At 51.1% G+C, this 69828-nt stretch overlaps 5 protein-coding genes across 5 annotated transcripts; 3 read left to right on the top strand and 2 right to left on the bottom strand.

The window, feature by feature from the left end:
- Positions 1–12828: 12828 nt before the first annotated feature.
- LOC100905206 (gamma-aminobutyric acid receptor subunit beta-like) lies at positions 12829–23313 on the top strand. The gene is made up of 9 exons (XM_003747363.1): positions 12829–13028; positions 16907–17013; positions 17549–17846; positions 18711–18793; positions 20475–20609; positions 20846–20998; positions 21117–21379; positions 22275–22408; positions 23079–23313. The coding sequence occupies exons 1-9, from the start codon at positions 12937–12939 to the stop codon at positions 23311–23313; spliced, it is 1500 nt and encodes a 499-aa protein (XP_003747411.1). The 5' UTR covers positions 12829–12936.
- Positions 23314–25967: 2654 nt separating this feature from the next.
- LOC100907761 (uncharacterized) lies at positions 25968–28279 on the bottom strand. The gene is made up of 4 exons (XM_003747377.2): positions 28150–28279; positions 26779–26928; positions 26258–26618; positions 25968–26115 (listed from the first exon to the last, which is right to left on the bottom strand). The coding sequence occupies exons 1-4, from the start codon at positions 28277–28279 to the stop codon at positions 25968–25970; spliced, it is 789 nt and encodes a 262-aa protein (XP_003747425.2).
- A 5097-nt stretch (positions 28280–33376) lies between these two features.
- Positions 33377–35674, top strand: colt (carnitine/acylcarnitine carrier protein colt, mitochondrial). The gene is made up of 3 exons (XM_003747362.2): positions 33377–33486; positions 34222–34466; positions 34579–35674. Exons 2-3 carry the CDS (start codon positions 34253–34255, stop codon positions 35283–35285), a joined length of 921 nt encoding a protein of 306 aa, XP_003747410.1. The 5' UTR covers positions 33377–33486; positions 34222–34252; the 3' UTR covers positions 35286–35674.
- Positions 35675–36561: 887 nt separating this feature from the next.
- On the top strand, positions 36562–40552 carry LOC100907622 (uncharacterized). The gene is made up of 7 exons (XM_018641027.2): positions 36562–37365; positions 37486–37907; positions 39152–39226; positions 39311–39468; positions 39596–39840; positions 40128–40257; positions 40388–40552. The coding sequence occupies exons 1-7, from the start codon at positions 36668–36670 to the stop codon at positions 40550–40552; spliced, it is 1893 nt and encodes a 630-aa protein (XP_018496543.2). The 5' UTR covers positions 36562–36667.
- A 13387-nt stretch (positions 40553–53939) lies between these two features.
- On the bottom strand, positions 53940–55645 carry LOC100904919 (glutathione S-transferase Mu 1). The gene is made up of 4 exons (XM_003747361.1): positions 55493–55645; positions 55051–55154; positions 54474–54715; positions 53940–54380 (listed from the first exon to the last, which is right to left on the bottom strand). The coding sequence occupies exons 1-4, from the start codon at positions 55509–55511 to the stop codon at positions 54023–54025; spliced, it is 723 nt and encodes a 240-aa protein (XP_003747409.1). The 5' UTR covers positions 55512–55645; the 3' UTR covers positions 53940–54022.
- Positions 55646–69828: the final 14183 nt, after the last annotated feature.

Genomic DNA, 69828 nt, shown 5'->3' with positions numbered 1-69828 from the left:
GATGAATCGATGAATCGAGGTTTCCTCTCTGAATATTGAAGAGTTCGGCTCAAATCGCAACAAGATAAATAATTATTAGGGAGCCGTGGGGGCATCGGCCCGCCAGGGCATTCGTTCGGGTTCGCGCGGTTCGCCAATCGAAAAATTGGAAATTCCTGATTATTACTTTCGCCGGCCACGCGTCCTTATCGCGAGTAAGAGTGGAAGATGGAATATTGGATCAAACCGGGGACTTCCCGATCATTCCTCTTCGAATAAGCGGGATGCGAGAGGCCGCTAGAGCAATGAACTCCTCATCAGAGACAATATGTGGGAGGGAATTTAAAAGAAGGTCCATCTAAGTTTCATGTTTGAAGTCGGAAAAACTCACTCATCGAATTTCCGCGAACTTGAAGTCCCTTTTTTAGGAACGCCTAATTTTTTATGAAATCTCGCCGATTTTTCTCGAGACTTCCGTCAAACTCTCACAACATTCGCCAAGAGCCGCTGATCGCAATGACCGGGAGGATATTATTGATATCCATATATGTACGTGTATGTACATATGCACTAGAACGAGAGCCGCGAATCATTGAGACCGCGGGTATCATACCGCGAATAATCGAGGGCTCACCATCACCAGAGATCCGCGAATTATCAAGACCGCGGAAATCATACGCGAAAAGTCGAGGGCTTACCGTATGTCCCGGATCTAAGGCTAGGAGGGAAGCTCGGATAGAAATAGGCAGTCCGAATAGAAATCTTTTTCGGTGATTGCCAGAACTCGCGGCGCCGGCGTATCAGACTTTTCCCGAGTATGCCCCAAATGAGCTTCGGATTGGGAGGTCTGTTTCATTGCGAAGAATGTTCAAGCGGGAAAAAATCAAAGCGGTCTTTATATAACATCACCAGACTGAATTTTTCCTATGTTTGCCTCCAACAACAAGGAGACCGTATTTATTCCCTTTGACGGAGAACGAAACCAGGAATGGGAAGAAGATATCTAGTCTAGGACGGAAAGTCAAACTTACCCCTGCCCGTTTGTACATGGAATGCTTAGCGCACAGAGAAACAACGTGAACACTAGCATCAATGATGTCGAAGTCGTAGAAGGTTTTGCCAATATCGTCCTGATTGACGATATTCCCGCACTCGCACCACCAACACCACCACAATAATAACAACAATAACAACCACAACAAGACGTATACGGGGAACGAGATGAAGAATAACCGCAACAAACTGAAATCTGGGATGAAGATGTTTTTTTCCGTGGTGGGAATTTCACTGAGGAATGCCATCGGTTCTGATTGGTGGATCGCTCGTCTGTGGTACAAGAATTGGTGTCTGCCGCTGACAACGCGCTTGTGGCGGGGGTTGGGGGCCACGACTTCGACTTGATACTTGCCGCCGCCTTTATGGGAACCGTCCCCGACGCTTCCTTTAGCTTCGACGTGTTCGTGTACGTCCGACTCGCGGACTTCGCCGTCGAACGGGGGGACACCGACGACGCGGTCGTCGTTCTTGCTCGCGCGCTGCAGCACGACGACGACGGTGGTGGCTTCTCTAGCATCCAGAGCAATCGGAAATCGAAGGCAGGTGACATTGGTGCCATGTCGACCGCATCCGTGCACTTGACTCTGGTCCGTCGAGAAACTAACGGAGAATCTGTTCTCGTCGTCGATGATGTGAAAATTCGAGACGTTTTTGTCGGATCTGCTGCTGATGTGGTCCGTCGTGTGAGAACTGGCAGTGAAATTTTCCAAGTGATGAACTACCAAAAAACGCCAAAAATAATTGTCCATCGTGCAGAGACTAACGTAAGTTGACGTTCTACGGCCCCATTTTCATCCGGCTCCCGAACGCTGAGCGGCACCAAGATCTTCACCACGTCCGGCACCACGACCACCAACACCGGCACCACTTAGAGAAATCGGGCGTGCGGACGGGCAATACACCGCGCGCGGCGACGATGTCTACGGACGATACATCGTAGAGGCGCCGCGGCCAGTTGAGCACGTGCTTCGCCCGCCGCGTGTTTTCCGAATTCGAACGGAACGGGAAACTTTCGGAGGCATCCGAAACTTTGGCCGCCACAACGAGAACTAAAGGCAACTCCATTGAGCCCATAGAGCCCTATGCCAGCGCCGCCAAACGGCTGGCCTGCGAAACCAGTCGGAGAGGGTGCCCACCGGCCCACCGGCCGATTAGCCGGGCGCGCGCGCGGGCCAGCAAGAAACGAGCCACCGGACAAGAAACCGGCCGGCCCGCTAGACTGCCAGCGGCTCTGCGGGCCTGGTCGCTCAGGTAGTGAGAGGACAGGCTTCCCGTGAGCACCGAGTTCACTCATAGCATCTTCGCACGAGGCAACAACCAAAGGGAAGGTGCTCTCATGTCGCCTGGTCAAGCATCTCACGCAGTTGTCACGAGCTGACTTTCTAGCTGATCAATTACTGGACGGCCTGATCCTTCAACGATGACGCGGGCGGCGGACGTCGATCTCCGGGTGAGGTCTTCGACTGCCCGCGGTTCGAGCTCTCTAGGCAAGCCGGGGAAATATCCTTGGAATCACTTTGACGATTTGCGCGGGATAGAGATCGTGTTAGAATCCCACTACGAAGAGGTAGTACTTGGGCTCGAGAGCGGAGCGTGCTCTTGGGTGGGATCATCATCGACGTCACAAGCGCTCGCTCGTACGGCAAGGCTGTTCCAAAGTCGGAGCATCGGGAACGCGAGTCTCGAAACGAGGCGAATTTGAATCGTTTGTCGCTGCTCCGGGGTAATGTCCATCGATCATTTGGCGGGGGACTCAATTTGCGCGTCTATGGCTGGGCTCGAAACCCAAGACACTTGTAAAACGTCCTGGCGGAGAGCAGTTTAAGAAGCTCGGAGTATGACCCGACTATGAGTCTCAGTGCTCATTTGTCTTAGAGCCGGTTCGCAGCGACGAGACCCAAAGCCAAAGACCCAAAGACATATGTGTGCCAAGATTCGAGCAGAATTTCGCAAACGATGCTCGTCTGCATAAAGCAACTTGTTGGCCCCGAGCACCTATTGTGAACTTCGAGCGGGCTTTCGGGGGCTCTCCCCGGTCCCACGAGCTCGCTCATGGGTCTCGATTGGAAGCGACGGCCTTCCACGCAGCGAGCCCACGGAATACACCCGTGTACCCACAATGTCGTCTGACGCAGAGAATTCCGATCGAACAGGTGGCCCTCATTCGATTGAAGCTGACGATCACCACCGATATCGCCCCATCCGCGATGAAGCTCCAGTCGAATTCCCGTGATGAACACATTGGATCCATTTTCCGCTTCAGGGACCCTCCCTCTGGACCTCCCTGGTGTAAGGATACTTTCGATGACGTATCGAATGACGAATCGGTGGCTTATTCGGGTCAGAAGAGAAGTCGCGAAACGCCAAGAATCGATTCGCCTCCCCCATAACTAATATTCAATGGACTACTATCGCCTAAATGAATTTCTCCTTAGCCGATTATATGATATCTCTATCGAGTGCCTGTTATCATTACCTGGAATGGTCGAAGGACCGCGCGTGACGCTCGAGCAGTCGACGGGACGCCATCAGGAGAAACTGGGAAAGATCGGGAATTCCAAGTGGTATGATGCAATAGAGAATCGCTATTCCTTCGTCTCGACCTCTCTCTTGAATTTGCCTCCAGCGAGGTAATCCGATCGATCGGATCGGAAGGATACAGCTCGTAGTTTAAATAAGGCGGAGCCGGTTGTATCACACTTCCTCGAGAAAGCATCTTATGCTTTCAAACTGAATTCCGTCTCCTCTCCTGACGAAAAATTCAGCTCTGCATTTCTGCGTGCGATCTATTCTGAATTCTCAACGGGACTTACGGGGCTCAACTTCGCATAAATGATCGGCGTCGTCTCCCCTTCGGAAGAATAACACCTCATGTTCACGTACGCGTTGCGTGCCTCCTCTCGACAAAACAGGGAAAAGTATCCGTAGAGATCTCAGCGTGCCTCTTCTTCTTTTGGGAAAGTTCTTCCCGACGGGAGCGAGTTTTGGCTCCTGCAGGGGAACTTTGTCCTAGCTAGGAAGATTTTTTCCCACTCCTACGGCTGAGTTTCCGCCCACGTTTTCTCCTGCGTTTGGCAACTTTAGGGATAAGAGGTGTTACTGTCGGCTCTTGTGACATGGGTTTTCAGTTGTTGCTACGCGCAATTCTCTCCGTGCTCAGAGCTCCTACCTGTCCGCACGGCTGCGTGTCACGCTTCCAGAGGGAGACGAGAATCCAGGAGGAGAAATATTCTCGTAGGGAACTTCTCCAGGCTCGACCCCGATGATCGATAGGGATCCGTGACGCAGTGCGTCGCAGTCCATGTCTACATCATTCAGTCCTCGGCTCCCTGAGCACCTCAACGGGGAAATTCCGACGTCACGCCTTTCCAGACTGAGTGAGACTTTGAATGGGCTGCTAGATTTCCTGCTTTCGCCTCCATCTTCTAATCAGCTGCCCACGATAAACAATCGCTATGGGAATAGTTGCGTCGTGAACGGGAGGGCGCGCTCCGATTCTCGCGCATGATTGCCGACTGGAGAACCTCGCTCACAGAGTCCTCGCTAGCCTATAATCGCACGAGGTTCCCCGGAGCTGATTAGTGCACATACTGTGAATTTTGAGCAAATACCGAAGCCGGTATGCCCACGCGAGGTATCCGCGTGAGCAACCACAGCAACGCGCATCGACTATAATATATAATAATACCTGATATTTAATTGCGCCCGCTTGCTGGGATTGGGCTCGACCAACCGCAAAATTGTGCAGCGCCAGAAATGCCGCGCGGTGAAGGTAGACCACCAGGCTCTGGATCAGCAGACAACTGGCTCATTCCCTTAGTAACGAACGCTGCCGTCCGTAACTAACATCGACCTCATTAATAAATGGACCGTTGTCGCCGTCGTCGTCTGTGAAGGTCGGCCCGGCTTCCAATAGGCGGTGACTCCGGGCTTTCAGCGAGTCCTGAGTTTCCTCCCAATGGGATTTTCCTCTTCCTTTCAGGATCGAGGTCGGAGCCGCGACAAAGAGCCGCTCACTCAGGAGCAGCATCGGAAAATCTGGCAGCGACAACGTGGATTCACTTCCATAACAATGCCCTTGAATTCATGACGTTCCCGAGCTTTTCAGGAATAGCGTCGCTTAGGCAAACAAGTCCATCAAAGTGAACGACGTTCGAATTGAATACAGTGTGAACACGGCCGGCGCGTCGACGTCCACTTGTTTGCGTTCGGAAACGCGACACGTGCTACGTGCCGGCGAATCCGCTACGGATCGGAACTTGCGCGCGCAAATCCTCCCCCCCTATCCAGCGGTGACCCATCCTTCCAGACCGACTGACGTAAGCGGCGGAGACGCCTTCCCAGATCGGCCAACATGTGTCACGTTCGTATTTTCCGCGGAAGTCAAGTTCTGCAGTCCAATTTCGTCGCCGCTCGTCGAGGGGAAGGCTTTCGAAACCCACATGGAAAGAGCGAAACTTCGTGCCCCGCCTTGAACAAAGGCTCGGAACAAGCAGTCGTAACAATCGTCTTGTCATCGGTGGAAAGCTGTAGCAGAACGTCACCGCCGTCATCGCTGAAGTACACGACACAAACTCTGAGCAGTCATCAGAAGAGTGTGTTGAAAGAAAGGCTTATCAGGGGCTTATCTCGGAAGCACACCAATTACCGACCGCAAGAGCTACATCCGCTGCTGAGGTAGCACCGACGGAGCTCCCGCAGAAAACTTCAGACGGAAATGTCGTGTTTAGAAGCGATTAAGCTCATCGTTCTGAAGACAAAGTTTTAGGGAAGTTGCGACGGACCCCCGGACTCAACGTACCGGACAGAAGACTTAATTCTTCACTTCAAACCGACGATTTTTTCAACCGTAGGCTGTCCACGTCGAGCATTCACGCCCCAAGATATCGTATCCGTAGACGGAGAATAAGAAATTATAAGTATTCAATAATAGAATAGAAAAGTAATGAGGAGGGTAGCATCGTTATTCCTTTACAGACACGGCAAATCACCGAGTCCCATATAAGCATACGAATAATTGCGGGGGTCTGTCGAGACATTTCCTCTTCGAGTATTTCATGAATATGGGTGAAGGGCGGCACGGCCTCACTCACGTGATTGATGGCACGAGCGCCGAGGAGCAAGTATGGGCCTTAAGAGGTTCGTCGCGTCCTCCGTATGCTGCATTGTTATCGGAGGCGACGGGTAAAGGAGAGTGAGTGCCCAAATGAGTGGAGATGCGTGCTCGAAACGAGCCTCATTAGCTGAATGAGCTACAAACAAGCGGCTGCGGAGCTCGTCGTCGCATGTTCTCTGTCGTCGTGCCGCTGGCCGAGAACCAACAGGGAGACCCGCGAATGGGGAAAAGCTTCGCAACGAGCGATAAAACCAAGCACCGAAAACCCTCAGTTCCGAATGAGAGGAGATTAGGCAGCGCATCTGTCGGCCCGGAAACGAATAGTTCGATGTTTACATATTTGGCCACGTGATTTCGTACTATGAGAACAGCAATTAGTGCGCGACGATCAGATTCGTGGTCGCGTGCATTCCCCCTCGTCGGAAGCTCGTCCGTTCAACCGATTGTGACCGAATGCGGCGTCGAACCCCGGCCCCGTGTTCTGGGATGTTTCTTCGCTCAGATTAGATGTGCATTTCATCCACGCTCAAAAGATTCGGCCTAGAAGGAAGAGCTAGGACCCAACTTTTCGAACGGCGCGGCGTGCCTCTGAGGCAGATCGTTGAAAGCCAAGCAGCTCGCGCATCGTTCATGAAACGCCCTCTCGAGTCAATCGGCCCCTCTGACTGGTCAGGGTAAATGACTAGCTATAAGCCATGAAATGCCTCTGCAGGCTTATGTCTCCCGGAATAGTGACTTATCGAGTTTTGGCTGTTTTACGAAACGTCTCCCGATGTGATCTCACCAGCCAACCCATGCTATGTTCCGATCTTGCGCTGCATATCAACGAATGCTTATCGAAAAATCTCTTCTCCTTGTCTCTCGAGTCTCGTTCCCAAGCCTTACATATAAAATATGAAGGCAATGCAAGCACGCTTGGAATCCTACTACTACCTACCTCTTTCACCTTGATCCCGTCGATTGCTCAACGGCGGACTGCAAACAATCGGGCGGTGGAAACAGAGAATTGAATTTCGTTACTGTTTCATTTCAATGGGACCGGCCCTCTCGATTGGTTCGGAATTCTCGAAGAACTCGTGCAATTCTCGATGTCGTTCTTCCTCTCATTCGTTGGTCTGTCGGACTCAATGCATTTCGTCGATTGCATCGGTAGACCGCTTTGTTGATCGGGTTTCCTTCGTGACCGAGTAATCACGGAGTTTCCTTGTTGTTCCCAAGTGCAGTCCCGGGCGATTGTCGTAGAAAGTCCCAATCGGGTATTCTCGAATGCTCTCGGACTTAGCTGATTCCCAAGTCTCTGAAAATCTGGGAGTGATTTATGAAGTTGTAAGACCTTCATCGTGGCACATTTCGCAAGCTCAGGTCGGACATCTGAAGCTGAACGTGCTCGACAAAGTTTAACCTTTGTTGAAGGGCTTCCGATCGTTCGCTGTTACGTTTCGAGTCGACGGTCAGAGCAGGCGGACCCACTCACTCTTCCAGAAGAACGCGGCGCGGCGTGTCCTGGTGGGATGCCGCTTCGACTGCATTATCCCGCAAGGCTCCGTCGGAAACTGCATTAGACACGATCGGGCCTCAGAACTTCATGTGGGTGACTCATAACTTGATTCCTCCTCTTCTACTTCTTCTCGATTCTTATTTGTACATCTCCCATCTGTACAAATTCAATCCCTCAAGCCTTGGGAGAGTCCTGGCAGGGGCGTCATAAGCGAGAGGACACTCGGACCCGCTCGATATGCCTTGAATCCAGGTAGGATTTGATTGAACGAATCTGTTCCTGGAATTCAGATTATCCGCAGATCCAGGGAGTAACGGGCTGAGCTTTATTGACTGCCCGGAGAGCAAGACTCAGCGTGAAAGCATCGCGGCGGAAGTCTTATCAGATGTTTCTCCGACCAGGGATTAATCTCTTTGCCCGAATCCCATCGGAAGCTCGAACCCACTGAAATCCTTCCGCCTCGAGTCGAAATGGGATGCATACCTCTCTTGCGACGAAAGATTCAATTTGAATTCATCTTCTACCTGCAAGCGGATGACCGGAGGTGATGGAGACTCCCTTTCCACGCGCCGCGAAATCGCTCGTGATTCAAATTCGCCGCATGTCGAAATAGGATTACAGAGTTACCTATAAGGAATGAATCCGCAATTTGCCGCTAGGAGAGACGGAACGATGACCGAAGCGGACTTGCAACCAGCTGAGCCGCATTCACAGTGCAGAGAGAGCTCAAGGAGAATATCTTCGGGAAAAGCCTCAATCGGGCCATTCCATCGGGGAGGCCGAGGTTCGAGAATCTTGCACAACATACATATAATTGAGCAAAAATCCCGGGGAACAGGCCATACGCGGGATATTGCCGTGTAGCCTGTCGAGGATATATGTACCTACTCCTGCCAAGGTCGTAATGATCCCAGCCTCGAGCATTGAATTCAATCGCCCGAATGCAGATCCCGCGTATGGAGAAACATTCCTAATGCTCGGAGATGAGGTGAGATCCTCCTGGCGAACTCCAGCGGGCCATGGATTCTTCCCTCCAGAACTGCATGAATCAAGCGAAGTTTCAACGGCAGAAAAAACGCCTATAAATGTCTGTCCCTGGGGAAATGGCTCACCCGGAAATTCGGGGCTTGCAGTCTCCAATTATCCCACAGTAGGAGATTAGAAAAGAACATTTTAGATTACTATTACCCGGATTGTAATACTTTCGGATCGTCGAGATTGTCGCAACTCTGCAGTCGTCGTCGTGACATTATGAAGTAGTGCCACGTTCCTGATGCTAATCGTGTCTGGGGCGCGTGAGCGTGCGACATGGGAGAGAAAGAGGGCGCACGCACGAGCGCGCGTGCGTAACGAGTTCGATGTATCACCGATGCCCCGAGCGTGGAGCTCTCCGCAGGCTCGTGTAAAGTGGCAAGCCTCAAAGCGTGCCGCGCTTTCCGAAGTCTAGATCGAGCTGGTTAGATGTACATAGCTACTCGAGTCGCCTATGCAAGTCTACCCGGGTCTCATCCCCCGCCCCCGACCCATAACCAGGCTACCTAGGTTTGATCTGCATGCGAACTAGTAAAATTCTGCTTGTTTTGGGCCTCAATTATAAATACGTGCTCCGGAACTACGGTACGTGCAGGGCTCGCGCCAGACGACGTCAGTTCACTCGTTTCTGGCTGGCTACCTGAGTGACCTAACGTCGTAAATGAGAAATTGACCGGAGACTCCTTCGAACGCGCAGCCGGACTAGCGAAACCATATCGGAGTTCACCGTGCGGACCCCAGAGGATACGGCACCGGGTCCGGACTTCTCTCGGCTTTGCGGACAATAATTGCCAACTATTATAGATCGATGAATTGATGATGATTAGATTTTCGAATCTCACCGGTCCCTCAACATTATGCAGCATTATATCGATCGATTTCATTCTCTAATCATGGATTGATTATCAAGCGTGATAAATTATTGATGCCTATACTTCCAGATTCTGATAATAACTCGTTGGAGGCGGCGGCTCAGAAGCACCGGTCGCATAATGTTCGAGCGGACATGAAGTCTCTCTTGATCCTAGACGCTCGCTACGGCGTCGCGACGCCGAACGGCCTATCCCACCTTGCTGACGGCTCAATCGTAAATCCGAGGTCCATTTTGCTCCTCTTGGTAGACCCACTAACCTCGATCACCGGACGAACGCTTTTAGGACATCAGCAGTGTGCAGAATGACTGGTTCTGACTGGACCGGAGCGAGGTTGATTTCAGACTGGATTTCCTTTATCGTCCTTGAGCGATTCCATCGAATACACCGGGACTTCTTGAATTCGGATCAGATTGATTCGCTCAACCAATTCCGATTAGGTCCTCGTCTAGCCGTGGTCGAGCGGTTGCCGGAGTCGCTTTCGTTTTTCCAGTTTGTTCTCTCGTTCTTCCTTACTAGGGAGCATTCAAGTGGAGACGAGTCGTGAACTACTCGCTGATCTGATAGGTGTTTTGACTTCGTCCGAGAGGGCGAACGAAGCCAACCATCTCGTCGGTGACATTTTCAAAGACGAAGTCCAACCGAGTTCATCCCGTCGCCGTTCGCATGTGCACGGCGGGCGATATCTGGAGAGCAACGCGAAAATCTACCGGGAGGCAACGAGCTTTCAGATTTTTCCTTGAATCTCGACTCACTGATGAATGTTGGACCGCAGATAAGCAACCGCGGGAATATCACTGCGGAATCGGTCCTGAGATGCTCCGGAAAAAAGCTTCCATGGGTCTTGAGCCGCTAGCGAACAACCGCTTCCTCGGATGGCGCTGATTAAAAAGCCTAATCGGACCCGTGTTCGACCGATTGACCCTGGGCAGTCCTTGGAGAAAAAAGTTTCGGATCCCAATCACGTGTACACTATCTGCTATTGCTCCCCTCAGTGCTTGTAAAACCCGCGTCGCCCGATTGAGCTCGGCCAGCTTGACCGTGGCGTGGGCTTGCGGTCGGATTCGCAGACGGACGTAGCCCTCTTGCCCGTAGGTTGGACGTCGGCGACATATACTTTCATGGAAGCGAGAAGGGAGAAGGGGAAGCGAATGAACTGATCAATTTGAGCTGTTTCCCACATGGTCCGCGAGCTCGTCGTGATCGACACACTTGATAAGGCTCCGTTCGAGCTTCCATGATTAAGCCAGCGACTCGTGAGCAGTCTCCGGAGGATTTCTGAATAGCCGCGCGACTAATTGTACGTGCCCCACAAAGCTCCTGATGGAATCGCGAGCTAGTATCCGAGCTCCGAGCGAGTCGTCCGGATGACTGCGAGAACGAGCAAACGGCAGTCGAAGCCTCGTCCTCCGCCCGAATCGAGATAAGGGAAGAGTTTAAGAGTCTCACGTCCGCGCCACTCCATATCATCGGATGCCGCTGTCGAACACTGTTGTCGTCTCACGATCTCATCGATAAACCTCATTCGTTTCCTCTCAGTTCGGAATCACGAAAGTCGATCAGCGACGGACTTCAGCCTCGAAATCAGGGAGGACTTCTCAAGCTTCTTCGTTCACAGAGGAGCCGTTCCCCCGGATTGATGGCTCGCTCAGTCGACGACGCGACTTAGTCGCGCGCTTCTTCCCTCCTTCAAAAGTTTTCTTTCCTTTCCGATATGCTCCGAGCATTTTTCGGGGAAGTCTGCTGTCCGTGTCGAAAATATGACGAAATGTACTGACTCGACCACTTCCGAAGCTCGGCGGTGCATAGCCTCGATATGACAGGGTCAAGTAGTTCCTCAACTTTTATTGACTAGCACCGCTTGCGATAAGACTTTTCTCCGCGGCCGATCATCTGGTCACAGACCGAAACCGCTCATCGATGTGCGGTTCCAAACTTGGGATGGACCCCGGACCCCATTCCGACGGCGAATTTTCCGAAGATCACGACTCCAGCAATCAATCAGACAGCAAGAAAGCAGCCTTCGTGCATTGATTTTCAATGATTACCACCAGAGGAATTCCAGAAGGATCCTCGTCATACGGAGCGTTACTTTCGCTTAGGTTCGCGCACTTCTCGTCTCGCGCTTTCGGAAGTTGTTCCGGCAGACTCCTCCGTGGGGGTTTTCCGAGTCGACTCCGGGGTTCAGCTGACTCAAGCCGTCTCGAGCGTGGAATGCTGTCGGAAACGTGTCGACAACATCCGTCGCTGCTCCCGCCGCGCCGTCGTGACGTCAGCGTCGACAGCTCCCAATATGGTGGATTCATGGACCATAATCCACTGATTCCCCGAAGATCGCCATTCAGCAAAAGTCTGCCGCTCCGCGGGTATCGCTTGCCGATAGAGCGCTGCGGGGTATCATCAACAGTATGGAGTTTTTTTCCGACATTTACGGCAGTGGGTCGTATGCACTCTCTGCCGAGGGAACTGAGTGAGCTTGGTCCTTGGCATCAAGCCGAGGAACGTGGGACGCATGGGTGGAAGGGCGTAGACTCGTGATTTATACTGGATCGACCGCCGTGATGACTTGATTCCGCAGAGGCCGTTGGTTAATTCTTCGTTAGATATGAAAATCGGGAGAAACGGGAGAGAGACTTCGTCTCCAAGCAGCTGCTGTTTTTCAGTCCGTCGGAGGCGCGGGCTCGAATCCGGGAGGGAGAATCGGAAATTATTTCACCAATCGCTAGAGAGCTGCTGGGCCCCCATCGAGAAAAAAGGTTGCCGGAGCGGAAGAATGACACTGAGCGGCGTTTCTCCCACTCACTGCGTGGTGCTCCTGATCACGGAGCCGGAAGCTTCCGGGTCGGATGTCGCTAACTAGTAGTGAGTTGGATATGTTGGTTAAAAAATTAGGCCTCTCGACAGCGGGACTAACGATGTGCATATCCTTTAATACTCTGCTCTGAGCTCCTCTGTTCGATCCACGGGAAGACAAATCGGGTGCGTTAGAACTAATGCCGTCACAAGCTCTGACTGCAGTCAGAGCGTATGTGGAAGCAAATTGGTCGAAGCGTCCCGCGCGCTGGCTCTTCCGAAGCTTTCCCAATGGTCAGTTTGTCCCACTAGGGCAGCACCGAGCGTTCGAGCCGATGTAGGTGGCGCCGCCTGGCGGACGGGCCGTGTCGAAAATGTTTGCCTTATGTATGTGCGCGCAGGGCTCTCTTGCAGCCCTTGCTGGCATTGCCCTCCCTCTCGAAGTCGGTCCTGGCCCTGCGGAGTGCAAGCGATCGTCTCAGCCTGGTGGGATGTTGTTCTTGTAGGAAGTGTTTGTTGTTCGTTTGGAACATGGCGTTCTGACAGTTGTTAAAAAGAAAACGCCCCCGTTTCTAAAGGCGCCCGAGGCTATGGAGTCGTTCCGTCAGCGGCGACCCATAGTCCTTTGGAGAACTGTCGCATGTTATGCCCTGTGTTGCCTTGTGTTATTTCCACACTTTGGGTAAGTTGGATGAATCGGCCCATGGATGGATGGATGGAAGGGAAGCCAGCGAGCAGATGGACGACTAAGGAACGATCGAACCGTTGATGAAGCGACGACGAGTGCTCCATTAGCCTCTACCTAGAGTCCTCCCGCATCCAGTTGAGTCTAGAATCGCACCGTTCCGCCTCTCGATGCAACACGCGAGAGTCGTCTGCAAACTGTGATCGCTGAAAAGTTTTGCATTTGGATCAAACCATAAATAGAACTCGGAACTTCGACGTGGACCATTGGTTCGCTTGCGTTGGAGTCGACATCGGTGTTTTTGTTCCCCCGTGTTCTCCATGTTCAAACAGATGGAGAGCGATTCGCTGCTCCCGTTCTCGGGAAAACGAACGTCAGGAGTTCAATTGAGCGCGGTGTTCAGAATCGGGCACGGATCTGTTGCTGCAGAAGTGTGGTCGGTCGCAGTAATGGTTTTGGAAAGTTCCTTGAATCGTTTCAGATTCATTACGCGCCGTCGTTTGGGGCTCTTGGAAGGCGCAGAGTGTTTTTCTGTATGAGAACACGCAGTCATTAGAATCCAAGTCCTACTCAGCTCCGGTGACTGCAGGTGTCATTCCTCGCTTTTCCACCCTTTGACTTGCGGAGTTTCTGATGTGGCAACGTTGGTCGGGACAATTTTTCCGATTTGTTGCCGGTCGAAAAAAGTCAGGTCAGGGGAAACACGAGAGTTCTGGCGGAATTCCCGAATCATTGAGAATGTAGGTAGTATGGCTGGAGAAAATCGCTTCGGCTCTTCTCCCAATAGGTATCCGGGAACCTTGTCTCTGTATCAAGCTCCGAATTCTCGATCCACTGCATTTAGTCGCGGATCGATAAATATTCGCACAGCATCCCGATGCTCGAGATCGTGGAGCCCCCACCTTGGCATTCCCATAGATCTGCTGTCCCGCACGGGTAGAAACTGAACGATCTCGATACCGCCAAGCCCGAAGTATCTGAGGCGTCAAACTCGAGCGAAACATTCTCGAAATGGTCCGAGCCCGGAGGAACTCTACGAGGAGTTCCTCACCGCGTGAGAGTCTTTCCCCGTCGTTCCATGCTAGACACCACGAGGAGGGGGGATGGGGGATTTTCCTCTATGCGTTCGTCGAATCACGAATATGGAATCGATATTTTAGGGGGAATGGCGGTCCCGGAGCGAAATTCTCATCAGTCACTCCGGGCTTTCCTGTGCGCCATAATCACAATTCTTTGCGGGCTGTGGCTCGGCAGCCGGAGAACTCTCCGCTGCCATCAAATGAAAGTCACGTCCCAGCCTACAATACTGCCGGGACACTGGAGGACCGTAAGAAAGGTTCGGAGTCTGAGTCACTTCAGACGGGGATCTCGATCAGGCGATGTCTTCCGGGACTAGAAACCCGCTCATTTTCCATGTCGCCGTCGTCTCCCTGATTTTCACTGGACAGATCGCGAAATGAAGGAGTTGATCCTTGAAAAAAAATCGCTTATATATACGATTGATTCTACTAGTTTATATGTATTATAGTTCCACTCCATTCCACAAGGATCGATCCCTCGCGCGCCTTCGATGTGATTATCATTCGTGCCAAGGTCGCGAGATATTGTTCTTGTCGCGTATTAGCATGGTTCCGCGGGACCACTGCAACGTTTCCATGGTCAGGCCTTCAGTTGTCTGTAAGGGTCCCATGACATACAACGCATGACACCTGGGAACGCCCACCCCTACCGGAGCATCAATCAGAAAAAAGTTACTCGGTTTTCTTCTTTTCTTGTTTCTAGATAGGCCTCCTTCGAATAACCTCCGACACGCTAGTCCCTTCGGTTGAATCGCTCCCTCGTTCGTTGCGAAAGAAGGGAATGGGATTTTTCTCCTTTGGGCCTTCTCGATGATCGCCTCGCCAATGTTCGATTTGACCTCCGGATGGATAGACCATCAGATGGACCAGAGTTGCACTCTTAGCTTTCAATACGTCAACGATGCAAGTGCAACTTCAACAATCTGAGCTCGCAGGCATTGCCTTTTTTCCGGAGCTCGACAAGCTTCGCGTGAGAATCTGCATTATCGTAAAGATAGATTGCTCGCCCGCGCTCGTCTGTTCGTTCGTTTACCCGGAACGAGGAATAGCGGGAGGGGAGAACAATTTGTAGACAAACCGTCTGCAGGCCAAGGCGCAAGCGCCGCCGAATCCACGAAAGCACGGCTTGACTCCAGATGCAACAATGTTGGTGGGCGTCGTTCGATCGAAATAATGTTCCCTTCTGGAGGGTACAAGTATTCGCTCTCGTTCCCCTTCCGACGCTGTGCCATTATCGAATTTTTGGGACTGGGAAGAACCTATAATAATCGGTACCTAGCGAGAGAAGACTTGTTGCGAGCGGCTGTGTTTGGAGTCTGAGGGAGCTGTCCTCGGAAAGCGCTACAGTACGTGACGCGGAAGGTCGAGATGCCAACCGTGTAGATCCAGATGAAGGTCAAGAAATCGAGATCCGAGCCAGAACATGATTGGGATCGAGGCAACGGAGCAAGGTTCCCGGACGCTTGGAGCGGGAGTGCGAGAAGGCGTTCCAGTCCCTCACCGGAGCGCGGACATTCGCACAGCCTTCCGGTAGAAGTTGCTGCGAGTTGGACGATTTCCCTTGTGGACGGCGACGCGGTGCTCGACACAAGTCTTTCCATGGGTCCCCCCACGCTGCCGTGGATCCCACGAACGGGAGCGGAGGCATCTATGGTTGATCGATGAGTTCCCACAAAGAGGCTGGCGTCGCCACGGAACGCTTCACCTCTAATTATGGAACATCAAAATGCTTACTAGCTCGGTGCGTGGGGATCCATTTTCATCTTGATGACCGGAGATCACTAAGGAATTGTTTTCTGATTCGTTGTCCGATGGAGAGGATCCCCGCAGAACAGAGCAGACTTGTAGTCCTGAATTTACGATGAATTCCAAGAGGTACGATTTAAGTATCGATCGAATGTTTCCAGAGAAACCAGAGTGTATATCAATCCGAAAATACCGACGAAGTAAGTTCCCTCGGAAAGGAATCGAAACATCACTTCTTCCTAACAGGGAGACCTAAAGCTATCGCCCCGTCCCTGAGTCCCGGCCGTGGAGTCGAAGGCCACCGCGAGCTTCCTAAAAGATATGGGGTTAAAGGGAATTCCTCGCTTCGGATCTCGGGGATAGTGGGAGACTGCGACACGTCCGATCAAGAATCGATATGCGCACCCCGCGAGCTTCTTGATTTTCGTTTGATCACCGGTCGAATGCTTGAGCCAAGCGGAGCGAATCACCATCATTCTCCCGATGCGACACAAGAGGGCACAAAGGAGCGAAGGAGACAAGTTCTCTGACAGCTTTCCACGGGGATATACGATCGCAGAGCTTCTCGAATTTTTTCTATGCTCAGCAAGCTTGTCGCTTGTGTGCGCACACAGCGAGATGCTTTCCCGATCGGAGCGCGTCCAAAATTTCGGCTTCCCCCATTAAGGAAGCATTTTCTAAATTTTAACGGCTAATTGTTCATGGTGACAAAAAAAGTCTCTCTGGATCAGAAAAATCCGCATTCGACCCGCGAGCAGCCATTCTAACTACGTCAGAACGGTTTCCGTCCCTTTCTGACGGGATATTCATATTTTATCCATCGACTCGTACTCGTCTATGATAATAGTTCAACAGATCTTAGTCCATCTTTCGACCGCCCTTCCGGCCTCTGCAGCCTCTGATGTTCGGAGTCGTTCCTCAGTCATTTCTGATTCTCGTAGATCGCTCGACAGTGAGCTAGAAGCTCTGATGGCTTTGCATGGAGTGGATTTTCGGCTCAAGCTTCCGAACGTCGAATTTTCAGTTTGCTTAAGCCACGTTCAATTACAGCGATGGCACTCACATCAACCGACGCCCGGAGCAGTTGGAGAACATCACCGATATTCTCAAGAACATACTCAACGGATATGACATTCGGTTGCGACCGAATTTTGGCGGTAAGCTCGAAAGCCCTTTCATCACACACCTATCACGAAACCCGGAAACGACCGATCGGTAACGCATGGGAAATCTCCTTCGCCATTACTGTCCCAGAGATGGCCGAGTAGTATTCCGAAGATCACACCATCCGAGGGATTGTGACCCGGAGCTTCCGGACTCGTCAAACCTCCAAAAGTACGAGGAGAAATTCGAGTCGTTCCCCCCCTGGACGGTCGACGGAAGTCGTCGACCGAGAGCTCGGGAAAATTTGCAGTGATTCTCCTTGTTTTCCTGCCACAGCGGGCCCGAGCATCAATCATAACGAATAATCCTCAAACAAGTCCTCCATCACGGCCCAACTCACACGAATAGCTGTCATATTTCACGAAGCGAATGCGGAGACAGTCATTTAGATGAAGGGTTTCGCCAATGTGTTTGGCCGCCAACAGTCCTCAAGTCGCTCATTGGTTTCTCCTTACTCCTCGCTTCGACGTTCTGACGAATGGTCTAACGTAACTTCGAGTCAGCTAAAACTTTCGTTGATTCTTGCAGGTAAACCGCTATACATAGGAATGGATTTACTGATTGCAAGTTTTGATAGCATCTCCGAAGTAAACATGGACTATACGATTACACTGTACCTGAACCAATATTGGGTAGACGAGCGGCTCGCTTTTAGCTCCAGTGAACAAAACAGTCAGGAGCTGACGCTTTCGGGCGACTTTGCGGAGAAGATCTGGGTGCCAGACACATTTTTCGCCAACGATAAGAACTCATTTCTCCACGACGTGACAGAGAAGAATAAAATGGTGCGGCTAAAATCTGACGGCCACATAACGTACGGCATGAGGTGAGAATTTTCATTTTTTCGAAGCCTGCTCTGACCTTGACGCGCTAGGAGAGCTCGCTGATTCCGGCAGCAGTGTCGACTGCGATTGGAATTGGAGACGATATCGGGGGGTGCGTCCATAGTTTGCGGGAAATTACTGCAGTCCATCAGAAAGTTTCCTCCGGTCTTCCTATCTTTGCACGAAATATACTCCGCGGTAGCTCAGCGATTCAACGAACAGCCTCCAACTGGAGGAGAGGAGTTTCCTTCGGAAAGGCTGGCTTACTTCCGATGTTTACCCTCAGCCGCCCCGAGAGCTTCCGATTCCGTGCACCGCTGGAACAGAAAAAGGCTCATCGCTTAGTTTATCCTCGAAAGCGGCGCCTAACGGGAGCAGAGGCACTAATGCTTCGAGTGCAAATTTCATTGATCCCCTATCGCGGACTCTCTTTCCGATAGGGTTCCAATGAGAATCGATGGGAATCGTCGCGGCACTATATATTCAAAATTTCCTAGGACTCTTGAGACCCTCCTTCCTGGAGTTCCCTTTCATCGCGAACCTTTTCTGAGTCGACGATGGCTCTCCCGAAATCCTCGTTGAACATCCAGGTCCAACATCTATCCGGAAACTCCATACAGTGAAATAGTACAAGAACGTCTTTCCTCGGTGCTCTCGGGGCTGTTTCGAAGCCGTGCCATGAAGCTCTCCGATGAGAGCTGAAAAGAAACGAATTCCATATCGATAAATCGTATTGTCCGATGCGGGAAAGCGGGCTAGCGGCGGAGAAATTGTTGTCATGGCTTTCGTTGCGGTTCTGGAATCGCTACGATTTGTCGTTGTCAGAACATGGGACACTCGATCAAGTTTTTCCGCTGTTTTTCCAGGTTCACCACGACTTTGGCTTGCATGATGGATCTGCACTACTATCCCCTCGATGCTCAAAACTGCACCGTCGAAATTGAGAGCTGTGAGTTATTACTCCTAGACGATTAGGGGAATCCCTAACCTAGTCAGGTAGGGCGATGCGGAAAGGGCTAGACAGAGACTCTCCGAAATAAATCCGATTGCAAAAAACATCGGAAACGTCTGAACTATCAAAATATTGTCCCCGGAAATGAGAGAATGATTGTTCCCGGATTCATTAGCTCGGCTGGCAATTCGAAACCTGCACATCGCGTATGCTGCCGGGGTAGCCCCCAATATCCGCCTCGCTAGGGATTTTTTTCAACTTGGACTCGTGATAATTCCCCCGAAAAATTCAGTTTTGCATAACTCAAGTTGTAGGCGGAACCGTGTGGTGCAGAGCTTCGTGGAACGTCCTCGCCGGATCTCAGCAAAGCGTTCCTTGTAGGCCGCTTCTTTTCATTACGTGGGAATTGTGCTCGGGAGCGAATGTGCCACGATCATCGCCATAGCCCGTCGTCGCCGATCCTCTCTTCCGTTTTCTTCCGCCATCCCTCGCCGATCCCGAGTCTAGCCGTCCTGCTCCCTCCTGCCCTCGGCCACGACACTTGCAAGCGGAAAAGCCGTTCATACACTCTTCTGCGGGCAAGGGCACGCACGCAAGCGCACGCGGGAGTTCACCTTGAGCGGAAGAACAAATTACCCTACCGGGCGGACGGATGAGCGGCCGCGAATTTCCCAGGTCCGGCTGAGAGTGCTGCCTGGCTCCTCGGCCTTTAGTCGGTGTCAATGAGAATCATATTATTCGTGGTTTCTCCCGAGATCCGACGTGAATTCCGCGCTCTGTTCCTCGCCGAGCGTTTATGGAACGAGAGTGAAAAGCATGTAATCATCCTTCTCCTTGAGGATTTTCCCTCCACGAGCGAATTGCGACAGCCTTCCAGGGAGGCTCGATCCTCGCTCAGATTCTGCCACGCGTTCGATCGATTCGGGAGAATTCGTCGTCAGCCGTTTCCGAGTCTGACGACTTCATATGTATATCGGCAGCAGGCGCGAGCATAGGTTTTGCGACAACCGGACTCGAACGGCACACCCACTTCGTGAATGTTTTAAGCGAGTACACCCTTAACGTTGATTAACAGGGAGACTCCTATTATCGTGTACTTGAAACAGTTCTCCATCGCTACGGGGCCTCCAGAAGTCGTTCTATTCCGTCAGGGGAGCGCCTCTGTGACGAACCTGAACGCCATTCTAGGTCCAAGTTGCAACATTGTAAGCGGCGCTCCGCATCTGGATAATCTCTCTTGTCGGATCTGTAATTTTCTCCGCGTGTCCCTCGCCTCGGTAGTCAGCCCACTGGGAGCTCATGATGAACGCTTGACATGGTAATTAAAAGCAATGCGAGAGTCTATTCCCGTCGCGTGCGTATAGCGCATACATCCCGACGGAAGATCGTTTTTGTGGCTCCGTGTTCAGTCTGTGGCCTCCCACCTGAACGTTGCAAAATCGACGTCTACGACGTAACACGAAAGCTGCGGTACGGCAGGGACGAGAGCAGCATCAGGGCTTAGGATGGCATGTCAACAATGTCGTCTCCGTCTAGTGGCGGAGTGATCGCTTTTTCTCGCCGTATTAGCATATACCCATAGAATGATAGCCTGGAGTATCGATACCACTCGAGAGGGAATATCACCGCAGCAGAAAGGACTCCATACAGCAAGTTTATTGACACGCCTCCTTTACAGATGGCTACACGGTGGACGAGGTGGTCATGTACTGGAAACAACCGAATCCTGTTGGGGGCGTCGATTCGTCGGAACTGCCTCAGTTTTCTATCGTGCGACACGAGACCACGGACAGGAAAGAATCTTTAGCCACCGGTACGTCTACGGCTCGGACACTCGCTCTACGGACGCTGCGTCGGCATCGCTCCTCCAGAGTCAGCTGGCGTATTCAATAATCACGAAGGATAATTACGAAGGATAATTTTTCTCTCTCGATAACGTGTATTCCTTATCTGCCCTCGAGGCTTCTCGGAAAGCTATTGAGATGGAAACTAGAGAAATCGTTCATTTCAAGTGCCTAAGGTAGCGACAACCTCATCGTTCTTCTGCAGGCACTTACCAACGGCTCTCGTTGAGCTTCGAGCTCAAGCGAAATATCGGATACTTCATCTTCCAGACGTATCTGCCATCAATCCTCATCGTGATGCTCTCGTGGGTGTCGTTTTGGATTAACCACGAGGCCACCTCAGCTCGAGTGGCCCTAGGTGCGAACAAAAGCATCGGAATAGTTATCATCGATATTTGAAAAATTCCCCCTTTCTCGGGTCGATCGCGACGGGATCTGAGACATGTTTTGCTCACACACCGTCGATCGCCTCTCAGGTATCACAACCGTTCTCACAATGACGACAATTAGTACGGGAGTACGATCGTCGTTACCGCGTATTTCGTATGTTAAGGCCATCGACATCTACTTGGTCATGTGTTTCGTGTTCGTGTTCGCCGCTCTGTTAGAATACGCTGCCGTCAACTATACGTACTGGGGGGCGAGAGCGAAGAAAAAACCCAAACGGAAGAAGAGCGAAGAGAAATCTCCGTCGCCGCCATCGCCTCACGTGCGCTCCGCTCCGGATGCAGTTTACCCGGTAAGTTTTTATTTCGGTCCTCCTCTCGGCGCTCGGGAGGGGTCCCCGGCATTGAATGGAGAAGCGACCCCAACTTGTCCCAGGGGTCGCTTGACCACAGAGTCCACTCCTCGTAATCCGGCGAGAATTGAGGACGGAGCCGGTCTCCGTTCGGAGAGGCGACGTCAACAATAGTCGGCCGCGTTTTATTGGAGGAAAGCACCTCGCAGAGCCGGGAGAGAAATTCGGAGCCTACCGTTGTCCGGAGCGCACAGGGAGATACTCTTTCGAAAACGAGAATGCTCGGGGCTCTATTGGACCAGAGTTCGGAGGGCTCAGGGAGCAGGTCGAGAAGATGAAGTTTTTCCATAAGTTCGACATCTGTGACGAAATCTTATTCCTCTAAGCAGCTGGTGACCAGCTGCAGGCCTTATCGTAATTGCATAGGCAACGAAAATGCTTAGAATCGGAACGAGGATGAAATTTCCCGACCGTCTGAAAGGAATGATTTTGGGCTTTCTCTGGAATGACGAGCTCGAATGGAATCTCCTATCGATCGGGCGCCGTCTCCGCCAGAATAGTGGAGCGGATCCTCTCGCAGTCTCAGAGCGAAGTGTCGGATTTCTCATGCATGAATGCTTATAGAAGGATGGCCTAGGGCTCGGCTATCCCAGCCTACGTACGTGAGAAATACGACTCTCGGCGAAGTGGGGAGGGCTCTTCCCCGCATCGCTATCCTACGTTTTCCCAGCTCTCGCATTGTAGCCTGTGTGGCAGAGTCCATGGCCAGAACCTCGACGCAATATTTTCTGTCAATGAGCGACAATTTGCCACCAAACTAATTCTGCCTCCCTTCCCTAATATCGACTAGCCGTCCACGATCGGACTAATGTCTGGAGTGCGACATTCATTTCAGAATAACGAGGAAATCATCGAGCTCCACGATATCCGTATGTCACCGATACCGTGCATACGTAATCGGAGACGATCGTACGGCAACATCGCCGAAGGCGACGGGAAGTATCCGCCATCCTTCCGGATGACACACAGGTATGAGAGGGGTTATGGATGTTAGAGATCAGGAGCGTCAAATGCACGGAACGTATTGACGATAGCTTTGCTTCGCTCTCGAAGCCTTTCGAACGTTTCCACCGAAGCGAGCTCATGAAGCCCGACAGCCGAGTAGGCAGTCGAGCGAGCGAGCTGCCGGCCGGACGAACAGGTTCACCTGCCCTGGAGGAAAGATTTGCCTCGGGCTCAATTTTTATGCTGTTTGCCTCCAAAAGCTAACGCTCTCTATGCTCCGGGGACCCTGGCCGAAACTTTCCGACTCGAAATATCTCGGTCAGTGGAAGCACAGAATCGAAACTCTCTCCACTCGCATAGGGAAGAATCCACGCTTCAAAATCTGAGAAAACTCTAGTTACAATTTCTCTTACGCAATCATGCGGGACGACTGTTCTCGGGCTCGAATTCCCGGGGATCGAATCCAGATTCATACGATACGTTCGGGGGCTCTCCACTCTTCTCGTTTGGAGCGAAAGCTAATATTCGATTGATTTCTCGATTTATCGGCGGAAAGAGATCGAGGATCCTTTGCGACACTTCAGGAGCGAGTGTTTCCGAATTCCTCGAATAAAGAAAAATAATCACCTCGAATACTTCCCTGAACTCCTCCAGTTCCCCCCGCTAACACTGAATATATTGTCTGTTGTCTCAGGGGAAACTACAATTCCAGACCATCGATCGGCTACGCGAACCGAAGACGCTATCGTTCCGAATACGGCGAAAGACGGCCCAGGATGTTGGCTAGCTTGAAGAGGCACGCTTCAATGATCAAAACTGCCATTCCTCGAATCAAAGACGTCAACAAAATCGATAAATACTCTCGGATAATCTTCCCCCTTTCATACATGCTATTCAACGCCGTCTATTGGTGCTTCTACCTTCTTTAAAAACTACGAGTGCGGTAGCGCTGCCACCATCTCGCTCTCGTTTCCGACGCCATGCCCGGACTCAGTTTAGCTTCTGTCGATACAAGTGTTGACAATCTGCCGACTCCGGTGCAGAAGTTGGAACCGGCATCCAAGAAACCCCTCTCCCTGATTTGTCGGTAGGATCATATACTGAGGGATCGGAGATCCCTATTCGAGTATTGCGTTTTTCCTCCGCCGTCCAGCCACCGTGATGCCATGCCATCGCTGTTTTTTATGTGAATAGCCTCGAATTTGTGTCCGCCGTTCTGATAGAGCTCGTGGGCAATCCATCTCAGCTGACATCCCCAACCAGTCGATGGCAATCGCTTGCCTCTGGTTTTATGAGTTTTCAATGGTTTGGATCCTTCGACTCGTTTTTGGACTCTCCCAAGCTCTCCCTTGAAATTATCCCCAGTCCTGTGAGACCTCCGATTGAGTTCTACCGTCAATATGATGCCTGAGATACGTCGACATGATGCAACTTCAAATGTTAACACGATCAAAAAGCCAAGCCCAGTCGTAATGAGCTCCGATAAGTTTGTCGAGAACGTGTGCCTATGCGAAAACAAGGAAAGCAATGTGCGAAAACAGGGAAAGCAAAGACCGAATTGTCGGGATGAATATAGAGGAATGGACAGGCGTAAGAATGCGCATGCGAGCGACTGTGTAAACTGAACGATCTGCGCGGAAGCGGCCCACAACTGTAAATACATATGATCCTCGATCAAATTTTTGAGGCGCGCCAACTTTGACTGGAGCCAACAGAATCAACTCGGAAGAGAAACAGCGTCTCGACAACATCTGTCCTGACTTATGTAGCTTTGTGGTGTCATAATAATGGCTATTACCCCTTTGGATCCTGAAGTACGGTATACGATGGCGTTCTCGGTGATCTCCTCTCGTCGAATTCTTAGATTTGAATATCTCTGTACCATTAGAACCTTCCTCATCTCACGTCGAAAATTCTCTACAACTACAACTGGTCTGACTGAGTGTATCGATTCTACCGTCCTTCCACTCCGCCCTCGATGCCTCTCCATCGGACGATGGTCACTCAGCCCCACCTCCTATAGTAAGAACCTTTCTCGTCTTCCCCCCTCTTCGCATCATCATCATGCTCCTCGTCCTCTCTTCATCAGACCCATTCGGCTCTTTGATCTCTCTGTCGGCACCGTTCCAGAAGGATCGCCTGAGATTCCCTCGAAAGCCCAACAAATGTTTATATGGCTAAGCTCCTCCGTCGTCGAGCAGATATACATACATGAACTGATGCTACCAGGGTGAGAATTGTCGGAGATAGCGTGTAAATATTGAGAGCAGAAAATCCCATCCTGGGTTATTATTGAATGATTGAATGATGGTCTCATGAACTTATTGCCTCGTTAACGATTAGGATAAGTTATTGATAGTACATCCTGTTCAGAATGAGTGGTTCCCGAATGCGAAATCTCTCAGATTCGGCGAGAAAGACGATCTAGAAGTCCTCGCAATTAGCCCGTGTCTGATTATTACGCCAAAACACCGTCGATAATTGAGTTTGTGACTTGGCATCTTTGGATCATTTCTCAGTATCAGCGTAGAATCATTCAGGAACGATGTGGTCCAGCCTAGACAGAGTCAAGTCTTGAATGATGGTGAATCTCGTAGAAATTGATTTCCTCTGCAGCGGGCTCGTTCGCTATAGCGCGATGACATCCGCAAATACGAGCTGTCGATGTTAATATTCACCTGATTCTGGATTGTTGGGACTATTCTATCGAGCAAAACTACGAGCCTTGATATTATTTCAGCGTCGCTCTAGAATTTGAGATTTGATTGAACATACCTAGTAATCTTCGACGCGGCGATTCCCCGATGAACAAATTAATGTTTCCTCGGTGGTAGTCGATACTAGAAGTTGATATTGACGCTGCTCGATCCGGAGCGGTATAAGAGACGAGGCTTGATAGGAGAAACCCGATCTTCATGGAAATAAATCATCATGTGAGGTTTTTAACGAAAAGGTATCCCTTGCGGAGAATACACCGGGAGGAGAGAATAGTTGGCACTCCAAATTAAATTACACCTCCGGGAACAACCACCATGACGAAGGGGGTAGCGATCTTTTATTTGTCTCGATTGAATCGCATCCTTCTCTCTGCAAGAATCTCCTGTGGCATTAGAAAATTTCCAGCAAACTTCCGCGTACCTCGATGGCCTGGCTTCGTTTTAGAAGTGAATCGTTTTATTTGGGCTGACATTCAATTTTCCTCTCGTTCAACACCATGCTGTGAATGTCTGTTTGTACCTACTCCGCGGAACTTTCGAAAAAAAAACCCGGGAGGAACAACCGGGGAAACTCTCATGAACGAAGAGACAGAATAAATAACAATCTCTCTATGGATGTGATGTATGTACATAACGCAATAACTTACAATGGAACAGAAGGGAAAAAACGTAGGATAGAGATCTGACTGCAAATTATGCACTGTTCGTCAACAGTAGGAAACAGTTATGCTGCGCTGGCGACATCGAGCAGCTGAGATGCTCGATGATTTCTCTACGCTCGAGGCGATGTCGGTGTTGATGAAGCGACGTCAGTGAAGATGATGTTAGAATGAGCTGAATATCCGCTAGTGAACTCGGGTTGTCACTCAAAAGGATGAGAAGACATCCTTCTTATTATCGCACCGGAAAGCGTAGCATCTCAGCGGACTCTGGCGACCGAAAGCGGCTGCTTTCTTCATCTGGTCCTTGAAGCTCTCCGGGATGTACTTGTTCTTCACGATGGTGTAGATTATCCTGTAAGAATCCATCAGAATTATAATCGGGCAGAATGCCCATGAGCAGCTGGATTCAATGCTCAGGTGTCAAAACTCTGGAAATCAACTCTGCGTTTATGCTCCCGATATCGAACCGGACAAAGCACTTGTCGAATACTCACAGTGACGCGACCTCTTTTTCGAGGCTGTTCAACGTGCCCGCCGTGTACTGACAAGTCAACCGATCGAGACAATGATTCTTCGAGTCGAGCATCCCGCTGCATTTGAGGTACTGAGCCATTACCTCGTCGTTGTATTCTCCACTAGGATTAACCTTCTTCAGATATTCGTGAATTGATTCGGCGGAGCCCTGCGTTGCGCTGCGCCGTCTCCGTCGACCCGCAGTCGCTGCCGCCGTTCCTGCGATCACCTGGGTCATAGCGGGGACCACTAGAGGTGCCATTGAAATTGGAGCGATCGCCCCCGTGAGCAGAGGCAGCAAAGCTAGAGGTGCTAAGAGGGCCAGGAGGCCGTGAAGGCTGACTGTGAAAGTACCCGAGAGTTAAATTGTGTCTAAGTCCAGAATGGATCTTGAAGTCTCAGAATATCGATTAAGTAATATCAATGGTACGATCAGGAAGGTCGCTGGACTATTCAGGCAAGATTGGTATTCGAACTTCCTCTATCATTCAGGCAGACTCACTGGACTTCTTATCGTGATGTTTCTTGTGGCAGTGCTTGCAATGGTATTTGTGACTGTGGTGGTGATGATGATAGTGCTTCCCGTAGCTCCCGTAATTACTCTCTTGGGAATAATGCGATGACTTCGGCTCGTACGATGAAGGCACATAATCTGTAGGAAAATAGGCCCAAGATATGGGCTTATTTTTACATAATAATATTAAGATACATACTTATTCTGCTAACAGATGTTGGGGTTTCAAGGATGACTCAGTGATTCGGCGTTCCGTTGAGGAGCCCGTCAAAGAGAAGGGGGATCTGGGAGCTCTGGGTAGGTCTGGTCGAGCGTTCATTTTCTCCGGGAGAATCTTTGAGCGTTGGTGGTGTTAGTATCAGGAGATTCCTGGGAGCCGAAAGTATAGCCCCAATCGCTCGCTCGGACTCATGAGGAAGCCCAGTCAATCAAAATGTGAGGCTCACATATGCAGAACACCCAGATTGGCAAAGCTCTTCCTCGGAGTGGAATTCGCGAAAATGATGAGCGATCTACGCTCATCTCTAGCCCGTACGGCATTCCGAGTGTCGACCGAACGCTTACTAGCACACTTTCCGGTATTTCTGAAGGGAACACGTCGCGAATATTCTAGATCTGGATTTTCCGAAGCTTTCCGAATCCCGCGAGCGAGTTTTCTCTGAGCTTCATGGGTCCAATCACGCAATGACCTGTTTCCGAACCATCACATAAGGGAGGCTGGCAACTTGTAATAGGTCGCACTCAAAAAGATTGGAGGACCTCACTCGTTACTGAAGCTTGGATCCCCATCTAGAACTCCTTCTGCTGCTGAGAGTCTTCCCTCCTTGGATTCAGAGAAGTTAGTCCTCATGGATAGCCTCAATCGTCCAGATGCACAAATATCCTTCCGGACGGAAAATTCAATCGGATTCCTAATTCGATTGATCGTCAATGCACGGGCGACGCCCGATTCATCCCGGAACAAATTATGAAATTTGGTAAGATCTTTTCTGGAAATAATTCAGTGCTGGAACCTCTCCTGATGACGATAAGAACGAGCATATTCGCTGAAGACGTTCGAGGTCGGATTCAAGAATCCGTTTGGGATTCGAGAAGTCTTTCCACCGCAATTTGTGATTGATCGGCCTAAGGATTTCTTTGATAATTCGATGGAGTTTTCTAGGGATTGCGGCGGGGCTCCGGCGGATTTAAGCCGCTCGGCTAAGCTCAGAATGATTCTCCTGAATTCAGTTTTGAAAAAGATCTCTCGCCCGAAGACTCGGGATGGGACTGTCGATGAGCGAGGAATTTTCCCGAAGGGGGAAACCTGGGAAAGCGACACGCTTACCATTCTCCCGTGGGAACCTCGGTATCACTCACCAACATATTCGTATCCTCCGCCACGTTTCGTCCTCTTAAGAGCAGGGTCATCCGAAGTGTCACCTGATGCGAAAACCGCCACCAAAGTGGCCCCGCTCAACAACGTGACTAGAAGTCGAGCGCCCAACATTTCCCAGCGCACCGTCGACTCGAACGAAACAGAACACACTAACTAATCGATGTTGCTTGTTCACGAAGAAACTTTGTAGTGTTTGATTCACCGCTTTAACCAAGTGAGTGGTAGCCGGCCGGTGATTTGACAGAGCGGCCCAACTGGAGGCGAGCGATTCCGAAATGGCACGAGCGGCCGCTGTCCATCCGCTTTTGAGGTTCGTTCCGCGTGAGAGAACGACCTGCTCTTCCGACGGACGGATGGACGAACGGGACGCCCCGTGGCAGAGCGGCCGCGCAGACCCGTTCAATGGTCGAGGCACTGAAGACTTCTTCTGGCGACACCTCATCATAGAAACGGTACTTTTCCTCCGTCTCGACATCTATTGTGTTGCCCCGTGAAAAGGGGCGGAAACCCCGGACGACTTTCTGGATACTCCGGCGCTGCTCTTTCGGACAGTCGCTCGACAGTCCCGAAAAACATGGGGAAAAACTATTCCAGAGAAATGAGCAAACAGGCGGGTGATAAAAATGAAATTATGCTCATAGACTATCCGAATGAAATCCTCCCTTGGGGGCCACGGAGAGTTGGAGAAGGGGAACAGCGGCATCATCGGGGCGAGGCCTTTCTGGAAAATTACAATTCCTCCGCAATACATCTCTCGGTCATACCGTTGAGCGAGACGCTCTGGTATTGAGCAAATCAAGAGCGAATCGAGTCGACCACCGCGTCACAGCAAGAGAAAATCGCTCTCGACTCCGATGGGGCAAATCACTGATTCCGGAGCGATGTCATATAAGCTCCAGCGATTATCCGAGGAGCAGACGTTCAATTTTCGCTCTGTCAGACATGACGAGAATGAATTCCTGGAATCTGCCGATCGAGGACAGCAGCATACCGAGGAGACTATGTTGCAGGACTCTTCAGATTGCTAAGCCTCCCCGTGCGATGCCGTCGTCTTCTTGTGGGAAACGATCAGTTTTACCTCAAGCCACCGATCTGGAGTGTTTGCTTAGTGTAGGATTGTTTCTCCGGAACTGTTTTCTGCTGAAATACAGAACATCGCTGAAACAGCAGAGTAGAGACTTCGGACGGCTGGTCTGGGAAAAAAGAGCATTTCGTGAGCCGCATCTATTGCAGTGATCGACCAGCGATCATTGAGACGGATCACCGCATTGGCTTTTATCTTCTTTTTTCCGAATCAGAAAAATCAAATTTTAAATGTTCTGCAATGCTGCGACTGCTGATGGAAGATAAACTCCTATCGAGGAGAAAGACGGGATACTCAAGAAATTTAACCGGCATTCAGCGAAAGACCTCGATTAGGGCAAGTCCCCTCTGAGCCTACAATTAGTCGGTCTCACAGCGGAAGACATTGCTTGAAATGAATCTGTGCCGTTTCGGTCTTGAGTATACCCCGCCATTGCACCAGATCTCTCCGCCCGAGATCGCATCAAGCCGCCTCTCTACGGAAGGAGCCGAGGAATCACAAGAATTCATTGAGTTCGATAGGATCAATTCGAACTCTCTGGCTTCCGCTCAAGGCGCTAGCTGAGAGAGGCGGACTCCCTGGAATCAAAATGTCGCAGGATATACCTCCGAGAATTACCACTGCAAGGGAAGTCGTGACGGTGCGAATGGACCTCCGCTTGCGTGGAAATTCTCCTCGGTCTCACATCAAAGAAGCGAGTGATCTGGTGATCGGAAAGCATCAACCGAAAAAATCTCCGTTCCCGGGATACCAAGAATTCCAGACTCGCAAGGGATGCACGAGAGAATTCCACTTTGCATGGAATAGTTCCAGGAAGCTCTGCTTCAATGAGATAATCGATAGGATCCGGCTTCGGATCGCAAGCTCCACTCTGGAACGATTGCTGCTATTGGATTCCTCGTTCCGGCATTTAATTGCAAATTGTCGCCGGTCACGTCGGGGCTATTTGTGACTCACACAGGAAGTTGTTCTAGTGATTCCGGGCTACACTCTTGAGAATCACAACCTGCTCCCGTTCGGCGGCGGATCGTTCGTCTGGAGAAGCTAGGTTTTTGCGATCATTCCCAAATATTGTGGACTGGCGGCGAATCCTGAACTAGTAGTGATCGATCGACAATCCTGAGCCGATGAACCCGCGAATAATTTAACCGGTGCAATGAGAGACATCTTCACTCGGATTAATAATAGGTACAAACTCGTCGCAAACACGGTTTGCTACAAGACTCCGTCGCTCTCGTTCCACTCAGCGACCACGCGGTCGCTCCTACTCGAGCTATGCCATCTTTTCAATTTTCCTCTCGGTCTTGTGCATATGCTGTGACGGATTCACGACGAAAGTTTTCTGACTTTTTCCGGGAGCGACTTCATGTTCTAATTGAATTTCTCAATGCGGCCAGAATTTCATTCGTTCGCTTTCTGCTTGTGTGACTGTCACCGTCTGCGGGTGGTCAGTCAGTCGGTCCGTCCATCCGTCCGTCCTTCCGTTCAGTGGTTCAAACGCCACTCACCCTGACGGTGGGCTACGGCTTCGGCAGCGTGGCGTGGCTTTCGCTGTGTGCGTTAATTAGCGAATCTGTTTGTCTGTGAGCGTGTCTGAGAGAAAGTGAATGCGCTTCCGAAACATTCCCGGCGAAAGCACAACAATGTATTTTCGCCCCAAATGTGACACAATCTGTGTCATCTGTCGCCCTATCGCGGAATCGCGAGGACTCAAGAATGAAATCCAAAGCTTCGGGACAGAAGTTTCACGCTCCGCTAGAATTCTCATCAAATGAAAACGAGGCGAATTCGGATAAGAAATAATAGGCGGAATCCGGAGCTTGATCAACACGTCCAGGTACTCATCAACATTCGAAGTTTATGCCTTCCTCACTTATTATTCAGCAGAGACCGAACGACCAGGCTCAGGACAACATTCGCTAGGACTAGGAGCACAATGGCAACGTCCTTCCATTTCTGAAAACACGTGTCGTGGAATGAACCGTGTTGCATGGCTGACGATTGAAAAATCCCCGGGACCGGTATGGGATTCGGGTTCGGTGAAGGTAAATTACTGTTCGAGGCGTCGTTCACACTGATGCGTGCTCTGTCACACGGCAATTTCAATGACCTCTCCGAATGCCTAAGGTGCGCGCCTTCAACGCACAAAGGTTTTCTCGGTCTAGCGGACTGTCCCTCCGATCGAATGCTCAATATATTCCTACTTGAATGAGACTCCGTGAGTTTCTGATCGGTCCTGCTGGATTTGGACTTTCTTCTCTTTCTGACTGTTCGGAAGCTTTTCTCAAGCGTTTGTTCACTCGCCCTGATAATCTCGAGAACCTCGTTCGAGGAATCTCGGGATTTCCTCGCATTATTGGACTCCTTCTGGGACGGCGGCGGCTCCGGAGTTCCAGCGAACGCTTCCGAGCTCGGAGATCCGCATTTCGGGGATCCTCCCTCCACTGATTGCAGAATGGTCTATTAGTCCTTCTTTCATGGAAACTCTGGAGCGATTGACCAGAGCTCCCCGTTGGACAGCGGGCTTTGCCCTGATCATCACTGTTCAAATGGTTTTCCCCTCCGCTTCTAGATTATTTGTCTCAACTCATTTTTTCTAAATTATTCCGCTGAATTATCATAGTGATGATGCCCCCAGAGAGAGATGCCGACTGGCCAGTGATACCAAAGCTGATTCTACACGAAGACGCTGATCTCTCCTCGAACATTCTCGCGTGATGTAATCCAAATGGGGGTAAGTGATGATCGTGTGATGCGCAAGTACTCAGCGAACAGCTGCTGTGTTATGGTTGAAACCAATAATTCCGGGAAATTGGAAGTTCTACATCCACATCCGGAGGGCAGAAAGTTTGTTGATATATTCAAGCAGGAGCGGTTCTCGAACACTCACCCTGCGTGATTTCGCTCGGTGAACCCCCCCTGACAGCGCGCACTCTCTGCTCAGGCAGTACCCTGGATTCGTGGGGGGGCTCGGATGGAGCTCTCCTTGAATCAGAAGAGCCGAATGCATCTCGAGGAGACGTCCCTTCCCAGTCAATGACATTAGTCGGCGCTGATTCCATGTACCCATGACTTCCGCTTTTGGGCCCAATCGGAGTCGGCTCGATCACCTTCTCCTTCCATAGGTCATACTCACGGCGAAATGCGGAACTCGAACTCCAGGGTTCGCTGTTCGCAAGTTCATGCTGCAACGTTTCGTAGTAGGGAGTGGAGCATGGAAATAATCATATGATAACGTCCAACAGACAGAGATCCCGAGGATCGCATCGGAGATTCTCTCCTGATATAGCTCACTGATTCAGGTTCTCGAGAACTCTTTCCACTGGGGAGCTCAAAATCGCCAATCTCCATGGAGTTGTCTACGTGAACACTATTTACTAGATGATTACAATGACCAATTACTCCACGATTTCGTTATCGTTTCCAATCCATGCAGTGTTCTTCATACACACATGTTTCTCCGTATCATCCTAGGGGTTCCGAGATTCCGATTCCATCATCTCCCTCCCTCGTCTTATTTTTGACCCGTGCACCTTGGATCCTCGTTGCCAGCTGAGTCCACATCAGACATCACATATCATAGGACTTATTCGACAGTGGAAGTCGAACTAGGGACAATAATCGCTGGGTCGAGCGGAGCTTGATTTTATTGATTTCGCATGTGTTCTGCGAGGCCGCGGAAGGGTAATAATCGAAGGAGCGATACACTGATCGTCAGCCAGGAGATTCACAAAACGGTAGTCGTGGACGAACTTTCTCCGATCAAGAAGACAGACCACATCGATCCCAGAATCGGTGGAACACTCCCCGGAAGCTTATTATCGAGCGATACGAGCTCTTGGAGATATCTCCAGGGGAAAATTTTCCACCAGCTCCGATTCCTGCCAACATGAGCGCAATGGTCATGAATTCACTCGACTAGAGCTTCGAACTGGAGTTTTTTGAGCTCACTCGAAGAGTCGGCCTAAAGCCGACGTCGCTGTGTTGTACGAGACGGAAATAGTCGGGGAGAGATGATGCCGTACCAACGGGCCAGCGCAGAGTTTGAATAAGCGCGCTGCCAACGCGACCAATCGCCGAGCCACAGAACGTCCACAAACAGAATGGATGCACTCACGGCCAAGGTTGTTTCCTCGATGAGCAGAGCCGAACTATTGTGAGTGAGAGACGACTTGGTAGTCTCTAACAGAGAGCAGCAGGAGACAAGGGGCCTCCTTCTTGTTCGATAATTAAGGTAAGTTACAGACAGTTCCTTTGGTGACTATCGTGACGGTCTTCTCTGCAACCAGCAACACCGGTACTTTTTCGACTCTACCGCTTCAGGAGCCAGTCGGCGCAACTCGCAATCGCGCCCGCAAAATCTGGGGGGCGAGTCATCACTCAGAAGAGCGTGCGCGAAAATTTTCCCCCGGTTTGATGAGCGTGGGCTGGGAACGCCCGTCCAAGAGAGCATTCGTTACGATCCCATACTCGTTCCTTTGACATGCAGCGTTCGATTTTCGGAGAGACCGGCATGTGTCGCCGATATATGTACATGTATTCGGAAATGCCTCCGAAATCTACAGATTGACATGGTGCGAGCTGTCCCCATGACTGGGATCAACAGTCACTGATCACTTTTGTTGCCGGTTTGATTCCTCGGATAATAAACGGTGCCAGTGTTTCCTTACTCGTCCCGCTTCGATCCGTTCTTCCTCTCGGAAATCCAAATGTTGATTCCGAGTGAGATGACAAGCATCTTTGCTTCCGCGTGAGATTAGGTGTCAGCGGCATTCAAGTCGTGGAAGGGATGCCACGGCTTTCGGAATGATGCCAGCTTCCGCCTATGTAGGTAATTGCAGAACAATGGAGATATCGATTCCGAGCTCCGGATTAATAACGATCCCACGGCACATCGACTGATCCTTATATTACACGTATCCGTGAGAGAGTTGAGCATTCATTTTTTTGACAAGAGAGCCTCTTGCAGATCGGTAGTTCGTGATACAAATTGAATCAGGATGGCCGAGGAAACGAAGGCGAAAACCTCGCGGAAGGTGTCACCCATCAAGGAATTCCTCGCGGGAGGTTTCGGCGGCATATGCCTCGTCGCCACTGGACATCCGCTGGACACAATCAAAGTACGACTCCAAACTATGCCTAAACCCGCTCTTGGTCAAGCTCCCCTGTACGCGGGTACATTCGACTGCGCCAGAAAAACCGTCACCAGAGAGGGTAAGCTCGCCGCGGATCACCTACTACGACGATTTCGATTCCGAACCTACCTAATTCATTCAGGGACTTCCTGCCAGGGTTGCATTCCCTCATTCTAGTTGTTATTATGCAGGTTTCACAGGACTCTATAAAGGAATGGCGGCGCCGCTCATGGGAGTCACTCCAATGTACGCGGTGTGTTTCCTCGGTTTCGGTATCGGCAAGAAAATTCAGCAAACGCACCCCGATGAAGAGCTCCGTTATCATCAACTTTTTCTCGCTGGAATGCTTTCGGGGGTTTTCACAACGGCGATCATGGCGCCCGGCGAGCGTATCAAGTGCCTTCTCCAAGTCCAACAAGCAGGAGCCTCTACAAGTACGAACTACGCGGGACCAATCGACTGCGCGAAACAATTGTACAAAACCGGTGGAATCCGTAGCATCTACAAAGGAACCTGTGCCACGCTCATGCGAGACGTTCCGGCCTCAGGAATGTACTTCATGACCTACGAGTGGCTTCAGAGGGTCTTGACCCCGGAGGGCGGGAGCCGGACCGATCTTTCCGTGGGAAAAACCTTGTTTGCGGGAGGAATGGCTGGTATATTCAATTGGCTCGTCGCTATCCCGCCTGATGTGCTGAAGAGTCGGCTGCAAACCGCTCCCGAAGGAAAATACAATGGAATTCGCGACGTTTTCAAGGAGACGATGAGAAACGAAGGCCCCGCCGCTTTCTACAAAGGATGCACACCCGTCATGTTGAGAGCGTTCCCCGCGAATGCCGCTTGTTTCATGGGATTCGAGGTGGCGCTCAAAGTTTTGAACGCAGCTTTCCCCGAGTGAAAAAAGGCATAAACGGTTTCGTGACCAGCTGCCCTCAGCAAGTCTGAGATTGAATTGAGACTTAGAGCCCTGAGATTGTCATCGAATTAGGAAACCTGAGATTGATAGGACTAACTCTTATGGCTTCAAACCATCTGTTACCGTGAACGATTGCGCTTTGAGACGTCAACAGCGAAGAGAAATTTCATCAGGGAAATTCAGCCAAAAGAGTGCGAATCTGAGGCTGGTGACGCAGGTCTACTCTCTGTTGTGTGCTTTTGTATCCGATACGCGAGAGGGACGCCTGATATCGGCGGTGGTATCAGCCAGGGCTGCGGATATCTTCCAGTATATTTACAAATTACAAGTTTTGTACGTGTGCTACTAGGATAAGATAGCTTGTTAGAGTTACTGTTATTCAGCCCTGGCAGAGGGTTCCCACGTGAGTTTCGCTTAGATGACTCCGGAATAAAAATTTTCGAGGAAAATCCCGTGAGACCCTCTTGATTGAGCCTGAACGGAACTGGCCCATTCCGCCCGTTCGAGGGAACCGGCCTATCATTCAATACACAATCAAACTGCATGAATCGCTGTCACTCGGACTCCGAGTTCCGATTCTCACTGCTACTTCGGAAGCAAGCGCTCTCCGATACTTCGATGTTTCCCATAGAACCCGGGAAGTCCGGAAGCTGTTGCGCAGATTGTTCCACTCGTCTACGGTCGGTGGAAGTGCGCGGAACGGTCTCCGCAGCTTTGGCGCTTGTGGGAGCAGACGACGTGGTGTTGTGTTCCCGAAAATCAGCGATCGCTCCCCTCCACGATTCCGTGTACCTGTGTGCCGCACGTTTCTCCGAGCATAAGCGAACTTTATCCGATTTACTGAGTGTAAGGACCCATTTCGAATCGAATGGGATCAGGATCGCCGATTTGCATCAAGTGATTAACCTGACAGCTGTGAGTAGGCCGAGGAGATTTAACCCCCGTTAGTCCGTAGCCCGGTCTGGCGAATGGTCCGATCGGTTCCCGTTGTTATCCGCGTTTGCATGTGAGACCTGTCAGATACCAAATCAGATCATCCGTAGCCCAGTGATTCCCATATCTATTTTGATTTCACTCCTCGCGAGTTCCGGGTTCCGCGATCAGCTGATCAAGTGAGTCGCAAACTCACGAGCCCACGCTAGATGGCGCGGAACCTCGAGGGGTCGTCTGCTTCAGCCGAAAACACCGTTTTCTGCGGTACATGTGCACGACCGAAGCATTTCCCTGACGAAGTGTCACATCGCTCAGTGACGACAGGACCACGACGCTGTTCCCTGCTCTGCTCGAATCGTATTTCATCTCAGCCTCCTGTCGAACCCTAGCCACAGATTAAACATTTAACCCTGTGACCTCGCTGTACCACAATGGACGTATCCACAAGCAGTCTCCGATCGACAGGATCGACAGGAAAGCCTCGCGCTGGACGTCAATTGTCGAACGTCAGCACGAAGAGTCAGGGCTCGACGCCGGGTAGTCCTCGAATGATGCGGAAGTCTCCGGTGCCTACCGCTGCCAATGGCAAAACAGCGACTCCGCGCTCGAAACTGAACGGTGCGTCTACTCCAGGACGCAATGAAAAACTCGATATGCTGCGACCTGCAACTCAAGAGCGGAAGTCATCGGCGACCTCCGTCAAGTCAAAAACAGAGAAGATCGATGTTGGAAATCGTCGTCCGGAGAAGAAACCCTCCGGCACTGTTACCGCGACCGCGCCGAAGACACCCGTGAAATCTACCGAGCTGCGGAAGACTAGCACCCCCAAAGAAAGCGTCGTGAAACGAGCAACCCGAGATATCAATAGAAATTCCCCGAGGGAGAAACCGATCCGGAGCGATAGCAGTGATCTCGAGACCGCTTCGAAATTGGTCGGCGCCAAGATCTATGAATTGCGAACGGAGCTGGTCAACAACAGCTTGATCACGGCTACATTGAAAGAATTTGTAAAGGGCGGAGTTGAGAGTTTCGTGGTATTACCTCTGGGAAGATTCTCTCGGCATTCACCGTCTCTTTGGCGGGCAGCCATGATGGAAGTCCTGCTCGAAATTACAGTTCCTAGAAGACGGTGAGTTTCTCATTATTGCGCTGTCTGTACATTTCGTGAAACTCCAAGTCCTATTTGACAACATTGACCGCTCCGCCAAATCCGGGCTCGTCCACTCCTTCTAATCTGTCAACCTTCCAGAATTTACCTCGACCCGGGGCTCATCGAGCTCGAGAAAGAAAGTCTCCGGAGTCACGCCTTCCTGCATGCCAAAGATAAACTTCCCGACGAAATCGTCATGAAGGATTCTGTGCGTGCGCCGGGAATCACACTGGTCTACGCGCCGTTGCCCGATTTCGAGTCAATTGAGAAATTGCTCAAAGAAAACGAAGACAAACTTGAGCAGATACTCGTGATAGGATACAGTCTCCATAAATTGGCGAAGAAGGCTCCGGCCTCGAGTATACTGCGGAAACATCTAAACTCGATACAAGAGGAGACTTTTCCGTTCGGACGCTTCCCTCAGAGCGCCTTCGCGCCCGTATTCTCTGGGTCAAGGGGTCATCGTTTCACGGTAATGCCAAAAAGCAGCTCCCGCTATAGTGATATGAGAGCTTCGAGTTGTGAGACTCTCAACGAAGCCAAGAGCCCAGATTCTCCCGATGGCATGAAGTCCGCTGTCTCTGCACCGAATCTGGCCCCCGAGACCAGACGAGTACCTACGACCCTGCTCACGATCGGAGCTATCTGCTGTGGCGCAGGACTCGCCTGGATGTTCATCAACAAACGCTAAGAAGATGTCCGGAGAGATTCCCGTTCCAAGTACTGGAGTTCTGAGCTCAGATCACCGCAAAGGTTCCACAATCCAGCTTCGAATTCAGAAGGGAGACCTCTGGCTCCGGAAATAATCTGTTCTCGAAACAACGACCCGTGTTCAAGTTTCCCTCCGAGACTTCCACAAACTGTGATGGCGAGCGCCGATCCCGATGGGGTCGGCTTTCGGAAAGAAGTATCAAGGGAAATCGGTCCGGATATTTTCTTCGGCCTTCACCTTCTATTTACTTTGGATCTATTGGAGTGGCATCGATCGGTTCGAGCGATTACGTTCCTCAGTATTATTTTGTGATCTTTACCAAGGAATTTATCTCAACTCTGCCCTCCATCTGGCCCCGCCTCGCTCTGCGCTCTCGAGAGCTAATTTAACTTCCTATCGTTCTTTGTCACGTTTCCACGCGGGTTGACTGTGCGTCCGCGAATGGCGCTGTTTCTTCAAAGTGAAGCTTTTATTTTTCTCTCTGCATTTTTTCGTGCTCCCGGTTATCCAGAGCGACTGTCTCAAGTGAGGATGTGCCTTCCAAAGCTTCCTGATGTTCCAGGGGCTCATTCGGTTGTAGATTCTCGGGATCTCAGATAGTTCTTAGCATGAGCCGACCCCAGAAGTACTGTGTTCTAAGAGGCGCAGCACTGGTTCGAGAGTTTTCTTCGGGCCCGACTGCGATAACTTCCGCTGTCCTGAAATAATTACGCTCTCCAGTTGAATCTCTTGTGTAGTATCAAAGTGCGGCTCGGATTGGAGCCATAACTCTCTGAGAATAAAACCACATGTTACCTGGACTGCAGATTCGGTGTTGTTCATCGAGAGGAATTTATCATGATACCTTTCCGTCCTGATTTTGATCTATCCATTCCATTGAACGCTCGTCGATCCTTGTGCTCCGGGCTCTTGAGTGAGCAGAAGGTCTGCGGGACAAGCTCTCCGTGTGTGAGCGCATCATTCCTTATGCATCCTGAAGCTCCCTGGTCTCGCGCCCGTCTCAGGTGACAATCGCGCATTTCCCAGTTTTCTGACCATTCCCCCTTCTTTCAGGTTTCCTCATGGCTGACGGATTCATCCCTGTCAGATCGAAGCGAATGGGTCGCAAGACACGGAATGGTCCAGCAGGTGAGTTTCTCATCCCTGAAACCCGTCAGCATTGAACAACGCAATCGGGAATTGAGCGGCATAAGAGAGTCATCGGCATTGCAGGCAATACCAGAAGTGTCTCGGATATCGATGAGGCCCATGTTCGGGACAGATTGGATAGCGCAAAGAGGGACTTGTCTTGCTCTGAATACTGGGAAACGCTGAAAAAAGCGCTCAGAGTCGAGTCCGTCCCCAATATCGTCTGCCTGGGCCTTGGACAGGTGATCAAAGTCCTGATTATCTCATACGGACTTCGGAGGCATTTGGCAGCTGATCTCCATGTGTGGATCTAGAGACGGAGGGCTGTGCTAATCTCGAACACCAACGATTTTTTTCTCGCTCCAACAGTTCAGCGACAACCTCACGGCTCGTTGGCAGACTGCTCTCATGATGCTCCTGAAAGAGGAACTGAAGACTGAACGCACCGTGGTTTATGATCCACTTTTCAACCGCGGCGAACGGAAACTGCTCTCTGAGATGGGCTGTGAAATTCCCCCCGAAAATGATGAGGGTTTCCTGATTTTTAGCGACTCGTTATTCTACATGCCTCACTGCGGTAAACCGCTTTTCAACAGCGTGGTCTATGCCAACAGGTGAGAGCCGAGAGCTCCTTTCGTTCTTACAGAGAGTATACAGACGAATCTTACGATCTGGGAATCTTCGGGAGCTTTTGCATGGCAATTCCCAATTGAAGTTGACACTGATTTTGCGGGTCTCAATCCCAAGCTGCTCAGAATCCGGGGAATGGAATCCATCGACGACTCACAGAACTTCCGCCTAAAGACTCAACTGAATTTCTTTTTCATTTTCGTTCTACGTCTCGCTCTTCTTCTTCTGTCCCACTCAATTCTGATTTTCCGATGAATCGTTTTTTCCCCAGGAAGCATCTGACCTCCGTCACCATTTTTGGGAACTCGTTTTCGGCCATGTTCGATCAGTTCGATTTCCAGAACAGAATCAAAAACGGAGAACTCGCTGCTTTGAAAGGGATAGAAGCTCTCTATGACGAGGTAAGCTCCTCGGAAAAGTGCTCAAAGCCGTTGCGGAGAGAATTTAAGTTGCCTCATCGAGTATAGTGTTGTTCGAATTTTCGTCATACGATATCCATGTCACCTCTTTCATCCCTGCCCTCTCCAACAGGTCCCAGTCGAGAACATTTTTCAATACAAAGATGTTTTCAATGACTTCAGCATAGTTCGATTCAGATCTGAACTTCTTGAGGAGATTCCGCGCCCCGTCTATTCGAGCGACGACGAGATTATTTTGAGAGAAGCCATTCAGAGTCTTTCGATAAATGACGGTTGATTCGTTGACTCTCCGATAAATCGGGGTGGAAAAATTCTCTGCGGGAAGCCATGAAGCCTCAAAATTCGAGATCGGTCGAGACTCGAGCCTCTCCCGATGCCACGAATACATCTCGTTGAACAACCTGACGGGAGCGACTCGAGGGCCGAGCGGTTGTCACGAAATCGCCTCCGAGAGCCTGATGATCTCCGACCAAGTACCTGAGGCCAGGCATTCGGCAATGAGGCTCTAAGGCTTCTCGAAGTTCTTGGAGGAAAAAAGGTACCGAGTGAGATCGGCCTGCGCACTGAGAGCGACGACCTTCAGTCAAGATTAGCATGTACGAAACTCGTCCATCGGTTATCTCGAGACTTGCTGCCGACAGTACGGACAACAAATGTTAACGGTGCTCCAACCGCGGGGGTGATCCCGCGTCAAATTCAGTTCCATAAGATTTCCACGGCGGTTCCTCCTCGATCATCCTGCGATCGTTAGAGCTTGCTCCCGAGGATTCTTTCTGGTCGTGTCCAGTGAGCAGGTTTCCCGGGGACGGCACTAGAGATTCCAGAGATTTCGTCATCTGTTTATCATTCAACTCTCTCTGGTCGTCACGTCACTTGGGCGGTTTCCGACGCTGTGGGTGGTTTCTCATCAGCCCGCGATCGGACGATTCCGAGCTGCCGTGACCGCTCCCATAAACAACAGAAACTTCTGCTATATAACGGGCTCCGTGTGCGAGCGCACCGATCGAGCGTCATGAAGTCCATCACGTTGATCCTGCTATTAGTCCTCCTAGGACTTCTGTCCCCGGCACTCGCGAGCGGAGGAGAAAAGAAGAAGAATCCGTTCGGCGGAGACGACAAGAAGAAGAAGGATGGGGGAAAATGGTGAAATTTTCTGTGGGAAGGAGAAATAAAAACGCAAGTCCTCGAACTCCGCTGCACATCGGTTGGAAATTCGATTGTTTTCCTTTCGGTAATTACTTGATTGAATCATAAGATCCTCCTCCGGTAGAGCTCTCGCCAATATGGAACCCGCTGGAATATGGAAAGAGCCTAACGGAGGTCCAATAAATGTATTCTTGTTCCGAATCAGGCCATGTCGACTATCGACCTGCTCGATCTATTTGACCGAAGAAGCGGACGGAAAAGTGTAGTCGGAAAGTGAGGGAAGGCGCTCTTCCCTGATGCGAGGAGCAGAAAAGCAATCGCAGCCTTGCATGAACAACCTCACAGCGCATCTGAGTAAACTCCGGACTGGGACCGCATAGGCACAAGGGCAATTCGTGTCGCCGTCCGGACTGGCCTCCGTCTCCGGGAGAACAAAGGCATATTCCTCTCGAACCCGAACAGGTGCTATCAAGGCGATCATTCTGTGAGCACCAGCGAGTTAGTCGCCGGCCCTCGGTTCCCGGGGAATCGCAGAAACCTTTCAGGGATTGATCAATCGATCGAGGACGGCTCTGTGTGAGACCATTTCGCTGATGGCCTCACGTCGACATCGGCGGATTTCCATGAGAATGTATGTGTCGTTCGCCGGCTCAGTGACTGCGTCGTCTTCCCTCCGTGTCGTGCAGCGTCTTCCGAGGAACGAAAGTCTCTCCTTTTTTTCCATTCGCCAAAATGTTGGCCGGCTCCGCCAATGAGCCGCGACGTCGGCTGTCGGCTTTTGCGCAATCTGGGCTGAATCGGCCAGTCGTTCATGCCCACGGAGACACTGACGCTGGCTTAGACTTTTCTCGAAGGCGGTAGGATCGTCTCCGGGCCTATCTCTGCCGGTGGCGAAAGTTCCCTAGGTCTCGCAAGAGTTCCACGTTGCGTGCCTTCCAAAGGGTTCCACGGTGACTCTTGTCCAAACGATTGTAGCAATGCGAGCCGTAGGAGCAGTAGGACTGCGGCTCAAAGTTTGCGTGGCTATGTAAGATCTTACATGAGCGGACTTCGGGATTATCATGGCTGAAAATGCTCAGACTCGCTATGCAAATGAGAGAGAGAGAGGGGGAAAGAGACGAGGCCAGAGAGGGCAAGTCGGGGAACTTTAGGCGCAGTCGCGCCTGACTCGGAGCGCGTCCCGGGAGGGGAAAAGGGAGCCAGGAGGAGCCCTCCCGGGTGCCAGAACGGCTGAGAATGCCGGGGATTCGGGTATATTCCCGAGGATTCCAGGGTGAAAAGTTTCTGTGAATTCAAATCATTGATTCGCGTCGCGGGTGGAAAATTTCTGTGGATCCAAATCATTGATTCGCGCGATCGATCTGGCCTCCATTCGAACTCTCACGCGACCCCGCAAGGTGCTCGTCACAGAAAGAGTTCATGCGAAGTAGCTCGAGCGAGGCTGGGTAGGAGGTGTTTGCCACTAAAAGACGAGTCCCGTCAATCGGTATGAATTGATAATGAGGAAGTAGTCCCACTCGGCAACTCGAGAGATCCATGATGACAAGGGAGTCGTCGTTGGTCAATTTGGTCCTTTCCTTTTGAATTTGATAATTCCCAGAGTTCGGCTCCAGAAGAATGGAGGGAGACGAGACAGGAGGAGAATAATGCGGGACTCGATGCCGATGCTTTGTTTCCAATCAGAGTAGCTCCACACCGGGACGTGCGTGCAGTGAGTGAGCCTGTGAAGTTTTTTTTAAGCACACCGCTCGTCCGACAGCATCGGAGAGGGAAAAACGTAGATACAACAAGATTTATGACCTTATCGACAGCTTTTCTATGCCTCGCAGAGAGTCATAAGTCACCAGCGCTCACTTCTTGTCGACCAGGCAGTCGGAAAGGGCAAAAAAGGCATCTGAATCAAAGAAGGGACGAGTTCGGCACGAAGTCGAGACAGGGTGGAAAAAGGGCAGGGACCAGCAGCAGACCAGACGAGACAAAAAAGAGAACTGCCGGACAACATTGTACTCACCTTTGTGTCGCAGTCGATATCATTGCTCCTGTGTTGTCTGTGTCCTCGTCGGGTTCATTGCTCTGGCTCACTTTTCCGATCGATCGTGCTCGGAAATACGTTCATCCCTCCCCCGAGATTTTGATTCCGACACAGCGTCGGCGACGGTGCTCGCCCACGTGATGGTTTCCCCTGCAGTCGATTCCGCATCTTTTCGAATAGACAAGTTCCTCTTGCCAGTGTGGATACCCCTCTAGGCTCTTGTTGAGAGAGAAAAAAAATATAGAGAGTCCGAAATTCCGGCCCACATCAGAAAAACACCGAACGATTGTGTTTTCAAGTCAGCCAGTCACGAGTCGGAGGGAGTTTCCCGAGGGTGTATGCATTCGATGAGAGCAGGCGGAGCGAATCCTCCTCGGAGCCCGGGAAGCTGATGTATCCGAAGAACCCACACGAGAGCCTGAGGGCCGAAATACGAGTATTTGACGTTGGCTTCGAGGGGCGAACTAGGCATTCGTGTCCCTTCATTACTCAGCTTCACGCTCGGGAGATCTACGATTCTGGGGTAGCTGCAGCTCTCATTCGTCTCTCTTGCACACAATGGTCCGAGTCTTGTGCCGAGTCTCGGGGAGCCGGGGCCCCCACCGCCGCCGCTGCTTCTGCTGGCGGTGGTGGGCGTACTTATCATTACCTAATTATAACCGGCTGGTCATTTGAAATGCACCCCTTGTTGCAGCAGACGGCCGTCTTTCACTGATCGAGCTCGCTTCGGTCCGCTTCGTATTTATGACGAATATTCTCCGCGATTCGTAGCGGATTCTTTTCACGGCAAGTTTTCCTTTGAAGAAGTTTTCGCTATGGACACGCCATCGCCGCGCCTTTCAGAGCCTTGGGCCGAGGGCCTACCGTCGAATAGCGACCTAATGAAGGCCCCACCGAGCGTGAAAAAATAAGAAGAGGGAACCCCTATCATCATCATGATCATAGAGCACCATCAAACGTTTCTTCCTCTATCCGCAAGGGCACCATCTTGCTGTCAAATATTTACCTAGCGGCAGCAAATACCTCTCGAATGACTGACCGTTCGCTACAGGAATAGCTGCCGCACTCGAAAGCTGCCGTCTCAAAGCGAATGGCCGGACAAACTTTGGGGTGCAACCGATCATCTCATTACTTCTGTTTGTCCGCCTGAATGTGTTGAATAGTTTCAAAAGACCGCCGCTGACTCCGAGCGACAACCAGCGTTCGCAGCCGCATTCCAAAGAGGATGACCATCTGCGATGCGGTTACCAATCGGCTAAAACAGCTTGGACGCTAGCACGGCGGCATGACTCTGGATTGGAGAATTCGCGAATATCATGAATACTTACATACAATATCACGAATATTCGATGAATCGATGATTTCGTGGGCGATTAATGGAGCGTGCTGGCTATGGAGCCCTCTCTTCTGTGAGCCTGACGAAAATTCTCTCAGAGGGAACGACGTGCAGGATTTCCGCTCACCGGACAGAATCCGAACTCCGAAAGGACGAATGCGGGATATCTGCCGATAGCGGGGAGGGAAACTCATTCCACGAATTATTTCCGGGAGACACTTTCATCCCTCAGAAAATTCACCTCCGGTCTGGTGCCGAGTTGTTCGAAATCTCTTGCTTTCAACGATAAGAATTCCCCAGAGTTTCATCCTCGTTTCCTTCCCGGAAAGATCAGCAAGAACTGTGTTGTGTCCGATATTATTCCGGGCTACTCCGACCCCCTGCTCGACTCTTAGAAGACTCCTTGCTCGAGGTCCTCTCGGAACCGGCTCTGCCGAAGATGGTTGATGTTTGAAGCACTCCTTCGCTGTATGAGCTTGGAAGGTATTGATGGGGAAAGTTTGCAGTGTATGCCACAGTCCGGCGAGAATCTAAGCGGACAGAAATGAGGATTCCGCTCCTCTCATGATATTCGAGCTGCCAACCTGATTCTGTCTAGCCCTAGCAGCTGCTTCCGGCTACGCGGGATAATTATCATTTCCGCCGTCGAATGCGTACTCAAAGTTTCGCGGCAGTGAAGGCTGCGGCGAGGGTTCCTCGCTCGAATGGGCGGCTCTCATAATTCACGGGTTGCTTTCGTTTCCCGGATGTCGCTTTGCTGGCAAAGAGCACACTCTTTCTTCTTCCTAGTTTCACTTGTAGTCTGACTGCGACATCACTGTTTCCGAAGCTTGCTCCCCTCCCGGATCCAGAACCCTATCCCGTTACACGGATAATTATTCGAGAAAAATTAGAAACGCTCGAGCATCGTCTATCCGCGACGGTGAGCAGCGAGAGGATTGAGAGAGGACGGAAGGGACGAGCCGTAGCAGAATTGCGAGGAAGGAGCAGCGGGGAGAAGGATCTTGATCGGCCACTTATGCAGAAGTCGCTATTTTGCTTAGCAGTAGAAGCAGCGGCTGCGGTGCTAGCGGAGGAAGATGATTTCGAGGCGGAAGCTTCATTCTGAACATATGCTTCCACCTCATCAGCGGCACTGGAAGTGAACGACGTGCTCTGGAAGGGAAAAAACTCCATGAGCATCTTGACCTGGCGCCTTGAGGGCATACGCGCAGAAATCCAAACGCGGAGGCAGCTGTTCAAATGGGAAAAACCAAACGATGCAATAAGAGCGGTCGGCTCTCTGAATTCTACAGCTGCTCGGAATTCCATGTATGGATGATACTGAACAAAGGATGAGATGGAAATCAGGTCCGATTCGGGCCGTCGCGCCGCAAAGAGCTCGTTACGGAAAGTTATGGCGGGAAGTATCCCTATAATAGGTGATGGTTCCTCAGATCACGTTTTCGAAAATCTTGGCCTGCTCAGCGCTTATTCGTGGAATCGGTATCGCACCTTGCGCATCAGAGTCGACTCTTGACCCATTTCGTGATCCCTCCTATCGAAATCTTGTCTCGGATATCCATGGAGACATCGCATCCATCAGATTATTTTCCCTCATCTGGTCAACGACAGGGAATACTTCATATCGTCTCGTCTGGAGGCAGTCGGGCATGCTTTCCTGCGGCTGTACATGACAGAGACCTTCTGGTCGTCTGAGTGAGAGTCTCAGAACCAGCCTGCTGGCCGGGGTACGAGTCTGCCGACTGGTCGACCACGTCCGGATTGTTGATTGAGATTGTCTATGACCTTGATTTCGCCTTTCCCATCCGTCACTGTCAAGGGCGTCCTATCTCTCGGTAGGCCGACTGTACTCCTATATTCCTTCTCCTCCCCTGCTCAGCACTCGAGACGCTGCGCCTCTCTCTCTAGCGTCCGACATCTCTGCGTCTAGCATGTCCGGGCGGGACTTTCTGCGGCACGTACCCTATGTGGGCAGAATTATAGTTACAGACGTCCTGGTGCCAGAAGAGCGTAGGCCAGTGCTGCGATGTCCTGGTCTCTTACTACAATCATTCTGCGTGACGACTCCCCTCGGTATTCACCGCCACCAAGCCTAGGTAGCACTGAGCGGTTCGCTTGCCAGTCTCCTGTACTTTTCTCTCTCTCTCTCTCTCTCTCTCGATCCGTCTACATCAAGCAACTTACGCCAATGTCATGGTGGGAAGAGTGTCGGTGCCACCAGCGAATGACTTCCTCGAGTTCCCCGAGTGGCTGTAGCGAAGCGCTGCCCTCCGCTCACTGCTTACCACATTAAGTCACCTGTAAGTTATTCACTTGCGTTGGCGAAGGTGATGCCAGCCAAAACGGAGGAGTGACAAGAGCAGAGGGACGACGATTAAGGAAAGCGACGCCGACGGTTGCGACACCACGTTGTGGGACTCGAGGCAGACGAGTGTCTGTCGTTTGCCGTCACTGATCATGTGGAGAAGAGAGGAATCTTCATGCTCATCTTTGCTTCTACATATGGAATGAGGATCAGATTTGGGCGCCCATTCTACTGGAGGACGAAGGCAAGCTCGCCATGTAGAGTAGCAGGCTGTGAAAATTTATTTCCGGAGATCGTCACGATTGAACCAATGATTAAACCCCGGGGATCGGCGAGGCTTTTGCTTAGAAACGAAAGGGTCAGAAAATTGGCTGTGAGTTTCAATGACAAAAACTCGATTGGCCCTCCGGTCTCCGGGACACATAATTGCAATTAGACATCAGCCCGATTCGGCGAGAGTCGCGTACAGGGGAGCAAGAAGCCTACTAACGAAGGCTTTCAGCAGACGCTTGGATCGGGTGGATCCTCTCTTAACAAGCCGAAGGCTGATTATCCTATCGGATACCTGAGCCTTAACTACATGGGAGCAGGAGCCGCGGATAGATGAGCTCAGCAGCCATTGCCTGAATTTGAAGGCGATCCCATGATGAAATCCCGAGATTCGGATGCCGCGGGAAACCATAAAATCTCGTATTTATACGGTCGTCGCTCTCGTTTAGAGACAGACGGCATGAACATGGGTCGGCGGGCGCCGACTCGGCTTCCGATGACATTTATGGTCTTCTGGAAGAACATATTTTATACACCAGCGTCTCTCCGTGGGTTATGGCTTGTGGCTCGAGCCTCAGCACGGTGGTTTGGAAAAGAAGCAGGAATGTCCTCTGGGAGTGCCAAGAATCAGGGACCTCGACATGAGACTCCATCACGGGCAACCGCCTAATAGAGTAAGCTTAATAATTCATAAGTGTCTGAACCCCTTTGCAATGTTTTCCCGGGGGAGGCAGAACAGATATTTCTTCCCGGAAGCCAGCCATGATTCGGTACGTCGAGTGGGATTCGTATCGAGGTCGAGCCTCAGCCATTATGCAATCATTCCTTCCTCCTCGGAATCTCTCGGAGACACATTACTCTATAACGTTTAGCTCGCGTGCTGTCTGAAGTAATTCGGAGAGGGTAGGTGTCTCGGACATACGACGCGTTCCATCGGAGCCCCGGGGAGCCTCATGAAGCTCAAATGGATTCCTAGCCTTGAGAGCGTTCCATCGAGTCGCGAAATTGAAATACCAGACAGCGGGAACGGTCAGGCGGATGTTGGGCTGTTCGGGGAGCAACTCTTGTCGTGGAAGGAAGTTTCGTACGAGTCCGTGGGGTGAGCTCGGTCCCGTATTTGATGAGGCCAATCAACTTGGCCCATTGGCGCTCGTCCCTCGGAGGACTTCGAATTAAGCCAAATTGGTCTCAAATCAGAACCTGATCTTCTTCCCGCTGCTCCGGTCTCCCTTCCTCCACCGGATCACTATTCGCGGCTTTGTCATGAATTCCAATGTCAGGTTCACACGTCGGTGCCAAGCAACGGCCAAAGTATGAGCCCTGTACCTTTTGTACAGTAATATCATAAGAGCCGTCAGGTCATGTGGTATGCGAGGATCGTGTGGCAGACGCGAATTCCGAGTCGGGATTCTCATGCCAGATTGTAATCAGCATTATTTCGACTGCGAATCCCATCTATAGGAATAGATTCCTGCCTGCCTGCCATGAATAAATAACCGATATGTATATCGGGAAGTCCTGGATTTTTCTCCAGCCGTAGATGGAGCATACATGTACAATCGTATCTCCTGATCTGGGCTCCTCTCGTCGCAAAGCCTTGGCTGGGAATGAAAATCCATATGGATCGAGGCGAATATCTGAGGTATCGGGTTATTCTTCACCATGCTCTCGTCGGAGCAAGGTTTGAGGCCCGCTACTCATAACGCGCAGCCGGACTGACAAAAACTAGATACCCTCGGAGGCTAACATGAGCGGTTTCGGTATGTGTCTCTCAAACATTCGCTGAGCCTCCGTTCGTCGGCTGCACTCAAAATTCGAGCCTCCGCACTCGAATACTTCTTCCGTTTGCATATTAAACCCATCAAGGAGTCGCGGGTGGGGTGTCGACCACCCCTGGAGCTCAAACCAGTGAGCCGGTGAGCTGGAGGAGTATAAGACGAGATCTGCGGGAGTGGTTGAACGAAGGAATGAGCGAGCGAGCGAGATGGAGGAGTACGACAGGGGAGGAATGGGGGTCGAGGGCTGCCATTAAGAACTTTAAATAACTTCAAGTCGTTCACGCTTAAGGTCGATACTCGCTAGGAGGAGGAGGCTCTGGCCGGTCGCTCGGTTGAGCAAGCGAGCGGCGAGTCTGCCAGCGAGTGTTTTTGTTTGAGCGTGGCTCTTATTGCATTTTCCAAGTGAACGCCCCGACTCGACAATAAAGGAGCAACTCGGACGCCAGGAAGCAACGATATTACTTCGGAAGCCGTCGGAGAGTGGCTCGCGTCTCACCCCACCTCATATTTCCACTATTGAAAAACCATTCCAAGCACTTCCTTCCTATCGGACCGTCCGATAGAGTCCACACGGCCCCTATTGAAAAAACGATTAGATCTATCTGTCTGACCTATTCTCAACAGAATGTATACGAGCGAAGAGGAATGAAAACGGTGCGCCTCCGAAAGAAGAACCGACTCGTACCCATACCGGCAAACGACCGCGGCAAACATGGGATGGATCCAGCTACCATTGAACGCCTGAAGTTCCTTCTCATTGATCCATCCAGGTGCCCCCATGACATCCCTGTGGACGCAATCTCTGTCCTGGTGGAAAGAGAACTTACTCAAAAAAACTTGAGAAAACCAGACTCGTGAAGTAACCTACAGCGAGTTCCGGGGGATGGGTGTCGCGAATTGCTCTTTTGCGATCCACGCTTCCCACAGTCACCAGCTAGTCAATCTGAGCAGTCTCCATCGTCCCGTCCTCTCGAAAACAGGCCGGGCGTCTTCAGACGTCGAGCTGGAGGTGTTCTCATCGAGCTGTGATCTGGCTCCAATGATGAGTTCTCACCGGGTCGGAGTCCGTCCAAGGTATTCGAGAAATCACGCAGCTTGAAATTCCATCAATAAGCCTTGAATCCGACGGCTTGCCATCGGCGAGTCGGACTGGACTGTATAATTCGCACGGTGTCCCCATCCATGTCCGGGCCTGACGGCATCGGGAAGATACCGAGTTCGGACATGAAATGATTCCGCTCCGCTGTCGACTTTCGAATGATCCCACGGCTTTCAATCGATCTATTGATTCTCATCTCGCAGAATTCGGGATCTACGAGTGATTCTTATCGCCTAAAACCCACCGAGATGCCGAAAATAAGCCATAATGAACCATTATGTCTGACACGCGTTCGGCCCCCACCAGGAGTCTTCATGACCGGAGCTACGGCTGGCCGAACGACTGCAAGACTCATTGCCGGTGGGACTCGCCGACCTACTGCTCGGTAAGCTGGGGCGAGCAATTGAAAGCCGACTCGGAACGCGCTTATATAACGCAGGGAGAGAGAGAGGGAGAAAAGCATTTGACCTATGAGGTGAGGAGACGGACGCTCGAGGGAACGATCGGCGAACAGGTCTACGAGTCCTTGAGCTGAGTCGAATTGCGAATAGAAAGCAACGATAAAAGTGCCTCGTTTGGGGAACAACTTGTAGTGCTTGGGACAATGAGGTTACGACCTCAAATGCCGCTCTGGTCTCGTGCGGGCTGTAAAGAGGTGCTTTATGACCGAGCATTGACGCCGGAGAACACGCTCGGACATGTTGCAACCTGCCGAGCAAGCATTTCATTCACTTAAAACTTCTGCAAACAACCGCTTATCGGTGCAACGAGATTACGGCAGCAACGACGTCGATGAAAGACGCGTGCGTTAATCTTCTCGCGAGGGAGGGGCACCCCAAGAGCGGTGCGCCGAAAAGATCGTGGCGTGCCCTCCGAGCTTGGTTGCGTTCCGAGGCGGATCGTTCTCCGCGCGCTCCGTCATTGATTAGCCTGGAGCGCCGGAGACCGAAGGGACGCCGATGATGAGCGAATGATAAATCGAGGTCTCGCAATTCTTTCTGTACCCTTGAGCAAGGCCCAGCTCGCGTCCCTTATGGTCTGTCCGCCCGTCGAAAAAAACACCCAAGATGGGCTCGAGGCTCGACTCTTGACCGGAGCCCGGGGACGGTTCGAGGTCAAGTCTCGTACGCCGGCGCTGTGCTAATTTCAATTTACATTCTAACCTCCAATCATCGCGTATCAATCCGTCTTCCTTTGAGTGCTGCGGTTCGGCGGCAGCCTGGCGTCGACGACGACTGGCCAGCGATTGGCTCCCGGGTCTGTTGGGCGCGGGGCCAAATGGGACGAAGGGAGAATTTCCGCCCCAGGATTCTGAAGCGAAACGTCTAATGGACGAGGCTGCAATACACCATCCGTCAACGACGCAATCGCTTCGCTTCTACCTGATACGCCAGCTCCAACGACCGCAGCTTCTGCGTACGCTCTCGGTTCGATAGCGCATTTTGCTCCCACGGAAACTATCGGGAGGGAAAGCAAAAGGTTGATTCAACGGCGATCTTCTGCGAATTCAAGAAAATTTTCTGATCCCTTCCGGAGAGCTGCCGCTCCTTGGCATTACGGATCGACCGTCAATCTCGAGCAAATTGAAATGTCGGAAAGCGAAAATGAGTCTTCGAAAATTTGTCGCATGAAAACACTCGCGGTCGAATGCAGCATGAACTTCATAGAGAAAAAATCATTTTAAACTAAAGAGTCCCGCTTGCTCAAATGGATTGCAAACAATTGGAGAACCTGATCTAAATTTTTGACCTTCGACGGAGTAGAGTTGGACCTTTGGATGGGTTTCTTTTCGGCCACATCGAAGATTTCGCGTTCTGATTCAGACCCCTCGACAATCGTCGAGCTCGATCAGAGGGACTCCTCGAAGCTTTCGTGGCTATGAGAATCACGCTAATAATAATCGGAGTTTTCGCATCATGTCTCCTGTCGGATGTGCGGTGTCAAGCTTTTCTGTGCTGTGAGTGCAATACTGCCGATCGATACAGCTTCGGAGAATCCTGAGATCGGTCATATACTTCGACAGAATAATTCGATCCCCTCAATCAAGATGACCAATGATACGGAGAGAAAGCGAGAACTCATCTGCGATCGTTCCTTTCTTTAGTGTACGAGGCAGAACCGCTCCTAGATTGGATCAAGTGTCTGACGAACGTTCTCCCGAAAGCCGTGAGTGCTGTGCTTGAGGCAAAATATTGGGGCGCCGATCTGAATTTCCCGTTCATTGGCTCTCGGATGGAGTGGAGGGGAGAACCTCGATTGCTCGAGGTCAACCACCATGCGAGCGAAATTCTCGAGAGTTGTCCCACAGAATGATGCAACCGTCCCCATTCCCCGTGGGTTCTGCGGGAATGAAACGCTCACGGGATAATGGATAGCCTCATATTCACACTGAACAGAACTCTTCCTCTGAATCACAATGGAGAAGATTCTTCGCAAAACTTGAAGTTATTGACCGGGGCAGGACATCTGGATGCCCATCTTAGAGCCCATTGAGGATGAGGCTTCAACAGACTTCATCTTACGTTGCAGTTAGTTGAGCAAGGGACCAAGCTTCGTCAGAAGTACTATAGAAATATGACAGCCCTCGAAGTCACCATGAAACTCTGCGCCGAAGCGCCGCAATTCGTCGCAGAATACGTGAGTCGATTGCCCAGAATCCTTCCAAAGCTCGAGCTCGTGACTGCGATTGGAGGTCTTCGCCTATTTGAAATGAGTGCTCCCCCCGGGCTCCCCGCTACAGCAGACGGGCTCCTACCCACTATCAGCGATTGCCTCTCGCTGAAGATCATTGAGGAACTCCCCACGTACAGGCCGAAAAATGCCGTCGTCATAGCGTAGAGGCCAGCCCTAACAGATTTGTCGCTCACTTACAGACGTCCATCGCGAGGAAGTTCCTGAAGAAGATCCCGGTATAGCATTGTTTTCTCAGAGATGAAGAGACTCCGAGTATTTCTTATACGATGCCTATCGAATTTCACTTTGATCGTTGACGCTCATGCCGACAGCGGCACTTCTTATATGTATGATCGATCTAAATTATTTTTTCTGCGTAATTGCGGATGATTCTGACTCTTGACTTTGCATCTCCGCAGTCAGAGACGATGGACATCGCAGACTACGGAGCGGGAGTTTGTGCGAACAATACGGCTTTCCAATTCCCGCTTAAAAACGAAGATGGCAAGCCCATGGATCCCTACAGTGTCACTTTGAAGAGTATCGAGGAATCTCGAGGGCTCACGTCGCCGACAACGGCTCCCTGAGCTAACAAGATCGTTCCGGATTCGACCCCGCGCTTAGGGACAAGTGAATAAACATCGTACTTTTCCTCGAATCGCAAAGATCCTCTCACGCCCGAGGACCTCTCGCGGGACGATTCTCTCGCGGGAGAGGGAGGGACAACATTCATATCCGAATATCTCGAGCTGACTCATCCTCTGTGCTTAAGCTCTGAACGAAGTCTTTCAGCGACGATTTCTCGACGCGAGACCCTAATGCAGGAGTCCGTCATGATTCACGAGCCTGCGTTGCGTATCGCTCCTCCTTCCGCGAGAACTCATGTACCAGGAATCCCTCACCGAGACATCGAACGAGCTAGCACCAGCGGAGCTGAGCAACGAGGGTAAGAGCTTGGGGAGCGCCATCTCGAGTTGCCACCTTTCGGAAGCACGTCAACAGGATCGCGGGAAGAAATTTGGCCTGAGGTTCAGCTAGATGCTTTATTGGGGATAATTTCTCATTCTCCGCAGAGTATCGTAATATCCTGTGATCGACTGTATTGTTATGCTTTGCTGTGGTTGATGCTCCCCCAGACCGGGGCAAGCGGGCTGACGAGGGGCCAATCTATGTATCTGTCGGATTTCATGTAGGCCTCAATCGCCGGTAATTTCCTGATCCGCTCAGAATAAGAGGCGATATTCGGGAAAGCGTCCAGGATAGTCTTGTCGAGAAGGATGTGCCAGTCGAGCATTTCGTACAAGTAAAAGTCGACATAGGTCATTAAATCTCCCATGATCCATTGCTTCTTGTCCAGAAACTGGTCCCATGTTTTCAGGACGTCTCTGATATCTTGCACGTAGTTCGGAAACCTGAACTTGTGTGGGAAGGTCCCTCCATAGCAATATCCACAAATGGCTGCCCTGAGAATGGGGTGAAACCGATTTCAGTTTTTCAAGCTTCGAAGTCCGATTCGGGGATCGGGGGACGACTCTTCGAGGGGCTGTACCACTTACCGTAGATCGGTCACCTCTTGCTCGTAGACTGTGAGCAGAGCGCGTTCTTCCAGAGAGGTGGGAATGAGTCCATGCTTCTCTCCGAGATACCTCATGATGGCCACACTTTGACTGAGCTTCAGCTGCGACCCGTCAGCCTTTGTTTCAATGTAGTACGGCAAATTCGGGAAATCCATACGGCTCTCGCCGGGTCCGCCAATGATCAACGGAGACGAAGTCTTGATTGTCCTCCACTCGTTTTTCTGTGCTCGTGTATTTAGTTAGTAATCATCGTTATTGAGATTGAAAATGGCTCGTCAACTTTGGTCGTCGAGGAAATCTCACAGGGGATGTGGACTTCTCCGAGGAGCGGAATGAACTTCCTGGAGCTGAAGATCCGGGAAGTCCCGGGGTCAGAGCCCTAATAATTGGTGATCGAATTCGCTACGAATTCCCCGAGGTAGAGCAGAGGACGAGAGCTCCATATCATTCCGTGGCAAGCCCGCGAATTCGATCTTATGGGGGGAAATTGGGGAGTTTCCTACTCCCCGTAGTTGGGAGAAGCCCGAAGCTTTCGGTACGTCGCTCTTTGGCGTACCTGAAGATCGTTCCCCAATGTGTAGCGTGTCTCTTCATATTTTTCGCCGACCTGCTCCAGCAACAGTCGTATCGACTGTCCGAGGCCTCGCAGGTCCCAGTATCCTTCGTAGAGAAAGCAATAATTACTAAAGCAGTTTTTCACGCAAGTGACGCCAGACGAAGGAAAATTTACATCAACATATATCCGAGTGGAGTCTCTCGAAAAGAACAATCGGCTGAATCTGAACTGCTTGAGGAGCCGATCGTTGAGATATCTCTCAAGAAGTCTAAGAGAGGCCTCAAGAATATTTCAGAGATCATCTAGCCATTCTCCGCAAAATACATCGACTCTAGAGATCACCATCGGTTTGAGGCTCGATCATCGTTCCCTAGAAATCCAGCAGGAGCGTCCGAGGCAGAATAACTCTTCAAATCGGAGATTCCGCGAGGGAAGAACTCACCCAGAATCACTGAACTCATCACGGTGGAACGCTCACGCTAGCTGACGGCGGTGATTTGCTATGCCACGAATGCCGGACTAGTTGACAATTGAAGAGTCCTTGAGACGGAGAAAGAACGCGGCGAGTGCTCCGCTGATGGTCTGTCGCAGCCATGACAAACAGATTTTCGAATTCTCTGCACTTTCACCATTGGGACAACGATAGCGTGACTCGGCCAAACTCGCTTTACGGACCCTCAAGATCCCCTCGATAATAATGCTTTTGAGTGCGGGACGGAAATTCATCATACGGTTCTCATTCATTCTGCAAACCTCATAGAAGTTTTTCTTTCCGCGAGTACGGCTTCCGGTGATCTTGGCCAGCCGCCGCAAGTTCCTCTACAGTACTTCCAGCGGAAGAACTATCCGAGTCGTGAAATATTTTCCGCTCCGCTTCCGCAAGTGAAGCACCGAACGGCTGCTTTGGAAAGTTTCGCGAATTGGTTTTTCGGTTCGGTCGGGGAGAAAGAGCTGTCGGTGAGACAGGGTAATCTAATTTGGAGTGCTGCTCCGAGCAAACGTTGTGTTCTTTTCTTTCAGAGTTTTCTCTCCCTTGCAATAAGTTAAATAATGGATGCCACTTGGCCCGTCGTTGGCCACCGACTCCCCTTTCCTTTTTCCCCGCGGCTCCGTCCGACGTCTCGAGTGGGAAGGCGATCCTCCTATTCCCTGGCCTTTTGCCTCCTCTCCGCCCCGGTTCTCATCAGTTCATCAGGCTATTTGTTCTAAGTGCTTCTCGCTCCTCCATGGGGGAAGAGAGCGGGGGGCGAGGAGTTTCGGTGAAAGGAACCTCGGGCTTCAGTATGGTCTCTTTGCAGCGATTTCTGAAAGATAACGCTAATCTCAGCGACTTACCTCGTTTAATGGGAACAATCGCAGCCTTTTCTCACTGGCTTCGACAAAGAGTCGCCGTCGCAGACCAACTTGCGGGTCTCCCGCCAAATGTTTCGTATTTCGTTGGGAATTTTCTTGCTCTTCGTTTCAGGACAATTCTAAAAATATCTCGATCCCCCTTATAATCCGTTAGCATTCCCCGCGTATTCTACAAAGCGATCCGTAGCGTAGGAAGATGAAGGGGATATTACTTGAGGAAAGCCGCTCCGCGGGGTTGTTGCTCTCCGAGAGAGGCTTCGCCCGAAGGTCGTTCCCCGGGATGACGGAGTACGCAACCTCACTGTTTCCTCATGAATATATATGCATGCGTACGGGTCCTCCTGTTCGCTGCTGAGCCTGAACGTGGACCGCATCGACCGAACTGCAGTTTCAGGAGTGTTGTTTCCCTGCGATCCACAATACCCTGTTGTCTCAACGACAGAGGCGTAAACATAACGCCCGCGAGGCCCGGGTCTTCGGGAGCTCGGGTTTGGAGTGAAATCGAATGCTGGAATTCTCCCTTGAAGTCCTGGCATTTTGCATTGTTCGAATCAGAAGTTTACCGTGAGCGGATTTTTTTTCTATGATCCGGTGATCGATCGCAGCCCTGAGAGCGAAGTTGTTGCGACGCCGCGGAGGCGCAAGTTTCCCGAAAAGTAATGGAGTCTGTGAGGTGGTGAGCGGGCGGAGACCGCACCCGGGAGCCTCATCCCTCGCCGCTCTTATCACTACATTTAAACGTGGCGGCAAAGAACTCCATCATCGCTATCCGCCAAGTCTCGTCGAGTAGCTGACCGCACTTTGCATGGACAAGACCGATGACGGATCGCTTCCTCACGGACATCGCAACTCCCCCCTGCTCCTCTTTCAGTGTGCCGACGTCGGTCGGTGTATGTACATGCTGGGAGATACGGCCGCCCGCCAGCTTCGGGCTTGCGTAAGATCCGTTCTCGTTGGTCGTGGTAAGTCCATTAAAGAATTTGTAGCGTGTTACCTTATTACATTATTCTTCGTTGCCCTGCGAGACAGGCGTTCTTGGCTCACTCGGTGGCTAGACACCTCGACAGAAAGCCTGCCTGTCTCCCGACGCCACCGACCGCAGTCCGCAGACAGCGTGCCACGCACCGCTCGTGCATTTGTTGAATAACTGGACCGGCTTCCACACAACCTACGTATGCCCTCAGGTAGCGTGGGAACTCGGCGAGCGTGATCCTGGGTCCCGAGTCGGGAAGAGGAGGTGGTGCGTTCGTTCGAAGATACGAAACTTGAAGGATTCAACGTAGTAATCCGGCCTAGTGCCTCCGTGGAATTTTTCCCTTCACCTTTCCCCGACATGTGCATCGTTGAATGACCTCCTGGGACGAACTCGGTTTCGGTATCGATTAGAGCAGCGATTCTCAAACTTTTTTCTCCTACGTCTCTCTTCTGTCCCTTGGGGAGCGCTCGCGTCTCCCCCGAGGGTCATCGAATATCTGGGAATATAGAGTTTCGACCGGGACATGCCACAGTGCCGTTTTATCCGTACATACGGCTTCATCCTTTAATTGTACAATGATTATAAGCTTGGAGTACAAGCAATGAGCGTGGTAAGCTTTCAGAAACTTGAAATCAGGTCGGTCGGGAATTCTCGGAACCCCAAGCGTCTTCCCTGGATTTCTCCCGCGTCTCCCCTAGGAGACGCGTCCCCCTAGTTTGAGAAACGCCGGATTAGAGCATGACGGGCTTCTCTTCTCGAGCCTTTTTTCCCAGGGAGCGAGATCGCGTAATTTCTCCCGGACCTCCCTTTCTGAGCTTCTGAGATACAGTCATTTTCTGACTTTCTTGGATTGTTCCGACTTGTGCAAGAATCCTCCTCGCCTTTAGTTTGCGAGCTTTGGCAGACCTCTAGGTTGGTCAGAATCGAACTCGTCACGATCATGAGTATGATCGTCGTTTCTGGAATTCCTGCTTTCTCGCTAACGGAGAATCACTTTTCCCGGGCTTCAGATCGACCTCAATCGCTCGCGCTGCCAGGGAAACACTCCAGCTGCACAAGGATTTGGAATGTTCACGAGAGTTCCTCTACATTCTATCGCTTTTCGCAGGGATCGCGGCGAGTTGTCGGGAAGAATAGCGTTCGTAGCAGAGCGATGGAAATCGTTGGATTTTTTCCGTGGGGTCACGACAGAAGGACTCCATCCACAGCTTGGGAATTCAGGCAGAGCGGCTCGGTCGCCCTCGGACGATGGTGACCAAAAACGACAAACCAGGCCAGGATTCGTCGTGGGGAATTTTAGCGACTCGGAGTTGATCACTCAACTTAATGGGGCATGCTGATACCACTTGCTTGCTTGGCAATCATCAATGCGGCCGGACGAGCGGGTCCTATGTGCGACGTCTGGACGACGATCACTAGTAGACATCACTCGCCGCAGAACATGCATCCGACGCGATAGGCTTCGTAGAGCAGACTACAGCAGGTGATTACGGAGGCCACATACATACCGCATGCAATTACGTAGATACACGTACATGGTGCTTCCGAACAGATGTGCATACTCGTCGTCAAATAGATGTGTATTGATTTACATTCATGCGGATATCGATAGACCCATCCGAAGTCGAGCCGATGACCTCGACATCCCGCGACCCACGCCATCCGGCATCGCATGCCCTGCACGCGGACATCGTAGGAATATCGCGAGCTGATTGAGAGGAAGAGGCCGAAGGGAGCCACTATCATTGCGATTAGCGCATGGCCACTTTTTGAGGTGGATGAAGAATTTACTTTGGGACGCGGAGGCGAGCCATTCACGCCCCGAGGTTCTTCTCGGTCGGCGGGTTCCTCGAGAAAGTTTTGATCCCGCCTACTTCGGCTTGATCAAGCGAATTTTTCTCGCGAAGATCGTCGTATGGCGTGTATACGAGAACAGACGTTCAGGCACTTCGCGTGATAGAGGATCCGGCCCGGAACGTGCGAGCTTTTCATCCGTCTGGACCGCCTCGAATCTCTACCGCGCTCGCTGAGGGAGTATCGGGGGCCCTATGAAGCGCACTGCTGAGGGGTCCACGTTCTGCGCGAGCGCTCGCCGTCAGGTTATCTCTGGTTGTTAATATCGATCCTCAAGCTCTTGAGGACTCGCGCGGCAATCAGACGTGGAACTTGCGGAGGAATACCCGGAGCAAGCGGTTGGTCGCTTCCCGCGTAGAGAATTCAAGACACCGGGAGTTGCAGGAGACGGTACGGCGGGATCCCTCGCCGCAGTGAAATGAAAGTGACAGGGCATGGAGGCATATTTCGAGTCTTTTCCGTGAAATACGGGACCTATCTGGGAATGACAATATCCGATTGTAAAGTTGCGGGGTATGAGCATCCCTTCCATGTTTCCGGAGCTGCCAAGTCCGCTGGAGGAAGCGACTTCTACCATAGTACGGGAGCCATATTTTCCGGCCGGAAAAATAGATTCAGATTCCGTAAAAAACGAAATCGAACATCGTGCACCGAAATGAAGCATAACAAAAATTTCTTCGATATTGATGATGGCTGCCGTCGGGACGCTCCGCATCGAGTCCGCATCGGGATCATTCCGCAGCCTTCGTCGACATCGCTCACCGAGAGCTATCAGATCTAATCCAATGCAGTGGAACGACGGCCATCATCAAACTTACGAGAATGGTGACGTAGTTCGATTGGCCGTCCCCGCGTATGCCGGAACATAACTTTGGCTCGGAATAAATTCTGGAAAATCAATTTAGCCGACAAGGTTCAGCACGCCTATCGTCCAGGTCGGCAAATGTTGTATAATGCCCATAGATATCTCTGATTCTGTAGTCCATGCGACCGGTGCCGTGAATCTCTCTCAATCTCTGAGGACGAGAACTTTCCAATCAAAATCCGGAGTGGAACTTGATGAATGCACTTCCCCGGAATTCAATATTATGGGAGTGAAGCCATTGCCCTCTGACCTTGCTGCGACGGCGCTGAATGGCATAGCCTCGCTGCGCCGATGCGATGATCGTGGCGTTCCCAGCCAAACTCCATGCTCGATCCATATCGTTTTCCATCCAGATCGCCGAGTATAATGAATCAGCTGAGCGGAACGATGATAATGATAAAATCAGGTATCGAACTGTCATCGGTTATCAAGGGAAACCGAGAATGACTCTTTTCAACAATGTGGTAGAGAAACACATCAGGGAAAAGATGGAAGAGCTGTGGAGAGAGGGGATAGACTCTAAACTCAGCCTCGAGCTATACAGCAAGTGGAGGCATGCACCTAACATACGGACTATATCGAAGAAGTCGAGGAAGCGCTCTGTCCAGCAAGAGCAGCAATGCTGCCGACGAGGTCGCATACGGCGAAATATCAACAGATCGAGCCGCACTGTATAAAACGTGGCGTAGAAGACGAGACCATTCCTCACATCATGACGGAATGCACCTCTCGCCACTTCGACATTGACGAAGTAGCTAGAAGATTGGGTTTTACTGAACGAAGTGACAAAAATCTCATGAGGATTTCGAGAAGACTGCTTGAAGAATGGGAAAGGGAAACCCGAAGGATCGGCTGAGAGAAAAAATCGCCCTTGAAAGGGGGGGGGGTTCCATCCCTATATGTACACATAGGACACGAGAAGATCAATAAATACCATTACAATCACATCTCCTCCCCACTGGGACCGTAGCAAGCTCCAGACACCCCGCGGATGGAACATGCTGGAAAATCAGAGACAATCGGAGAAGAGGCTCCCTCCTGGCGCTAGTCTGAATTGCGCCCGACCTCTCCGGTATATCATCACCGGAACACCCGGCTGCTCCATAGAGCTCTCTGTTACGCCTTATGTTGCTTTCGGACGCCGACCCTCTGGAAGTTCAGCAGAAAACTAGCAAGCACTCTGTCATTGCTTCGCCAATGCCATCCAGGTCGACGAGGGTCAGGATTCTTCTACTATCGCGTATAGTGCGTATTCCCACGTTATGAGAACGCTCCCTATGTGGGAATCTACATATGTACCCCGAAATCTACCAGAAACTAACAAGTGAGAAGGTAAGAAATCAAGAATCATGGACCCCCACAAAACGGTAAGAGCCAGAGCTTGGACGTCAGGAATTTTCCGTAAGTGCGGTCAACCCATGATTATAGAACACGCTACAAACTTTAGAGTTCCGGCGAACGGTAAGTTGTACGGCGGCTTCGACGCGGAAGAACAAGACTAACGAAGACTGCTGGCTGAGCTACCTAACGGAGCATTGGATGGTGGGAAGTACAGCAACATCTGCTCGACATGTTCGGGAGATTCTTTCCCTCGTGTGTCTCCATCAAGCCTAGAAGTGGGCTCGTGCTGTAGATTTCCGCGCTAAGTTCGGGACCGGGCGCCCGAGCCGCGATTTCTGAACAGAAGAAGTCAAGAATAATCAGGGCCTCAGTATCAGACAAGCGAATCGCTCTTACGCGAGGGACAGCCTCGTTTATGTTCGAGCGAAGAGCTGCTGCGTGAATGCTCAAGCTGGCCGGTCTATCGTCCTCAATATTTTTAGCCTCGAAAATAAATGGCGCTCGAGAAGCTGATAAACTGCGGATGTAGTTATGCAAAAGACCGCTTGCGGCGACGTCCATAATGGTGTGCCCTAGAATTCTAGTTCGAGTAATCTTCAGCTGCGAGTCAGAGATGCCACCGAGGCGATTCCCGTCACTTCGAAGTTCTCTGTGTATGAGCGAATCAACACGGGACATTGTCTCGGTATCCTCCGACATCCCATCGTCGAGAGCTCCTTGAGTGAAGTAGCCGGCGTTGGAACCACCATCTCGAGGCGGCTTCCGAAAGGCTCGACAGCTGAGCCGAGACACCTTCGGCCAACACTTTAAGGCAGGAAGCGAGATTCATTGGCGCTGAAAACGGAAGATGCCTCACTTAGCTAGAAGTCCTTCGACTGTGTTCTATCCATTAAGGACTGTTTGTGGTCAATTTTACGGAGCGGATTATCTTCGAGACTCTCCGCACTTGTCTCCGCCTACGAGGAGAGGGCCTGACGCAAGGAGATCGTGCCATGAGTCTTTTTCCACGGCTCGTCTATCGTTCAACCTAATCCTCGTGCAACGGATCACGCAGGATTCATTAACGATATCCATACCATCCATACCACGTAAGTTTTCTGAAGTGAGCTTCGTCGACCACGGACTTCATTGAACGCTGCTCGATCACGCTCGTTGTTCTGGACTTTCCATGACGATGTTCCTTTTGAGGAGATCAAACATTTTTAGCTGCGCGACGCTAGCAGCTACTACCATCCACTAAGGAACGAATTTTATGCCGAATCACAATTAGGGAGTGCATCTCATGGTTGTCCCAAAAACTGTGATTGTGGCGCTTGCGGTGGTGGGCTTCCTGACACCGGGAGCAAGTTCGCAGCGTCCATCGAGGCCACCGAAAGTGAAGAGTCCTAAACCGATCAACTGGAACCATTCTTATTACTCGGGAAAATTCCTTCCTTGCAAGAAACTGCGAATGTTCAATCCTGTCGAAATGGTCAGAGCCCAGGCTTGGGCGACCACCTTTTTCCGGAAGTGTGGTCCGACCTTGATAATTGAATATGCTACCAGGTATCGCTTCCCGGCATACGGTGAGTATTCCATTCGATCATTCCGAGAAAGGCGCTACTGTGAGCTCCCCTCCGACGAAGATCTCAGAGCTTCACCGAGCGTAGTAATTCGCTGGTCCGGAAATAATCGTGCACGCCGTTACTGTAGCGATCGAGCCAGTCGTGAATTTGCTCTGCGTGCTCTTCACCGTCGTTTATTCAATCATCGCGAACGATGGATACCTGATCATTCCTAAAACTGTGAGGACGTCAGCTCTCGTCAAGACTGCCTTAAGTCTGCTCGAGATCACGGTAAAGCTCAATCACACGATTGTCGTGAGGAACCGGAAAGAGAAATTTTACATTACCGCACCGTTGGCGTTCGAATGGGTGACAATGGTGTCAACCTGCGTCTTTGACACCGATAATCCTCAAGTGGATGGCGACTACATCAAACATTTGGCAGACCACTACAAAATCATCCTCCTTTGATCGGGAACGGACTTCCCTAGCTTGAATGAACACCTTATTCTCGTCACATTTATTGGTCCTCTGTGTATAATAAAGGCTCGATGGAACAGGAAGCGATGAGAGTATTGGCTTGAGCGACTCGAATTTTCCGGAAGATGCGATCCGCCCAAATTGACGCGCTACCAAGTACCACGTGCCGGCGGCACACTGCGGTGGTTTCGACGAGTGAGGCTCAGAGCAACATCAGCTATATCGCCAGGATGAGCAAGACGAAACCTGTCACGACGGGGAATCCTGTCAATGATGGCGATCACGGTAACACGCACAAAAACAGTCGAACATTTCGGAATATTGCGGAGAAGATAGCAGTGCGGAGCGATTTCTGTGGCGCCTATCCTCCAGTCGGAGACGTGGTAGAACACGTCCGAGAGCGACTCTTGGTAAGCCCGGAGAGAAGGGAGGCATGAGCCAGGAACCGAGCCTGGAGATACATACTTGCACGAAGTATTGTGAGCCCCCGCAAATCGAATTTCGCTCCCACGATGATTCGGAGATTTTATCCATTCATTCCGGAGTTCCGGCTGGGAAAGACCCGACCGGATCATTTACGAACTCGTCTTCTGAGTTCGGAACGAGTCCCAGGCGGCTTGCTGATTCTCCTACCGCTAGGAGCAAGCGACAGAAGACTATGCTATGAAGATCCAGGAGAAAATGGGAATCCTTGACATCCGATTATGCGAAGTCCGATCATGTGTGGCAACGCTGACGGATTTCTGATCGAGCCAGCTTCAATCTTTAGGCCCTCGAACACAAGAGCTCTGGGAACTGGACACGAAGGGCTTCTGTCAGTCCCCTGGATGCACAATGGGTCACGAAGCAGCTTATTTCCGATCGGTTCGCGCTCAAGATCTTTTCGACCCTCGGAGTATTCAGAATGATTGATTGGAAGGATTGTAACCTCGGCAGAGTCGGTCCCAAGGAGGAAGACTCCCATTCGCGAAATGTCCTTCTTGGCGGAAGGACCAGGACCCGCCAATCGCGGAAATTTAGGGGTCACTAAAAAGAGAAGCTCGAGCATGAACAAAATTTGGCACATGCATCAACGGGAGGGGCAGCACCATCCTGGCTCTCGCACAAGCGGGAGTGTTAACGATGACTCGGAAATCGTAGAGAGTTTCAAAGTTTAGACCCAAAACGTAAGGAGTTAGGTATGGAAGACGATACCCTCGAGCACAAGCTGAGTGGTTCCTGCCATTCTGCGGTCGAGGGTGGCAGGACTCCTGAACAGAATGAGCAGGTCCCGCACTGTGCGTCGTGTCCTTGCGGATGATGGAACTCTGATCATTCCGAGAGACGCAAGGACTTCGACTCCGAATTTCGACATACAGAGATCTGTTGAGAGAATCAATTTGACCTCTGTAGTGATGCACGGGTGGGAGAAAATTCTTGTAGTCGCAGCGATGACTGATTAGTAGTTTGACATAGAATCTGCCCCTGACCGGACGTTGACTATCCCGAACATACGGCAAACCACAATGAAATTATGCTCTCGAATTCACGCTCTGCAATGAACGGATCTCGCTCTGCATCGTGGCGATCATCTCTTGATCCCCCCTCATTGAAGGTCATGAATTGCGGACACAGCGCGTTGCCATCGCTCTCTACGATATTGATATGTTCTCTTGGACGCGACATGTCTCCTCAGTGAGGATCTCTCTCAGCCACGACCTTGATCTGATCGTCATCATTCATCAGCATCCTCCTATCTTAGGTATGGGATAGATTGCACTTACAGACTGGTCCGCAGTTTTCGACATGAAACGTCTTCAAAAAGGTTTGCCTAGTATGTATTTCACCAAAAGTGTGACGAAACTTGTCCATTCTCTACGCCCTGCAGCTCCGTGCCTTCTACACCGATCGACACCCGGTTGGTGTCGTTTGATAGCAAATTTACGGCACATCAATTTCATATAGTACTTCCTACGGAATTCCCACACGCACAGATCAACTGCCGGAGGCAAGAAGGACACCCCATGCGCCCTATTCGCCCGTGAACATGGCTGCTCCTGGGAGAGGGCGATTTCCAATTTCCAGAGCGTTGGGCGCGCGTAACGGCTCATGGCTAGCAACGCAATTCCGCATCCACCTCTTTCAGAGCTCAGAAGAAGATATTTTCCACTCAGAAGAAGATATTTTCCACTCAGAAGAAGATATTTCCCACTCAGAAGAAGATATTTTCCACTCAGAAGAAGATATTTTCCACTCAGAAGAAGATATTTTCTACTCAGAAGAAGATATTTTCTACTCAGAAAAATATATTTTCCATTCAGAAGAAGATATTTTCCATTCAGAAGACGATATTTCCCCAACTTCGGTGAAGAGTTCGACTTCACCGGTGATAATGAGGCCTGAAAGTACGAGCTCAGTTCAAAGAGATAATGACGATGCTCGAGTCTTACGAATGGCCATTCCGAAGACGTTTCACGTCCTCTACGCGGTGGTGGCTCTGCTGCTACCTCTGTTTTTTTTTGATGTAGCACTACACCATTGCGCTCGCCAGGGGTCATCAGGCGAGGATCCGGACAGGGCATTCAGAGGGCGGAGAACCTCCGACCAGGGCTCGAGAATGGAGCAACGCGGACGACATAATCAAGATCATTATTATCTTCGTTTATTATAAATTTTCCCGTTTCCCCGCTTTCCCGTTTCCCCGTTTCCCCGTTTCCCCGCTTTCCCGTTTCCCCGCTTTCCCGTTTCCCCGCTTTCCCGTTTCCCCCGCTTTCCCTGCCCCGTTTCCCCGCTTTCCCGTTTCCCCGCTTCCCTGTTTCCCCTCCGGCGATGTAGCCGGCGTTGGAGCCACCATCTCGAGGCGGCTTCCGAAAGGCTCGACAGCTGAGCCGAGACACCTTCGGCCAACATTTGAAGGGAGGAAGCGAAACAGGAAGATGCCTCACTTGGCTAGAAGTCCTTCGACTGTGTTCTATCCATTGAGGACTGCTTGTGATCAAATTGAGCAACAAGGATTACCTTCGAAACTCTCCGCACTTGTCTCCGCCTACGAGGAGAGGGCCTGACGCGAGGAGATCGTGCCATGAGTCTTTTCTCGCTGCTCGTCTATCGTTCAACCTAATCCTCGCGCAACGGATCACGCAGGATTCATTAACGATATCCATACCATCCATACCACTCAAGTTTTCTGAAGTGAGCTTCGTCGACCACGGACTTCACTGAACGCTGCTCGATCACGCTCGTTGTTCTGGACTTTCCATGACGATGCTCCTTTTGACGAGATCAAACGTTTTTTTCTGCGCGACGCAAGGCGCTGCCACCATCCACTACGGAACGAATTTTCTTCCGAATCACAACTAGGGAATGCGTCTCATGGCTGTCCCAAAAACTTTGATTGTGGCGCTTGCGGTGGTGGGCTTCCTGACACCGGGAGCAAACTCGCGGCGTCCATCGAGGCCATCGAAAGTGAAGAGTCCCAAACCGATCAACTGGAACCATTCTTATTACTCGGGGAAATACCTTCCTTGCAAGAAACTGCGAATGTTCAATCCTGTCGAAATGGTCAGAGCCCAGGCTTGGGCGGCTACCTTTTTCCGAAAGTGTGGTCCGACCTTGGTAATTGAATATGCGACCAGATATCGCTTCCCGGCCTACGGTGAGTATTCCATTCGATCATACCGAGAAAGGCGCCACTGTGAGCTCCTCTCCGACGGAGATCTCAGAGCTTCACCGAGCGTAGTCATTCGCTGGTCCGGGAATAATCGTGCACGCCGTTACTGTAGCGATCGAGCCAGCCGTGAATCTGCTCTGCTTTCTCTCCACCGTCGTTTATTCATTCATCGCGAACGATGGATACGTGATCATTCCCAAAACTGTGAGGACGTCAACTCTCCTCAAGACTGCCTCAAGTCTGCTCGAGATCACGAGAAAGCTCAATCACACGATTGTCGTGAGGAACCGGAAAGATAAATTTTACATCACCGCACCGTTTGCGTTCGAATACGTGACAATGTTGTCAACCTGCATCTTCGACACCGACAATCCTCAAATGGATGGCGACTACCTCAAACATTTGGCAGACCACTACAAAATCATCCTCCTTTGATGGGTAACGGACTATCCTACGTTTCTAATTGGTCCTCCCCAATGAGGTGATTCTCGTCAGTTCGAAGCTGAAAACGAACAAATCTTAGCGGGCAATTATCTCAGATCCCCGGCTTCTTGAATTGACAGGCCGGGAGACTCTATTCGCGGAACTTCCAAGAGGATCGACAGCTGAGCCGAGACACCTTCGGCCAACATTCGGAGGACGGAAGCTAGATTCATCGACCATGAAAAAAGGCGAATGCCTTCATTAGCTCGAAGTTTTTCGACTGAGATTCCCTTCCGTTAAGGACTATTTGTGATTAGTCCGAGGGAATGGATTATCCACGGGATTTTCCACACTTATCTCAGCCAGTTACTTTTCTCCAATCGTACTGCTCATATCGCCTCCACCTTTTTCCCCCGCACATCCCGTCTATGGGATGCTTTTTCCCCTCATGTCTTCCCTTCAACGTAAAATCCCTAACTCTTCAAATCCAACACAATCCGCTCTCTCCCTTCAGGTAAAGTGCCTCAGGTTTTTTTAATTTACATGAGCCCCACTCTCCAGTTGAATTTTCCCCTCTTCTTGGTCGTGCGTCAATGCATTTTTTTGGTGGCTCTTTTACCTTTTCCTCCTACCTTCCCCCCAGTCTCCCTCCCCGTTAACGCACTCGCAGTTCGGTTTGAGAACTATAGGGACACCCCTCTGCGAGTTGCTCCGCCGAAAAAAAAATTAGGAACAGGTTTGGCTGCGAGCCGAACCGGTGTTTGCGTGGACTCTATTGGAGGGACAAAATCACTATAAGCGAACAATGGCTGAAGTTCTTGTCTGGGAAATCGGAGTCGTCATGAGTTATTTTCGATGTTTTGATATTTCATTCCAATATCGCCAAAATCGGTTTGTGATGACTGATGACTGAAATATATGATACGTGATTTATGAGTCATTGATGGGCGACATTCCTCATGAAAATGAGATCGATGCATGAATTATAGCGGGTGGTTGAATGAGCTACATCGGTTACGAGATTCATCTTGAAATTTGAGCCCACGAAGTTCCTTTCTGATTATTGTCTCCACGACCCTCAAGTAATGGTGCCCTTAAGAACGATGCCGTTTCATGCTCGGCTCTTCGAAGGGTATGGGGATGAACACTTCGGCACTCACGAGACGTATGCTCTCGAGCAGAGACTTTCGGAAGGCGGATGCTCCATTGCCTGATTAAAATAGACTCCATTCAAATAGAGCGTTGCTGGGTCCAGGTAAATAGAGTCCTCGAGCCGCTTCGAATATGACCCTGTCGACATCGTGCGAGACCTGCGATGTGATTCGGAGCGATTATTTGGCTGAACGTCCCGACCGGGGAGGAGTCTTCCTTCCGTATCGAGAAAGGCTCTTTCTCCAATTCGTGGATGTGTATGCCCTCTCGTACATGCAGGGTCCAGAGCTGCTTGATTATATGAAAAAGTTCGAAGTGACTCTAGAATAATCAAAAAAATCGATGAGCGGAGCCACGATTGAAGATAGTCTCAATCGAAAACCAGGCATCTAGATCGCATCGTGCATCTAGGTCGACGCGCAGGCAGAAAAAAAACAGGGAACTCGGAAGTCCCGAGACCTGGGAAATCCGCTTTGATTCTCCCCAGAAATCTGAGGAAGTTCCTCTACCCGGTCAAACTGCTTTGCGATGCGGGTCAAGTGTGTCGATTCGGAAGGTTCGTTATCCTGAAAGTTCGCTCTCCGAGGCGTGCCTTAACCGGGAGCCCATTGAGGTGGGCCGCTCTTTCCGGTTTCTCGAACGACGGAGGCACGCGAACCGCTGCCACTGTAGAGTGGATGTGTGGCCTGTTGGTCGCTAGATTCTTCCCGCCATGCTCGGTCATTCCTCGTGATGACCTTTCACGTAGAGTGTAGGCGATGTTGGAATCCTTTTCACTTCATGACTCAGAGACTGACCCGCCACTCGGTCCTGGTCTCTCTTACATTCGCTCCGGGGCCACTTAACGAGGGAGATCTTCCCTGTCCGCGTATGCGACCGATCCGATTGGCGATGGCGAGATGATCCGACGATGCTCGATTAATTTGCTTGCCCCAATTTTTTCGGGCTGATCCACACAGCCAAGGGTTAACGTCCCGGGTACAGTTATTCACATTGCTTCCGAGGACGGATCCATAGAGCAATTGTACCCAGGAGGATCAAGGCCGAGTACCTGCATATTTTTCCGGCAGCAGGGATCGAACCCACACCGCCTCCCGTGCGAGCGGCGTCGTTGCGGCTATGCACGTTTGCACGAGTAGTG

The sequence above is a fragment of the Galendromus occidentalis genome, unplaced genomic scaffold, assembly GCF_000255335.2.
Source record: "Galendromus occidentalis unplaced genomic scaffold, Mocc_1.1 scf7180000077517, whole genome shotgun sequence".
NCBI classification, from domain to species: domain Eukaryota; kingdom Metazoa; phylum Arthropoda; class Arachnida; order Mesostigmata; family Phytoseiidae; genus Galendromus; species Galendromus occidentalis.
The sequence above is the reverse complement of the archived record's forward strand: the minus strand, read 5'-3'. Positions and strand labels throughout refer to the sequence as shown.

Bases quoted from the DNA above. Each gene is read 5' to 3' on its own strand.
- LOC100905206 (XM_003747363.1), top strand. From the start codon at position 12,937: ATGGAGTCGTTCCGTCAGCGGCGACCCATAGTCCTTTGGAGAACTGTC. The intron at 17,847-18,710 runs GTGAGAATTTTC...CTGTTTTTCCAG, and splicing joins CACATAACGTACGGCATGAG to GTTCACCACGACTTTGGCTT. The intron at 21,380-22,274 runs GTAAGTTTTTAT...CATTCATTTCAG, and splicing joins CTCCGGATGCAGTTTACCCG to AATAACGAGGAAATCATCGA.
- LOC100907761 (XM_003747377.2), bottom strand. From the start codon at position 28,279: ATGTTGGGCGCTCGACTTCTAGTCACGTTGTTGAGCGGGGCCACTTTG. The intron at 26,929-28,149 runs GTGAGTGATACC...ATTTTCCTACAG, and splicing joins CGGAGGATACGAATATGTTG to ATTATGTGCCTTCATCGTAC. The intron at 26,116-26,257 runs GTGAGTATTCGA...GGATTCTTACAG, and splicing joins GAAAAAGAGGTCGCGTCACT to GATAATCTACACCATCGTGA.
- colt (XM_003747362.2), top strand. From the start codon at position 34,253: ATGGCCGAGGAAACGAAGGCGAAAACCTCGCGGAAGGTGTCACCCATC. The intron at 34,467-34,578 runs GTAAGCTCGCCG...GTTATTATGCAG, and splicing joins AAAAACCGTCACCAGAGAGG to GTTTCACAGGACTCTATAAA.
- LOC100907622 (XM_018641027.2), top strand. From the start codon at position 36,668: ATGGACGTATCCACAAGCAGTCTCCGATCGACAGGATCGACAGGAAAG. The intron at 37,908-39,151 runs GTGAGACTCTCA...CCCTTCTTTCAG, and splicing joins TGATATGAGAGCTTCGAGTT to GTTTCCTCATGGCTGACGGA. The intron at 39,841-40,127 runs GTGAGAGCCGAG...TTTTTTCCCCAG, and splicing joins AGCGTGGTCTATGCCAACAG to GAAGCATCTGACCTCCGTCA.
- LOC100904919 (XM_003747361.1), bottom strand. The intron at 54,716-55,050 runs GTACGCCAAAGA...ACACGAGCACAG, and splicing joins CATTGGGGAACGATCTTCAG to AAAAACGAGTGGAGGACAAT. The intron at 54,381-54,473 runs GTAAGTGGTACA...CCCCATTCTCAG, and splicing joins CAAGAGGTGACCGATCTACG to GGCAGCCATTTGTGGATATT.